The 72,089-nt window shown below is 37.3% G+C and overlaps 4 protein-coding genes across 8 annotated transcripts in view; 2 read left to right on the top strand and 2 right to left on the bottom strand.

The window, feature by feature from the left end:
• Nucleotides 1–11,027, bottom strand: part of LOC127946720 (lysoplasmalogenase-like protein TMEM86A) — a 15,870-nt gene extending 4,843 nt beyond the window's left edge. Inside the window, exons 1-3 of the mRNA XM_052543448.1 lie at nucleotides 10,882–11,027; nucleotides 2,191–2,455; nucleotides 1–1,486 (exon numbers count right to left, since the gene is read on the bottom strand). The exon at nucleotides 1–1,486 is cut by the window's left edge and continues 4,843 nt beyond it. Coding sequence (XP_052399408.1) covers nucleotides 1,059–1,486; nucleotides 2,191–2,455; nucleotides 10,882–10,902 — 714 coding nt within the window. The 5' untranslated portion in view covers nucleotides 10,903–11,027 and the 3' untranslated portion in view covers nucleotides 1–1,058. The remainder of the gene's footprint in view (nucleotides 1,487–2,190; nucleotides 2,456–10,881) is intronic.
• Nucleotides 11,028–11,869: 842 nt separating this feature from the next.
• On the top strand, nucleotides 11,870–17,757 carry LOC127946719 (protein SPT2 homolog). 5 transcript variants are annotated; one of them, XM_052543444.1, is made up of 6 exons: nucleotides 11,870–12,401; nucleotides 12,679–12,793; nucleotides 14,263–15,621; nucleotides 16,527–16,683; nucleotides 16,878–16,955; nucleotides 17,110–17,757. In XM_052543444.1, the coding sequence occupies exons 1-6, from the start codon at nucleotides 12,342–12,344 to the stop codon at nucleotides 17,195–17,197; spliced, it is 1,857 nt and encodes a 618-aa protein (XP_052399404.1). In that variant the 5' UTR covers nucleotides 11,870–12,341; the 3' UTR covers nucleotides 17,198–17,757. The 5 variants fall into 5 exon arrangements, with proteins under 5 accessions (XP_052399404.1, XP_052399405.1, XP_052399402.1 ...); XM_052543445.1 differs by having other exon boundaries at nucleotides 11,873–12,401; nucleotides 14,263–15,609; XM_052543442.1 differs by having other exon boundaries at nucleotides 11,873–12,401; nucleotides 17,309–17,757.
• A 3,608-nt stretch (nucleotides 17,758–21,365) lies between these two features.
• uevld (UEV and lactate/malate dehyrogenase domains) lies at nucleotides 21,366–29,336 on the top strand. Its single transcript, XM_052543441.1, has 12 exons — nucleotides 21,366–21,536; nucleotides 21,720–21,804; nucleotides 22,026–22,091; nucleotides 22,178–22,341; nucleotides 23,447–23,588; nucleotides 23,665–23,753; nucleotides 23,851–23,956; nucleotides 26,131–26,301; nucleotides 26,405–26,578; nucleotides 27,663–27,750; nucleotides 27,861–27,984; nucleotides 28,532–29,336. Exons 1-12 carry the CDS (start codon nucleotides 21,495–21,497, stop codon nucleotides 28,694–28,696), a joined length of 1,416 nt encoding a protein of 471 aa, XP_052399401.1. The 5' UTR covers nucleotides 21,366–21,494; the 3' UTR covers nucleotides 28,697–29,336.
• A 94-nt stretch (nucleotides 29,337–29,430) lies between these two features.
• si:dkeyp-19e1.3 (USP6 N-terminal-like protein) lies at nucleotides 29,431–51,023 on the bottom strand. Its single transcript, XM_052543440.1, has 14 exons — nucleotides 50,869–51,023; nucleotides 41,746–41,819; nucleotides 39,784–39,869; nucleotides 39,462–39,501; nucleotides 39,210–39,290; nucleotides 38,827–38,934; nucleotides 38,048–38,157; nucleotides 36,735–36,783; nucleotides 33,697–33,817; nucleotides 33,507–33,601; nucleotides 33,361–33,426; nucleotides 32,599–32,698; nucleotides 32,000–32,152; nucleotides 29,431–31,870 (listed from the first exon to the last, which is right to left on the bottom strand). The coding sequence occupies exons 2-14, from the start codon at nucleotides 41,809–41,811 to the stop codon at nucleotides 30,732–30,734; spliced, it is 2,214 nt and encodes a 737-aa protein (XP_052399400.1). The 5' UTR covers nucleotides 41,812–41,819; nucleotides 50,869–51,023; the 3' UTR covers nucleotides 29,431–30,731.
• Nucleotides 51,024–72,089: the final 21,066 nt, after the last annotated feature.

The following is a 72,089-nucleotide window of genomic DNA, read 5'->3' as shown; positions in this document are numbered from 1 at the left end:
GTTTCCTTGTGGTAGAGGTACTGAGCAATGCTGATGACTTGGCAGAATCCTAAAACAAAGATAACACTCGGTCACCTAATCCCCTCAAAGAAAGAGACCTACACCCATTTTTATGAGTCTCGAGCTGAGTTTCCAATTGTTATTGGTCACGTCTCAGAACGAAGTATAGGATACGGGCTTCATCTACTCTCTGGAGGCTAGCACTGGTTGCAGTCAATTGGGCATGACAAGACAACTTCTCCAGCACATGTGTATGTAGGCATGGAGGTTTGTATACTAACTTGAGTTATGAAACAAAATGACGGTGCAATGTGTCAGTCACACAGGATAAGGTATACCTCACAATGCTATGACAAGGCTATACAGCAGCACTACACTAACATATCTGCTATAGTATTAAATGGTTTTCATGCTGCTCTCTGATTAGATTTTGGAAATCTACAGTGAGACGGGGAAACCAGACTCCTCAGAAGAGCCTGAACCACTTTGTATTGTGTGCTAGTCCATTATAGAGACAAACACTATGTCACTCAAGACTCACTCTTGGTTCACAATATAAGCCATTAGGGACTCTCTAAAGTGGACAAGATATCAAAGCCATTGAGAGGACCCTGGGCTAGTCTCTGTCGAAATGGAGACAACACTTAATGGGAAAGTAAGTAGGGTGAGTTGGGAAAATCTGAATATTTGGATCGAGTAACCAGAAGGCCAAACTCACCTGTCTTTCCTTTCTCAATACCAAAATGATGGTACTACTACTAGAGGAAACACAAATGCAGTATAGTTATTATGGGAAGAGACCTGACTAAGTCAAGAGTCAACCTGACTAAGAGTTCAAGACTATCTAACCTTGTACATGAATCCAGCAAGAATTCTCCCATTGTTTTGGTCTCACGTGATCTTAAACTGTCAATTCCTCAACTATAACCAAAATTTCCCGGCTACGGTCAGACAGGGGAACTGTGGATGGACCAGGGGTTGCAGAAAGTGGAACTTGAACCTGTGTAGCTGCTAACAATGTTGAGTCATTAGGGGAAGGTTGGTTAACATGCGGCTCCTCAGGCTCTTTTCCGAGCTGCATCGGCGTCTTGACATTCCACAGCCGACAATGCAATCAACATCTGGGCAGCATAGTAGGTGGCCATTATGATCGCTCGAGAGTGGGGCACTGGGAAGCAGAACTTGTTGACAGCAATGGTGAGGTCAGACACCATGAAGAGGACGGCTCCGAGGCAGGCAGATAGTTTCGTCCAGGTCCAGAGGTCATTGGCGAGCTGGACTCCAGCAATGGCCCTCCAGCCCATGAAGCCAATGAGAGCAATGTAAACAGCCACCAGGTAGGTGAAGGGACCAGAGAGGTAGGGGTACAGTAGGGTGTAGCTGAAGCCTGAGATGACAGCGATGATCAGGCCTGCTCTCAGGTTGAGGGGCTTCATCCCAAAGGCCGAAGAGTAGAGAATGTGGGTGATGGCGAACATAAACAGTCCTGATAAGACAAATACAACTGCATTGAGAAAATGTCAATAAAAGCAGGGGTGTCCAATCCCACTTCTTGAGGGACACTTATCCTGTGAAGTTTAGCTACAAAACGCCTGGCTAGAACTTTCGAGTAAATCTGAATAAACTGAAAGGCTGGTTCAGATGTGATTAATTAGGGATATAGCTAAACTCTGCAAGAAGGTCTCTAGGAGCAGGATTGGACACCCCTGAATGAAAATGTTTAACATACTGTATATATATATGTGTTACATGATTTAGCAGGAAACATGTTACTCTTAGTAACATAACACTGCTGTTTGTTCTAAAGGAAACTTTGCTTGAGTAAATCTGTGGTTCCCAAGGGGTATCTTCGGGCAGAATGGTTTGTTCCAACCCTTAACCCTGACCTAAAAAAAAACCTCATTCAATTTCTACACTACTTTCTCCACACAAGAGCTACTGAGGAGGTAAGAACATAAAACGTCTTGCTCGATTGTGGTGACTTTAAAATAATTTGCATAAACTCACTGAACCAGCATTTGGAAAGGCAATACAAGTTAAATGCAATATTATATTGATACAAAGCTTCTGATAAACAGAATTATTTGTGTTCTTGGGATGACATATCTTTCCCTTACCATCAATCCACATAGCAAATAACTCTTAATCCTTTTTTAATCAAATCAGAGTGACACAAATGAATTAACTCACCATGACTAAAGTAGCCTTGTTCTTGCCAGATGAGAAATGCGTCACCCAAAGCTGAAAAAATAAGTCCTGCCAGGATTTTCCTGGCACTGGAGTGGGCCCCTAAAAAGTTGATGCCATGGGCGAGCAGAAAAACCCAGAGACAGAAGATGGGCAGACATTTGATGAGGGCACTGAACCAGGAAGGGCTTGAGGTGGGTAGCCACAGAACAAAATAGACACAAGTGGCTTTGAAGAACGGAACAAGCTTTGGACCCTCGCTCTTGACCTGTAGGACAAAAGAGAGATTGAAGTTGAATTCATGGGAAGTGAAACACACCATCATGTGAGGCCGAAAGACAGACACTGAACTGTTCTTGTATTTAACAATTGGAGGAGATAAAAAAGAAAACTCTTAACAAGATGCACTTACAGGAAGTGTATTGTGATCCATGTGTTTTCATTGAAATGTGAGATAGCATGAATAACAACTACGACAATGGCTAGGTCTCAGAAGTATAACAAACCCAAGAAGATTTTTTAAAGTTTAATGTCACATGAAACAGACAGTGTGGATAGTCACCACCAAACCAAGAAAACCTAAAGGAGGAAGTATAGACTTACACCCCAAACACAGAACAACAAAACATAAGTGTTCTTTGGTGACCCATAGGGTCATATGAGTCTGTCTGATTGCACAACCTCCTCACAAAACTGGATGATTCTGGAAGACTTCAATGGGTCTTTTTTTTTTAAGACATTTATACCACTTTGAGCAGTAGCTGTCATACTGTTACAACATGTCTAATCTTGCAAAGAAGTATTCTTACATATAATTCTGTCTGGGGTTATGGATGGTATTAACTAATACTTGTAGGACTGGATTTTATCATACTCAGAAGAAAGTTATTTCCAGGGTATTGCTACGGTGTTCTAGGAGGTTGGTTGCTAGTCAAGTATTGCTGGATGGTTTCTAGGGTTGGTTGCAAGGGTGCTGCCAAGTGGTTACTGGGGTGTTTTGGTGGTAGCAAAGTGTATACTTAAACCAAAGAGCCCAGCCCCAACTGATATTATGGTTTCTAGATATGAAACGGGTTCACAGGAAATTAGAATGTTATTTAGAAGAAGAAATAATGGTAACACTTTATAATAATGTTCAATTGTAAGGCATTTATATGTGAATAGTTAATGATAAACTAAGAACTATCAGTTTTAAATATTTTTCTCATCATTCGTAGATCTTTCTCCACACACACACACACACACACACACACACACACCTGTAACCGTTATGTTTGTAAAACATTTACAACTGATGAGTAGTTTACACTTTAGATTAGGGGATGCTGAAAGCTTTGTAAATGGTTTAATCATGCATTTACACAATAGGGTTTGAATGCTTTGTAGTGTGTACTGCAATGTAAAGGCTGACTGGTGAGGGTGAAGACAAATGCTTTTTCTGACTCAAGGAGTATTTTTAATGCTGTGAGATAGTAGTACAGTGTTGACATTTCAATTATTTATAAGTGATTAATAATATATTAAAAAGTTATTATACTGAAAACAATTTGTTGAATATACAAAAAAAAATTAAGATAAGTGGTTGACATCAATTGATTTTAGCTACAATTAAATAAACATATTTAGTTGACTAACTTTCAAAATTGTTTTTACGTAGATGTAGCTAAAATTTGCAACCACATGCCTTAAAACAATTTAGTATAATTTTTTTCAATGTATTAATTTTTTTTACTAAGGATCTGTTTGATTATTTCATGATGCTATTTTTAAAGTTAACTTACGAGATTTGTAAATTGTAAGCATATTACTTAATAATCATTTGTGAATGTATAGTCTTGTTCTGTGAATGATTAGTTCAACATTAACTAATCACTTGTAAATTAATTAACAAAACATACACAAATTGTTAGCTTATCACTTATTAATTGGTTATGAATGTTTTGTAAATGATATTACAAAACATTAATTAATTAGACATCATTAACTAATCAATTATAAATGACTACCAACTGAAAGTTATCATAAAGTGTTCCCAAAATAATTTCACAAGAGCAAACCCCTAACAGTACATATAAACAATAATAATATTTGCCTTTAACACGTGAAGTCTCTGTACTTATAGACTGTAAACACCGCACTCAGCAACAAGGTACACAACATACAAGTAATATCACTTATGTAATAGGAACAACTACGACAGTTACCCATATTAACAAAACTATTTAATTTTTCTTGTTGTAATCCTCTTCTCAGTCCATGTCCGTTGCTTAGTCTTGGAATTTGTAGTTTGAGTCCTTGCCCGTGGGGGAAGTGGAAAAAGGCTATTGTTAGCGAGTTTATATTTTAATCAGATTCTGGTGTACTCCTCAGACTGAGAAAGGTCACACTGAAATTTAGAGACACTGTGAAACAAGTACTTCTGATTTCTAGCCAGTTGACGTGAGGAGACTTTATGCATGCAGCATGATCTCTTTATAAGGTAAACATGTGGTGTAGATCTTTAAAATTAATGTGGTAAAGTATTTGATTATAGATCTGAGCTGGCAAATGAAAGGTTGTAGGTGTGTGAACTCCACGAGGGATGATCCACTAACCATAACCATTGTGCTGGTGGGACTGTTTGATGTACAAATCACTTTGGAGAAAAGCATCTTCTAAATGATTGTTTTTAGGGGTGCTCCGATCACGATCGGCCGATCGTTATGCGCATCTCGTCAGTAAAGCCGGTTCTCTAATCAGCGGTTAATTCCATCAGGTGCGTGATTTCAAATAGGGCAGCTGTTACTACACAGAGCCGTTGTTAATAGAGAAGATGCGCAAATCCACTTCATTTTCAGCGTTTTTTGGTGCATCTTCTCAGTTAACAACGGCTCTGTGTAGTAACAGCTGCTCTATGTGAAATCATGCACCTGATGGAATTAACGGCTGATTAGAAAACCGGCTTTACTGACGAGATGCGCATAACGATCGGCCGATCGTGATCGGAGCACCCCTAATTGTTTTCTAAAATTGAATAAAAAAAAAATCCTACAAACACAACACATAAATGTAGAATTACATCACATGTTCACCAATGTATTCTTTGCAGTGAATGGGTGCCATCAGAATGAGAGTTCAAACAGCTGATAAAAGCATCACAATAATCCACAAGTAATCCACATGACTATCTATTAATGCCTTGTGAAATAAACATTTGCGTGCAAATTCATCAAGATCTTTTAACCTTAATCTGTCACTTCTGACAGAAACCTGGGTAAAACCTGATGATTACTTTATTTTAAATGAGTCTACTCCCCAAGATTAATGTTGATAAACATGAGGTGCATCCAAAAGGTAAAGGGCAGGCTTTAAGTATAACTCGTTTGAAGTAATGGTGCTTCATATAACATTATCCAGAGAAACAAATGTTAATGATAAATCCCCTATGATGTTTGTACTGGCTACTGTATACAGGCCACATGGGCACCATGTTTTTTATTAAAGACTTTGCTGATTTTATATCCGAGTTACTGCTGGCTGCAGATTTTAATTCTTTTTAATTCTTGGTGATTTTAATATCGATGTTGATAATGAAAAAGATGCATTGGGATCAGCATTTATAGACATTCTGAACTGTATTGGGGTTAGACAACATGTTTCAGGACCTACTCATTGTCGAAATCATACTCTAGATTTAATACGGTCACATGGAATTGATGTTGATGGTGTTGAAATTATGCAGCCAAGCGATGATATTTCAGATCATTATTTAGTTTTGTGCAAACTTCATATAGCTAGAACTGTAAATTCTACTTCTTGTTACAAGTATGGTAGAACCAACCATCACTTCTACCACAAAAGGGATCTTCCTGATTCATATCCAAAACCTCATAACAGCTTGATGATGTAACAGAAACTCCTCATTCCTCATTGTCATTACGATATGTCCCCAAAGAACTAGTTAATTACAGAGTGATCTCGAATTCTGTCCAAGATACTAGAAAAGGTAGTATCCTCACAATTATATTCCTTCTTAGAGAGAAATGGTATCTGTGAGGATTTCCAGTCATGATTTAGACCGTATCATAGTACTGAGACTGCTCTGCTAAGAGTTACAAATGACATACTCTTATCATCTGATCATGGTTGTATCTCTCTATTAATGCTATTGGATCTTAGGGCTGCGTTCAACACTATTGACCACAACATTTTTTTGCATAGACTAGAAATCTTTTTGGCATAAAAGGAAGTGCATTAGCATGGTTTAAATCCTACTTAAATGACCGCCATCAAGTTGTAGCAGTGAATGAAGATGTATCATATCGATCACAAGTGCAGTATGGAGTACCTCAAGGCTCAGTCCTAGGGCCATTACTCTTCACACTTTTCATGTTACCATTGGGAGATATCATCAGGAAACACAGTGTTTCACCGTTATGCTGATGATACTCAGCTCTATATTTCTTTGCGGCACGGCGAAACATACTCATTTGAAAAATTAACGGAATGAATTTTAGACATAAAAAAACTGGATGACGAGTAATTTCTTACTGCTAAATTCTGTAAAAACAGAGGTGTTAATTATAGGACCTAAAAACTCTGCATGTAATAACCTAGAACACTGTCTAAGACTTGATGGTTGCTCTGTCAATTCTTCGTCATCAGTAAGGAACCTAGGTGTGCTATTTGATCACAATCTTTCCATAGAAATCCACATTCGTAAAACTGCATTTTTCCATCTCAAAAATATATCTAAATTATGACCTATGCTCTCAATGTCAAATTAAGAAATGTTAATCCATGCGTTTATGACCTCAAGGTTAGATTATTGTAATGCTTTATTGGGTGGTTGTTCTGCACGCTTAGTAAACAAACTACAGCTAGTCCAAAATGCAGCAGCAAGAGTTCTTACTAGAACCAGGAAGTATGACCATATTAGCCCGGTCCTGTCAACACTGCACTGGTTCCCTATCAAACATTGTATAGATTAGCACCTCAGTATTCGAATGAGCTCTTGTTACATTATAGTCCTCCACATCCACTGCATTCTCAAAACTCTGCCAACTTGATAATACCTAGAATATCAAAATCAACTGTGGGCGGCAGATCCTTGTCCTATTTAGCACCTAAACTCTGGAATAACCTACCGAACATTGTTCAGGAGGCAGACACACTCTTGCAGTTTAAATCTAGATTAAAGACCTACCTCTTTAACCTGGCTTACACATAACACACTAATACGCTTCTAATATCCAAATCCGTTAATTAATTAGGTAAACCGTAACCAAGAACACTTCCCATAACACCCGATGTACTTGCTACATCATAAGAAGAGTGTCATCTACGCTAATATTAGTCTGTTTCTCATTCTTATTCTGAGGTCACCGTGGCCACCAGATCCAGTCTGTATCCAGATCAGAGGGTCACTGCAGTCACCCGGATCCAGTACGTATCCAGACCAGATGGTGGATCAGCACCTAGAAAGGACCTCTACTGCCCTGAAAGGCAGTGGAGACCAGGACAACTAGTGCCCCAGATACAGATCCCCTGTAAAGACCTTGTCTCAGATGACCACCAGGACAAGACCACAGGAAACAGATGATTCTTCTGCACAATCTGACTTTGCTGCAGCCTGGAATTGAACTACTGGTTTCGTCTGGTCAGAGGAGAACTGGCCCCCCCAACTGAGCCTGGTTTCTCCCAAGGTTTTTTTCTCCATTCTGTCACTGATGAAGTTTCGGTTCCTTGCCGCTGTCGCTTCTGGCTTGCTTAGTTGGGGTCACTTCATCTACAGCGACATCTCTGAATTCAATGATGAACTGTTTTAAACTGTTATTTTGCATTATTGACACACTGTTTTCCTAATGAATGTTGTACAGTTGCTTTGACACAATCTGTTTTGTTTAAAGCGCTATATATAAATAAAGGTGACTTGACTTGACTTCTGGCCACTATTTTGGACAGTTTTTCCTTGTAAACAGTGCTTGATTTGTGCCGTTTTCTTTCCTGATTCAGATGAGATGACTTATGTGCAATTTTATGAAATACTATATTTTAGATGGAAGCAATGGTTTAAAGTAAAAAAAAATATCATGATGGATTTACCTATTACCAGTGTTAGGTTTAATGTTTTACTAAGTAATGCATTTCTCTTCCACCCTGAATACCACGACTGAGGTGAGACTTGAGCATGGCACCAAACCCCTAACTGCTCCCCAAGTGTGTGTTCACTACTGTGTGTGTGCACTTGGATGGGTAAAAGCAGAGCACTCATTCTGAGTATGAGTCACCATACTTAACCACATGACACTTCACTTTCACTTTCACTTAAAAGAAAAGTTTAACGTTTATTATTGTATTGTTCAACTGGTCAAGGTTGAAATAGGAATCAGAAAGTAATTAGTACTAAAAAGTAATGCAATACGTTTTAGAGAGAGTAGTACAGTAATATAATTACACTATTGTACACATTATTTGCATAACTTGTGGATTATTGTGATGTTTTTATCAGCTTTTTGGACTCTCTTTCTGACGGCCCCCATTCAATGCAGAGGATCCATTGCTGAGCAAGTGATGTAATGATGCATTTCTCCAAATCTATCCCATGAAGACAAATATTTATATTTATTAATACATTGCATAAAATTACAAACTTTAAACAGGTGACAACTCAAGAAAAAAGCTCAACTGTAAACATACAGACACCATTTATTTCAAATATATCTACCTATAGCAAATATATGTAGGTGACTGAAACCCTGCGACAGTAGGCGGTCCAGATGAAAGCCAAAGTGATGATCATTTCAGCCACTGCATGAAAAGCTGGTCATTCCAAATCTAGAATAGATTTGTAGAATATTGCAGCTTTACAATGACACTTAGTCATTCAAGTCCCCCAAAAGTCCTGTTCATCTATATAAGACAAATACATGAGGAGACAAGATGATGCACAGACTCTCAATGGGGAATCGGTTCAACACTGCAGCTGTAATTGCTTGCCAGTTCAGTGCTGAACAGGGTAAGGAACTGTCTCGACACATTTAAGAGAAGTGAGACTGAAAGTGCACTCTGCAGTGACCAAGACTCATCAACAGAAAGAATCAAAAGTCAAAACTAACCTTTGCTGAGGAGAACACTGTATGGTGAGAGAAAAACTGGCCCAAAGTTCACTTTAGTGATGAGAACAAGTTTCATTTAGTTGGGTCCGATGGAAAACATTATGTTATAAACATTATAAACTGGGGAAAGACTGAACCAAAAGTGTAAATAATTAAATGAAAGCTTGAGGAGGAAGAATCATGGTTTTGGGGGATGTTTTCTGCAGCAGGAGTTGGGCCTCTTATACAGATACATGGCAGAGTGAATGCATATATTTATCAGAACCTTCCCTGCATGCATCTCCCAATCAGCCGGCAATTTACATGCAAAACAATACAAAACGAGCAAAGAAGTTCCTTGAAGCATAGAGAATTGCAATGAAATAATCAAAATGGCCAGCCCAGAAACCTAAACCCAACAGAAAATCTCTGGAAAATCCTTGGCAACACAGTTATTGCTATAATAAACCCTCTACAATCACCAAACTATTGAATAGACGTGGAAGAAGAGTGGAATAAGATCACACCAGCGCACTCTGAGAAACTAGTGATGTCCAGCAGCCGCAGAGGTGCTGAAGTCATTCAAAGCGAGGGCCTCTATGGTTCCTAATAATCTCTGACAGCTGTAACCCCTCCACAATTTTAGATGTAATCTTTCTTCATGCTACAGTGTTACTGTTCTCTAATTCTGATTGCTGTGCTTTCCACAAAATAAAGTGTTTTGTTGAAATGCCTTGGTTATTTCGTCAAGCATGTTAGTATAACAGTGGCATACCTACAGCTAATACTCCTTCCAAATTCGAGATATGGAGATTAACAATATTTAGAAAAAGTCAAGTATGTCTGTGTGTGTGTATATATGTCTACATATAAACAAATGAAGAGAGGTGTTGAAAACAGAGGACATTTTAAACAAAATGATTTACTGAAACAGTATAATCTAGATTATTTCAGCAAAACTAAAGTGATGTCAAGAGAAGCTGCATGAACTGGGTCATAATGCATGTGTCTGTATGACAGAGGAACAAAGGTTTGTCAGGAGAGTTTCCGTTTGAATAAAGCTCTTTGAAAGCAGATAAAAGCAGAGAAAAATGGGGAAATAGAGAGAATGGAGAGAGAGAGAGAAACGCTGCACAGCGAATTGCACCGTGCTTTATTTAATTATAGATCAATGGAATCTTTGCATAAATAAACCAGCCACAGTTCACGATCATATATCACATGGTTTGTAGAAGTAAAGTAAACATGTGCATGTTGGCCACAATCACGTGCTCATTGTTATTCTCAAGATAACAGACTCAAGGATGCATTGACGAAAATACATTTTAAACAAACAATGATGTAAGCACATCATGTATGTGGATCGTTATACCCTGGTCAATATAAGCATCATTTTAAAAATAACAATCAATGCGGCATAAAGAAAATAAGGAGGAAGAAGTGTTTGACGGAGCGAAACAATGCGTGAAAACGAAATGAAAACGGTCACCCCAAACACTTATTCATTATGCAGAGCCGATCTGAGTTTAACTAATCATGCTTTATGAAGTGATAGTGTCGATTATAGGTGGATGTTTTGGTGAAAAGCTTTCATGGTGAACACGGGTGTCAAACTCACCACAGTGACCGGAGAAACCATCTTTGTCTGCGGTTGAACAGCCAGCGGAGGGATGAACGGATCAGGCGTCGCTAACAGAGCACACGAAATTTGTTTTTGTCTTGTGTTTGGGACAGGCCATCATCCGCGGCAGTAGAGAGAGAGAGTGGGAGGAGTTAGCGGGTAAAAACAAGCCCTGTCCAATCAGAATGCGGGAAGGTGTTGATATTACGGCGAGCCTCAGCAAATGTGTCCGTGTGGGAGGGACTTCCCTGCGATATTTACATACAGCACATTCAGTGCCCTTTAGTCCTTTCATCGCGGTTTAAATCCGTTTTATCGTCAACATATATTTCTGATATATAATTCGAGCTGGATATAAAATGATAATAAAATGAGTTTAGATGCGTTAACGGTAAACATACAGCTGAACTGTTTCTAGAATCTGTATCGACACCTTGTGGCAGCATTTAGTAAATATAGCATCACTACTCACTATTTTCATAAAAGGTTGGTAATATTAACTAAATTACAGATGTCTTGGTGTTGCAAGCTTTATCTATAATAAATATTTATAATGCAAAAGAAAATTAGTGTGTAATACTGCAGCTACTTGCTGGCCATTCATAGATTTGATCTATTTGATGATTTAGGTTTTTTTTTTTTTTTTTTTGTTATCATTTTAATTCAGTTTGTGTATGTGTGTGTTGTATGTGTGTGTGTGTGTGTGTGTGTGTGTGTGTGTGTGTGTGTGTGTATGTATGTATATATATATATATATATATATATATATATATATATATATATATATATATATATATATATATATATATATATACACACACACATACATACATACATAAATATAAACGCATTTATATTTAATTATACTTAGCTTAGCTTTTACAAGTAGTGCATTTGCATTTAGAAATCCCATTTGTTGTCTATAAAAAAGAAAAAGTACAATAGAAAAAAGTACAAGTGAAAAGCGTTATGTAAATGTTATGATAGAAGATCAAACGCGTGTCTTAAGCAACCGGAAGTAACGTGTCAACGTGAACTGGATGACGTGGGTTTGTAGCTGCTTCTCGAACGCAGGTCTGATGAGGATTTTCCACATTTGCAGTGTTTTCATAGCTTCACTGTTTCACGCCGTTCAGTGACAGTTTGGGGAAACTGATCCGGTGTCACTGAACGAATACAAAACGAAACTTTTTGTATTAATCTGTCGGTTTAAATGAACAACAGCGGAATAGATATGGCGAACAGCAGCTGAAGGGACCTGGTTTGATCGAGGGTTTCCTCTGTGGTTTACTTCTCCTTCCTTCAATACTCGTTTGGTTTAAACATCAAGACTGATTTCAGTTGATTTACAGACTGTGTTTACAGACACAAAAGCTCCCTGAGTTTAGTGTTTTTCAATTGGTGAGCGTTAGCTATTAATATTAGTTAAATAAGTGAGCGGTGAACAGTTGGGGATCATGGATTTCGACAACGTGCTGTCCATCGCCTCCCAAAACCAAGGTCTCAGCAACGTACCGGTATGTACGAGAAATGGCCATGAAAAAAACTATAAACATCATCCTCATAAAACAAACAAATACAACATAATTTATTGTTTGTAATATGGTAGATTTAAATGTGCAATCGAGGTCGACCTTGGTAGATTAAACTGCTTGTAGTTTGATTAATTCAACATGTAACATGCAAGGTTAGTTAATGTTGCCCATGTATTGAGAAAAAAAAAAAACCTTCCAGTTTAATTAATTATAACTTGTTTGCATTGCTATGGTTCTCAATCACGTCTGTCCTTTTTAGAAGCGGTATAGCTTGAAAACCGGTCCACCAAAGAAAGATGTCAGAGTCAAAGGAGTTAATTCTGCTGCGGTGCAGGCCTTCTTGAAAAAACAAGCCGTGGAGCAAAAGAAAAAAGGTGCACTTTTCTTCTTAAACCTGGTCATTGTTTAATTACTGTCATGCCATTGCCAACCTGTAAAACAAAAATATAGCTGTTTTCCATATAAATAAGATGAAATGGGATGGATTCTGTCAAGATAATGAAAATTACCTTACAAGCACCATAATAGCAGTCCATGTGACTTGTATCTAAGCATGCCTCATCAGGGTTGACATAAACCAAATAAAATGTCATTTGTACTGTTTGTACACATTTTTTAAACCAGAAAGTAATTTTAACTCTTGTCCAGTTTCTAGTTATTTTGACCTGGACTGTATTTTCTAGTTATGTTAACGCATTGGACTGAAGCCTACTGACTTTGCTTACACAGTGCACAGCAACGTCCCCCAAAAATTGGTTAATCTTTGTACTTTTTAGGAACATCTCTCAACCGCTCCACCCCCAACCCCCCCCCCCCCCCCAATCTAATCGACAAATGATGCACAATCGAGGGGCGGAGCCATCCACTATATAGATCAGCGCTTAGCGTCTCAATGCATTAAATGGCACATACACATGAAAAGGCAGCTGACATGAAACTATATGGTTATAAGCTTCTTTAAATGGCTGCTTATTAAGTGATCATGTGCCTATTTAGGTCATGCACTTGTTGTGTTAAAGCTCACACCTCACACTGCACCACCTGCAGTTCTTTTCTTCTTCTTTTTTTTTCCCTTAAATGAATTTTTCACTACTATAAAATTGTTGCACAGATTTGTGCATCTCTGTGCTGGTATATCACGTAACTCTAGCAAACAAGTTATATGGAACCCTTTTATAATACCTAATTGTATTTATTTAGTTAGTCCTTTTCAAATATTGACAGCTCCAACAGTTCATACACACTTGCCAGGAAGTTTCTAGCAATCCTGGAGACCTGGATTGGCTGGTTCAGGTGTGTATAATTCTCTAAAGGTTGACATAAGTAATAGCAGTCTGAAAAACCTAATTTTTAGAAATGTAATACAAATATGTTTTTGAGTATCATATTTGGTAAATGAGGCTAATACATTTTGATAGAGGAGAATGTAGAGCTTAAAAAACACAGAGGCCCAAACTGAGTATAAACATGATACATGTAATTTTGTGCAGTTACTGATATTTATATGGCCAAAAAGTAAAATGAAATGTAATATAAATCAGTGAGATTTTTATAATAGTGTAGCAGACTACTTAAAACTATTTAATGCATATAAATATCAATTGTTGATCAAAATCCTCTAATAATATTGTGGGGGCAAAACATTTAAAGCAATGCAAGACAATGTTTGAAAGATGAACAAAAAAACATTTATCAAAAGCTTGATGGATGACATTTGATACTCACATGTGACGTTTTTTTCCCTCATAAAATCTGCCATAGGGTTTTGGAAAGGCATTAGGGTGAGAAAATAACAATGGCATTTCTCATATGATGCATATTTTGGTGTTTTTCTCATTCTTAGAACTACAGAGTAAGAAAGCAAAAGAGGAATTGTTGGCCAAAAGAGTGGAGCTGAAATCAGACAGGAAGGCAAGAGCAATGGCTTCGCGTACCAAGGACAATTTCAGAGGTTACAATGGCATCCCTGTCATAGATCAGCCCAAAAGCAGGAGGTCGAAGGGGGATAGATCGGAAGAGCAGGAAAGTTTGAACCCATATGATGAAGATGATGATGGTGATAATTACTACTGTGAGGGAACAGATTCTGAATCTGAAGAACAAGGCATGCCTGTCAAGCCTCCGTCTCGGGCTGAGTCCTCCAAATTTGACAGCAAACCAAAAAAACCCAGTGCTCCAGGAAGGCCCCCATCAGCATCACTGAACTTTGCAGACCTATTGAAACTTGCGGAAAAGAAGCAGTTTGAACCTGTTGAAATTAAAGTAGTGAAGAAGACTGAAGAGAGGCTTAGAACAGCAGAGGAGATTCGGGAACTCGAAATGGAGCGCAGAGTTAAGAATCAGGATAGAGGGAAGGACGCCAGACCAGACAAGAATTCAAGACACAAATCCAGCTCAAATTCACAAAAGAAAAATGTAGACCGAGATGGCAAAAATGAGAAATTGCCCAAGCCATCAGTGGAAAAGTACCAGTCAAGTAGTACCAGCAAAAAGCCAAAACTTCAAGCATTCAGTGATAGAAATCCAAGTTCTGCCAAGCTGCATGGAGACAGAAATTCAGGCTCCTCAAGTGCCTTAAATGGTAAAGCTGCCATGAAGAATGGTGCGTCGTTTCAATTGAAACAAACACCAACCAGACCCTCATTAGGCCATAGGCCCACAACCTCAAGTGACCTTATCCCAAAGAAGGGGAGTATCTCAGTACCTCAAGCAAAATCATGTATTTCAGGAACTCGTGCAGGAGTTGCTCCTGGTGCAGCTAGACCAGGTCAAGAACCACCCAAAAACTTTGGGCAAGGTAGACCTAGTAACTCTGACAGGGGTGGGCAACCTCAGAAACAAGCAAAACCAGGACATTTAACATGGCCTGGGAGCAACAGACTTGTACAACCTTCTTCTGGTGATCCCTCAAAGCAACCAAGACCAGGTGGTAGTTTGCAAGCTCAGCAGGTTCCTGGAAGCTCCAGGGGCTCCATAAATGGACCAAGCAGGATGGGAGGTAGTGTTTCTGGGAGACCGTTAAATGGCATGGGCTCTGGCCCTGGAAGACCTCAGTGCACTGTTGTTTCAGAGACTATTTCATCAAAAAACTTTGCATCGAGACCTGGGATGGTTCCAAGACCTCTGGGGCCTCAAGGCCCCAAGACAGTGGTAGGACCCTCAGGCCACAGGATCCTGGTTAGACCTCCTGGTAAGGGTTGTGGTAAGAATATCTTAATGGGCAAGTGTTTCATGATTTCTGTTTGTTAATATTAAGAGAACTACTGTTTCAACAGATCCCAGTCCAAAGATAACACAAAGTACTTCCTACTAGGGTTGCACCGTTTACCAGTACTATGGTAGTATCGCGACAAAAAAAAAAAAAAATGTCCTGATTACATGTGTGTAATATGTACAGTATATATATATCTCTGTTCGCATCGCAATACTTATTGGTATCATGATAGTATCGTAGTGTTTATGGTATCGTGAAAACCTTACTTCTTATTTGTCCTTCAAAACAAATTCCACTTAATGTAAAGAACTTGCAACTGAAGTTGATGTGAAAATTCATTAGACCATAGTAAATGTTATACTCGTAAACATTTCCTATCTGGTGTTGACATGAAAATTATGTCAAAGTCACTTGCTAACCTTGTCTGGTTAATGTTCTATACAGTTTTATTCAACTCCTGTAATGTAAAGAATGAAACCTATAGAATTATACAGTACATGCAATCAGTTCCTGATGGACAAAATCGGTTCCTGTCCAGCATTTTATTTCTCATACAGAAAGCATTTTTTGGAGAAAAGATACTGTTTCTATGACTTTTTTTTTTTTTTTTTTTTTTTTTGCTGGTAATCGACAGCCTGTTAAAGATATTATTAAACCAGTTTTCATGAAAGATACTTGTTTTATTAATTTTTGTGTATCAATTATTGTGTTGTTTGTTGCTCCTTGTAATTGTATTGAATTTTCTTTTGGAATGAATTTCTGAATTATTTGAACATGTATTCATTCTTGTGTTCTATATCATTTTAATGTGTAATCAGTAGCAACATTAATGCTTTGTGTATTCTTAAATTTTTCTTGAAGTCGAATCCCCTATACTCTTGCTATTTTTAAAGGACCAGCGTTGCCCCCCATAACATCCAATTATAAACGGAAATATGAGGATGAGGAAGATTTTGACTCTGAGATGGATGACTTCATCGACGATGAAGGAGAAGACCAAGATGAAATTTCAAAACATATCAGGGAAATCTTTGGCTATGATAAGTCCAAGTGAGTTTTTATCCAGCTTAAGGTTACATAAAATATCCTTGGGCTTGAAAAATACTCTACGCTGGTATTTGATCTCACCAGTTATAGGAAGCATGTTTATACAGATGTTTGCATATTTGCATAGAATGTCTTTCGCCTTAAATTACAAGGAGTTTGCCTACTTTGTGGTACATTTGTGTCTTTTGTTTTAACAGATATAAAGATGAAAGCGACTATGCGTTGAAGTTTATGGAGAGCAGCTGGAAGGACCAGCAGAAAGAGGAAGCAAGGAGGTAAGATTTCAGCTGCAAACTACAAGTGGGTAAATATTAGTTTTGACAAACTTCTTTGGTTCGTCACCATTTTCACCAAATCATCACACTATTGCCTTCTTCTCTGTGTGTGGTTTTTTTTTTTGCCTTGCCTTGCCCCTGATTGTCTGATTAGCCTGCGATTGGCAGTGTATGAGGACCAGGAGGAGGAAAGAAGAGAACTTGAGGAGATGAGGCGGAAGAATGCGAAGAAGATAAAATGATCGTGATGATTGTGTTTCCGATAGACTCAAATGAAATGCTTCTCTCCCTTTATGCAGAGGACCGGCAGAAATTATGTTCCTTAATGACACCTGTTTTTGTTTCTGCCTCAGTTTACGCCTGGGCATCAAGGAGGATGAAGAGGAGATGCGTATGGAGGAGGAGGAGATGAAAAAAAAACTAGCGATGAAAGCAAAGCGGACAAATTTTTAGTTTACTATGCTTGACTTTGATCTTGTCTTATTTGGTTTGGAGGAACCAAGTGGAATGGAAATGCATTCCTTGTGCCGCTGATGTTGTTACACTATTTATTTGATTGTTCAAGCCACGGGAGCAGGTTTGCACTATCAAGAGCCCATCTGATAATCACAATAGCATTTTTTTGTATGTGTAGAAACCATGAAAGTATTTTGATGTGGAAGCCTTACATCTCAAGCACCAACTTCCAGATTGGTCCCGATCTAGGGAGAGTTATTTTATTATTTGTACTATTTATTTGGTGAAAAAAGACTGAAGACTGCTATCTTTCCAGTGTATTTTTTTGTTAAAGGGATTTAACAGATTCTGTTGTCCTGTCATTTGTTAATTCTTTGTTTTTGCTGTAATGGTGGATCTGGTTACAGAAACCTGGAAGTGCTGGTATGGAACTCAAATTTAACTTTGCTCTGTGGAACACATTGGCCACGTTGCAAAACCCGCTTTTTAATGAAAATAACATTCACATTTAAATATTTGAGTCCTCTAGATAACAAGTCAACATTTGTAACATGGCATTACCATGCCACCACAGTAGTTTTTGTAAAAGTTACTGATCCAGAGAACCAGTGTAGATACTTTATGCTCAAACAAAAATGTAAGTAGGTGTCATTTTTTATGTGTCATGAAAGACAAAGCAGTGTGTGTTTTTTTTTGTTTTTTTTTACCAACAGGCAAGTAGATAATTAGTCAAACCTTTATTAATTTGTACTATTTGCTTGATCTAGTTTTGTCACTGGCCCAGAGTGAATGGGTTCAAGAGTTTTACCATCATGTCTTTATTATTTGCTTCAAACAAGGCACATAAGATATAATACATCTAACGGTGCAAGCAAATTACATTTCACACAGCGTTTGCCTGCTTTGTTACTTTCTCTTAGTGAACAGACACGTGTTGACATTGTGGTAAGTGCTTATTAAGGTCAGTACTTACAAAACCTATTCCAAAAAAGTTGGGACACTGTACAAATTGTGAATAAAAACAGAATGCAATTATGTGGACGTTTCAAATTTCAATATTTTATTCAGAAAACAACATAGATGACATATCAAATGTTTATCATTTTAAGGGTAAAATAAGTTGATTTTAAATTTCATGGCATCAACACATCTCCAAAAAGTTGGGACAAGTCCATGTTTACCACTGTGTGGCATCCCCTCTTTTTATAACAGTCTGCAAATGTCTGGGGACTGAGGAGACAAGTAGCTCCAATTTAGGAATAGGAGTGTTGTCCCATTCTTGACTAATACAGGCTTCTAGTTGATCAACTGTCTTCGGTCTTCTTTGTCGCATCTTGTTTTTCTACATCTTGGAAATACCTTTCAGCATTGATTGTGCCTTTCCAGATGTGTAAGCTGCCCATGCCACACGCACTCATGCAACCCCATACCATCAGAGATGCAGGCTTCTGAACTGAGCGCTGATAACAACTTGGGTTGTCCTTGTCTTTTTAGTCTCTTTTGTTGTCTCTTTAGTCCGGATGACATGGCATCCCAGTTTTCCAAAAAGAACTTCAAATTTTTATTCATCTGACCACAGAACAGTTTTCCACTTTGCCACAGTCCATTTTAAATGACCCTTGGCCCAGAGAAAACGTCTGCGCTTATATAGAGTTTTATCCGGCAACGGCGCATGGCAAGGTGGATTGTCTTCACCGACAATGTTTTCTGGAAGTATTCCTGAGCCCATGTGGTGATTGCCATTACAGTAGCATTCCTGTATGTGATGCAGTGCCGTCTAAGGACCCGAAGATCTCAGGCATCCAGTATGGTTTTCCGGCCTTTACTCTTACACACAGAGATTGTTCCAGATTCTCTGAATCTTTGGTTGATATTATGCACTGTAGGTGATGATAACTTCAAAGTCTTTGCAATTGTTCTCTGAGAAACTCCTTTCTGATATTGCTCCATTATTTTTCACTGCAGCATTGGGGGAATTGGTGATCCTCTGCCCATCTTGACTTCTGAGAGACACTGCCACTCTAAGAGGCTCTTTTTATACTCAATCATGTTGCCAATTGACCTAATAAGTTGCAAATTGGTCCTCCAGCTGTTCCTGATATGTACATTTAACTTTTCCCACCTTACTGCTACCTGTCCCAACTTTTTTGGAATGTGTAGCTCTCATTTTGAATGACATTTCAAAATGTTTCACTTTCAACATTAGATATGTTCTCTATATTCTATTGTGAATCAAATCTAAGTTTATGAGACTTGTAAATTATTCCATTCCTTTTTTTTACTCACAATTTGTACAGTGTGTGAAAGACAACCGCGTTGCCACTCATAGTTCTTGCGTGTTGAGGAAACAATGATATCTACAGTGTTACGCGTGCACGGGATTGCAGCGTTCACATTAGCAATTTTTCATGTGAACCGTGCCCCGTTCCGCACTAAACTGCCAGTGTTAAAGCCCCCTTAGAAAACTAGGTGGTCTGGGGTATGGTTCGCTGCTGATGTGAACGCAATTGTACCAAATCGTGGAAGTGAACCGCTATTAATGACGTATTATTTGATGTGTGTTTCACTCACTTTGCTGACGAGCGTGACTGACGCACTGCAAGCTGAGAGCTGTACATTTCAATTCTGTTCGCCTTCAGTGTTCTTTAGAGTATTTGCAGTACATTCGCAAGACAGATGTAAGTTTGTTATGTACTGAAGCTTTGTAAACAAAACGAAGGATCAAAAACATGAATATATAAGAAGTGCAAAGAGCATGTTATGCATTTGCCGCCTTCTCCCGCAGTTGCTTAGCAATGGGGTAAACAACTACTGGCTTGATGACTCAAAGGAACCGCGGTAATATGAACGCGGGGCAATTGAACTCTGGTTCGGACCTTGTTTTATAAAGGCTATGGATCGGACCAGGCAAGCGAAGTGTCGTTGAGCAGACCGATGGGTTAATGGGTGCTTTGATATCATACACCCACAGGCAGCAGCGCTTTCTACTTTTGTTTGGGGTTTTCGGTGAGTTCCGTCACAGAAATATACGTCATTCAAGCCAACCAATCAGGTTGTGAACGTATCACTATGCCTTTAGGTTCGGTGTTAAAATGTGTAGGCTAGCAGACGGGAGCAAATCTTTGTCCTTTTTTGGTCCGATCCACATGAACCCAAACGAACCGAACCACAAGTGTGAACACACCCAAAGCTGTCTGAGACATTAAACGCCACTTTCACCTTATTTTGCGAAACCGATCTCGTTTTGCATCAGAAATAAACGATAAAACGAGCATCTTCCATCCGAGGACTTGTGATTGTATTTTAGGGGGAATAATAAGAATAAATAATAATGTTTTGCATAACATACCATATGCCCTGTTAAATAATTATTTTCAAGATACTCTGAAACTGATTATTTATGATCCTTATGTCTTAGAGAGCTTGTGACTCATTTGTTCTTTGAATGTAAAATTGTCTAAAACATTTGGAAGGAACTGACCAATTTTCTTTTAAATTTAGTAAAGGTTAACTATGTTTTTACATTAAATGATATTTGTTATGAAAACAAAACTAACAAAGGTCTTGAATCCATTGTTAATTTAGCCCGTTTATATTGCTGCAAAATTGTAGTCTACATAAGCAAAATAAATAAATAAATAATAATTCATCCCCACTGTTTATGTTGTTCACAATGTGGTTGTTTTGTCTTCTTTGAAATTGTTAAAAAACAAAAAGTCTCCAAAAAGTAATATATATATATTATATATAATATATATAATATATATATATTAATTTTTGGAGACTTTTTGTTTTTTAACAATACATATATATATATATAATTTTTTTCAGTGCATTTACACATTTTATGTTAATCTCAGATGTCCATAAATTATATAATTTTTATAAAATGTAATTATATTTTTCAAATCGCCTTGCCGTCGTCGTGCTGTGTTAGTTTGACTCCGCCCCTCTCGGCTCGCCGTAGCAGACAGCAGCAGCTGGAATGTGTTTGCGGAAGTTTCTTTTTATCGCTCGGTTGAGATTGAACCGCTCTAACGCTTGCTTTCCTCGGTTTCTCTCGGTCTTACTCAAACAAAGAAAATGGATTTCAGCTCGGAATCTGTGAAGAAAGTTCTCTCGAAGGTGGTTAACATTAACTCCCAACTTCTTGTTCACATGTATGCTCACTTAGTCTCATATATAGTCAGTGAATTAAAGATGAACCATAGACACTGGTTAAACCTGTTTGGAAAGTTAAATCATGTTTACCACCCAGCCTTTAAATATGGATTATTTTCTCTAACACGCTGTTTGTTTTCTCACTAGTATAAGTTCCGTGATGTTGCTATTGAAGAGCTGAACAAAGTGTCTCGGGTCCATCCTGATATGAAAGTAATATCTGCAACATACAGTAAGTCACTCTGATGATGAGCAAAACACACCAGATTACCTAAAAATACATTTATCTGGCTTCGTTTTTGAGTTTTGAGTTTTTTAATTTTATATTAAAGTGACTGCATAACTGCATTAACTAATCATGAATGGTATAAATATCAAATAATGGTCTGTGGTTGTATGCATCATTTGTGATTATTAAATTCTGCTGAGTCATTGTTGAGTGTATTTTTACAGCATCTAGTGACAGTTTACAGAAGGAGCTGCTCAAACTGGTGGGGAACATCCCCGTCTGCTATCACGGTGAGACTCTGTCAGTCTCTTGTTTATCTGAAGCAGGATGGAAAGAGCCTTGATTTCTGTCTGTCTGGATGCTGATGTGTTCACAGGGCGCTCGTATAACCTGCCCATCCTGCTGTGGCTCTTGGATTCGTTCCCTCTCGCGCCTCCCATCTGCTTCCTGAGACCCACATCCAGCATGGTCATACGGGAGGGTAAACACGTCGACTCGAAGGGCAGAATACACCTGCCCGGCCTGCACAACTGGGACCATGTGAGAGGACCTCGAACCCTTCTCAGATTAACATGTTAAAACTACACGCAGAACAGTTCTGATCCAGTCAACTGATTATCTGAGTAGAAATACTTTTATTAAATCGACTTTAAAATAAATAAATAAAATAATGTATTTAAATATTATATATATATATATATATATATATATATATATATATATATATATATATATATATATATATATATATATATATATATATATGTATATATAATTAATTTATTATTATCAATTAATAAATATTTAAATATTAGTGTTCCTGTGGTTCAGTGGTAGAGCATTGCGTTAGCAGCACAAGGTTGGGGGTTCGATTGCCCGGGAACACATTCTAGGTAAAAAATGTTAGCCTGAATGCGCTCTAAGTCGCTTTGGATAAAAGCGTCTGCTAATTAACTTTTTATTTAATAAAAAAAAATATATATATATATATAATAATTTACACTGCAGGTCAGAAGTTCTGATTTGTTATTTTATTTTATTTTTTATTTTTTATTTTTCTGCTTGCCAAGGCTGCTGTTTTTACATAACTAATTTACATAAGAAATACAGTAAGTTAATTTGTATTTTTATTACTTTTTAAAAGAACCTTTGTGGAATTGAATATATTCTGAAATGAAATGTATTCATGTGATTTAATTTCCAGCATCATCACTCCAGTCTTCAGGGTCACATGATCCATCATTTCTGAAGATCATGTGACACTGAAGACTGGAGGAATGATGCTGAAAATACAGCTTTGCATCACAGAAATAAATTTAATTGTAAATCATATCCAAATAGAAAACGGTTACTTGAAATTATAATCATATTTTGTAATATTGCTGCATTTACTGTATTTTTGATCAAATAAATGCAGCCTTGGTGAGCAAAACCATTAAAATAATTGTAATTATTACAAAATTCTGACCTTTGATGTGTATATATATATGTATATGTATTTGTATATATACATAAAAAAAATTATATATATATTTATATATAAAATATAATTTATTTCAAATATAATTATTTCAAATATAAATCTAAAAATAAACGAGAACTAATAATAACAATAATAATAATAATAATAATGCCACTGTTGCAGCCAAAGTCATCTGTGAATGGTCTTCTGGCAGAGATGATTGCTAAGTTTGAGGAGGAGCCTCCACTGAGCACCAAACCTGCAGCGCAGGGGGACAGTCCCAACGATCTGCTGGCCTATGTGTCAAACCTCAGCCTTCAAGAAGGTTTGTGTGGGATGCACATAAAATATGCAGCTGCGCATGTTTTATAAATTCAAATCATCTGCAATATCTCTTATAGGTGGAAACCGTCCTGATCAGGAGGTTAAGGTGTCTGTGATTGGTGGGGGAGATTTGGGAATTGCTGCTGTGTTGAGTATTATGGCAAAAGTAACTACATATTTGTTTATTTGTTTGCCAGAAATAGCTTATGGCTACACAACCGCATTTTTGTGACCAAGCTGTGTTGTCATATTTTCCGTCATAGGGCTGTGTTGACAAACTGGTTTTGATTGACGTCCCTGAGAGCTCAACTAAAGGTGGCACAATGGATTTGGAGATTTTCAGTTTGCCAAAGGTCGAGGTCTCAAAAGGTGCTTTTCATTTAACACATTATCACACATGGAAAATATTCTCTGGTTTCAAATGTAAAGAACAGATGAACAGCAATGTTTACTTATCAGTTATGAAATATTAATTAACTAAAATCAAAAGGGAATCTCATGATATACTGTATATCAATATCTGGTTCATATTTCAACCCTAAATCAAAGGAAGGAATTAAGCCATTATATTTTACTTTAGAGTAATGTATTTTTATTTATTTTATTTGAATAATTTTTCCAGTGCGACAATCATTTTCATGACCTTTTATAAACTTTATCTAATACACATCCCATCATTTAAATACTATAATAGTATTTTTATAGCTTTTATTTTTATATAAAATTTTTTTAATATATTCATATTAAGTTTTTTTTACCTTATTCTATTATTTCTATTCTATTTAATTTCAGCTTTATTTTGAAAACCATAAATAATAATAATAAAAAATAAATAAAAAAAATAAGTTTTTTTTATGTTTAGTTTGGGATAACAGCTCTGATTCTCATTAATCTAATACAGTGGTTCCCAACCTTTTTCAACTCGCGGCCCACACAACCAAACACATATGTTTGCGCGGCCCACTTCAAAAAAATTAAATGACCCCGCTATTCTTGGGTTAATAACTTAGTACTCAGAAGCTAGATTTTAAACTGTATTTATTGAATAAACTAGGGCTGTGCGATATGGACAAAAAAAAAAAAAAAACTATCGCAATTTTTTTGATCAATTTTGCAATTGTGCTTTTACAGTCATAAATGAATTCAGGATTAATTTGAAACATATTTCCAAAAGAAAACCAATCAGAGCTTTATCAAAAAGTTGTAACATCTCTAGAACAGACATAAGTCAAAATTATCACTATAGTGAAGATGTGGCAAGACTTGTGACAAAAAAAAAAAAAAATCCTGTATACAGGGACTTTTTTTTCTTTTTTGCCATGCATTGTTCATAGAGCTCATTAATTGTAGCGGTGCCTCAGGTGTTTGCAGTGTGTATACAGTATGTGTATGCGGTCAGCAGTGAGAGCGCATAAATATAACGCGAAAGCACGCAGATTTCCTTTGCTCTGTCACAAAACCAGTCGTGCTTGCTCAGATACACGCTGCTTTGCGAGGAGAGAGTGTGCACACTTAAAACGTGTCTCCTCTCACTTAAACTGCATCCTGTTCACTAACATCATGTGTTAGACATGAATTATTTTTGCACGTTTTTATTTCTAGCCTTTTACCGCAGTGAGAACGCTCTGATCCGTCAACATTGGCTCAGAAAAAAGGCGCATCACAGACAGTGTGTGAACCTGGAGTTAGGCATATTCCCAGTCTCTGTTCTCGCGCTAGGCGCAATGCATTCTGATGGGATCGGATAGCCTACTACGGGAGGTCAGGGCCACGGAAAACTGTGCTATAAAGCGATTTAGAAATCGCGCACAGCCCTAGAATGGACTGGAAATGAACGGAAAATAATTGGCGGCTCACCTGCAATACCACAGGTTGAAAACCACTGGTCTAATACATAAAACATATATTATTTAAATGGTAGTATTTAAAGCAGAAAGTTGTTGTATTACTGTATTTAGATTTTGCTTGTACGTGTGAAACTTACTCTTAAAGATATTGTATAGTTTATAAAAAAATATGAATTTTTAATATCAAAACTACGTTAATATCCCAATTAAATTCTAGAATAATGTATGAATAATTTTAGCCCTCTATGACATTAAGAGTAGTGTTAATTTAATTGATATAATGTTATTTGCTAAAAATGATATTTAGATTGCTTATTTATTTATTTTTTACTTTTTTTTAAAGTCATTTTTACATTAACATTTTTAATCATTTTTTAAAATGTTGTAGACAAAATGATGACAAAAAAACACTAGTTTTAGTTTTTAGTTTATTTGAGTACTTCAACTTAAATGAAAATGTGAAATGTTTCCTTAAGAATTTGCAGAAATAATGTTTTATTTTTTGTAAATATTTGATTATAAAAAAAATTATATATATATATATATATATATATATATATATATATATATATATATACACACACATACATTATTTATTTTTTATTTTATTTATTTTTTACGCACAAAGTGTTTGCATGTCTTCAGCTCTCAGTTTTACTGTCTGTGTTGTTGGTGTGTTTCTTCTTCATGTCATAGACCTGTCGTCCTCGGCCGGCTCCAAGGTGGTGGTGATCACAGCCAATGCCTGGAGTGATGAGCAGTCATATCTGAGTGTAGTTCAGACTAATGTGGACATGTACAGATCCATCATCCCTCGTCTCGCCCAGCTCAGTCCAAAAGCTGTGCTGCTCATCGCCTCTCAACCAGGTTCAGAAACTGCTTAAAGACAATTACTCCTCTAAAATCTAACGGACAGCAAAGTCTTGCTTCGTAGACCATGTATGTGACCTCTTGACCTTTATGTCCACAGTGGACATCATGACACATGTTGCCTGGAGACAGAGTCATCTTCTGCCCACCCAGGTGATCGGTGTGGGCTGTAATCTGGACTCGGAGAGACTGTCTCACATCATCAACATTTCACTGGTGGCAAATACCACAGGGAAGCAGGCCTGGGTCATCGGAGAACTCTCTGAGAACAAGGGTGAGTCCATCACAAGGGTTTCTTAATGTGCCCATCCACCAATTAAAGCCTTAAAGGGATAGTTACCCCATGATTTACTCACCCTCAAGCCATCCTAGGTGTATATGATTTTCTTCTTGAAAATCACTCTCTAGTGAATGTGTATAACAGTAAGCAGAAGCTAGAGATAACGGTTGATTAAAGTTTTAATTATTAATGTTTTTCTTACAAAAATGCACTACTTTGCGTCAGAAGGCTTTTATTAACCTCTTGAGCCGTGTGGAGCACTTTTTATGATTGATGGATGCGCTTTTTTGGGCTTCAAAATCCCAACACCCATTCACTCCCATTATAAAGCTAAGAAGAGTCAGGGTATTTTTAAATATAACCCTGATTGTATTCGTCTGAAAGAAAAAAAATCATATACACCTGGGATGTACATCATGGGCTAATTGTCATTTTTGAAAGAACTGTCCCTTTAAAAGATCCTAAAATAGGAGCAGAAAGTCTTAAATACATACATTTGTGGCATTAAATATTACATTTGACTTCCAATACAAATATCATGATATCAAAGTATATCATAATTAAGTGAGACTGTTTAAAACAAGAAGAAACAGAACTTTTCTGAGCCCAGATAATTCATAAAATCACTTCATTATGATACATTTCCCAGAAAACAAAACTTCTTATCATGTAATCTTAGGATTTACCTTGATTTAAGAATTTTTAAGCACTTGACTGGAAAACCCCAAACAAAAATTATTAGAAATAGCACAACTTTTGTACGGTGTGATCAGAAGGTACAGTAAAATTACAGTTGGAAGATGTATTTTCAAACTTTGATGTGTTGGTAACACAATTCATTGTGTTCTCCTTAGACATCTACATTTAGAGAACACAGTGATCTGTTGTTTTTGCTTTAATTTATTCTTAATATTGTCTTAATTGGTCTTTTAAAAAGTCTTGAATTAACATTCTGCTGTAACCGTTATTAAATTGCTAACAATTTGCATCATGGTCATATCAACACCTCGGATGTGCAGTATTGTTCTGAGGGTGATTCTAAATAATTAATGTGATTCTCTCTCTGGTGGTGTGTCAGTGGCATTGTGGGGTAATATGGGGCCAGGAACTGACCATCTACAAGCGTTAACCCCAGTGTCCAACTCCACCAAACCCTTAATGGACAGGTATGGGTTAAAAAGATCAGCATCCAGATATTTTTCATACAATTTCCAGAATTGTTAATTCATGGTTTGTTCCTGCATGATGAAGTGTGAACTGTTTGAAATGTTCTCAGGGCATTAGAGATGCTCAAAGGCAGAGGTCAGAGGTCATGGTCCATCGGGCTGTCCATTGCGGACATTATTCACAGCATTGCAACAGACAAAAAGAAGATTCACTCCGTCACAACGCTGGCTGAGGTTAGATCCCTGCCTTGTAGAATAATATGTATTCAGTAAGTTTGTGGTCAGGACTGCAGGATGAATTAAATTAGATTTATATTAAAACAATCTTAAAATAGCGAAGAATGCTTAAAAATCAACTGGATTTCTTTTTAAAAACAACAAAGAACAACATTTTTATTATTAATATAATCTATTGTTTTATTAAAGGACATAGAGTTCTTAAATTCTGGAATCACAAGTTTAATTAATATGTTTATATCCATGGTTTGTGTTATTAAAGTTGGAAAACAAGCAGGTGTCATATTAACACAGCTCATATGTCTTTAAATATTTAAAGCATTAACATACAACTAACTTTTTGAAGTTTTTAGACATTTTTTTATTTAAAGTGTGTGTCTAGATTGTCAAAAGTAAATCTAATTTTTCTAAATGCAAACTTCCATGTCAACTATAATATATACTGTAGGAGCTGTGATAAAGAGGCTGTGAAAACAAACAGGTTATCTTTTAATCTGTCTCTTTTCATTTTGAGATCATGCTAATGCTGGTCTAATTCTTTCAGGGTTGGGGTGGAATCGGTTCCAAAGTGTTCCTCAGCTTGCCGTGCATCCTCGGGGAAAACGGCTCGACCCGATTACCAGGAGTGGCTCTGGGTCCAGAAGATGAGATGAAGCTGAGGGAGAGCGTGGCGTGTCAGGTCAACCTCTTCATGCAGCTGAGATTGTAACTCGGTGTGCTGGATGAAACCGCGTCACCTCTACAAGAGGTATATTTTCTCTGCAGGCTCTGTTACAGCTGCAGCTTTGAAACACACTTTCAGATTTAATGAGGGGTGAGCTCAAGGAAATTTCTCAGGGAAGGTAAAGATACAGTCCTTCCTCCGATACTTGCTTATCTTATATTCTCACAGCAGCCACTGTGAAGTCAAAGTCGTCCATATGACAACAATAGCACTTTACACTTTATACTGGCTTCCTGTGAAGCGTTATGCATAAAATCACTGCACTTGTTTACAATACAAACTATGTATATGTAATTCTGTTTGTCATAAATGGTTACCTGTGAGAATAATGCATCAATGGTGTCTTTATGAAGGTTAAATTATGGTAGAAAGATCAAATGAATGGCTTTAAGTGCTTGTTAAATGCAATTACCAATCAGGCAGATCTGTCTTTTAAATGAATGAAAGGGCATGGGTTCCTGATGTGCTTTTATGCAAGTGAACGTGTATTTATACAGAAATACCTGACCCTTGTGCTATATTTAATCATGTTGTGCTTGTACCATGTAACTCTGAATGTGAAATCAGAATCAATGACAGCAATAATTTAAATATTAAAATAAACACTCCACTTTGTTATGTCTCATTGTTGCAACGAGGAATACAAGTTTTTTTTGGTGGTTAATCAAATCTATATAAAAAATAAAAAAAAAGTCAAATGAGCACAGAGTTCGAAAAGGTCAAATTTTAAAATGGGTTTTAAAATTTCAACACGCAAACAACATTTAAACCATTTAACCTGAGAAGCACAATATAAACATAATTAAATATCATAAGCTCTAGATACAAACAACAAAGTGCAAATCAAACCTGTTGTATTTACAATTTCACAATAAAGCCATAAAATGACCTTGAATATACAGTTTCTTCATTTATACATCCACTGTGTTGGCTGCATTTCCCAGTATATATATATAATTATATATATATATATATTATTTATTAACCAATTTATGCTATAATCTTCCACAAGATGGCGCTATAGGGCAGTACACAGCACTAAGGTTTGACGAAGGAATTTCCTTTTTAAACAAATCTAAGACCACTGAAAAAAAAATGACCTTTCAGTGTAACCAGGGAACTTCCACTTATGCCAGTGTGGTAAGATCCTCGTTTACATTTCCAAAACCCATATCCTCATATTTAATGTTGATGTGCGTGCTTTAAATCCACTTTCCTGCCGAGATTAGCTCTAACCCTAATCAAACACACCTGAGCGCACGCTACACCGTGTCTTCAGGAGTATTACAAAATCACAGGTATGTGAGTTTGATCAGGGTTTGAGTTTAAACCCTGCAGCGCATTGGCCCTACAGGACATGATTTGAGGAACCCTGCTTTAGATGTATTTCCTTAATAAAACCAAAGTTTAAAACGAAACAAAACAACACAACAGTTGCACCAAGATATAAAACCAACCAACAAAACACAAGACAAAGAAATTACAATCACTGATCTAATTTTTGCCTTTCATCAAAATGAAAACAACTCCCACTATAGTATTGATCTGACAGTATAGATCTGACAAGAAACATAATATCTCCCAGAAAACAACATACAAAACAGTCACAAACAAAATAACGTTGACCATCACATTTTCTGTGGTGACCAGTGGAAATATCAGTACCTCTCAGTTACTACACTGATTGGAGATAAAACTTTAACCCACATGATGACTCCCAGGAAGACTGGTTGCTCAACTAGATAAAAGGTGATGGTGATAACCACTGTAACTAGATGAAAAGGGGATTCCATTGCGACAAATTTGTATGAAGCACTGATAAAACTCACACATTTTAACATCCTGTTAAGATCTGCCATATCTAACACACATTGCAACATAAAAAAATAATTGCAACATCTAAATGTACACCCCCCACCAAAAAAAAACCCATTCACTTAATTTAATCAAAGCACTTATGTCCAAACCATGGAAACACGCCTTCAGTTTACACTAACAACAGTACTTGTGGTTCCAGGCGCTAATGACTTGGAACATGCATGCGGTAGAAGTCTGAATCAGAGTGTACAGGAGAGGGCATCGTGGGTCGTGATTTTTGGGGCGGTAGTCTTGAGAGCTGTGACTGACCCTGATCTTGTTCAGTCTGGTTTAAATCCACCTGATTGCACAGGTTGGGTTTATCTGCGAAGTCAATTGGTGGTTGGGGAAAAGTGCAGTCTGGAGTCACCCAACTCTTTGCCGCCTCAATGCATGGAGGAGGTGGAGGGAGTGGTGAAGAGTCGGGGGTGTAGAAGAACATCGATGGGGGCGGTAGAGAAAGAGACACAGCATCATCTGGAGGAAGGGGGAGGGTGGCGTTCATGGGAGCCAAGTTTGAGTTTTGCGGCAATGTGGCCGCCATCTCCAACAGCCGCTCCACAGACTGATCCTCCTCTTCTGAGAGGTTGTCGTAATTCGACGTGTTGGAAGGTCTCCGGTCACCTGATGATGGCGGGACATACAGGTTGACCGGAAACTTGCTCAGCTGCCGATGGGATCTGTACGAGGAAGGTGATGAAGAAGGATCTTCTAAGATGAGATTCAAAGGTTGGGCAACTGGTGGTGGAGGAAGGCAAAATGGGACATCCTCTTCTAGAGGAGTAAGCTTGACCCCTTCTTCGGCACAGGGAAGGGGTGGAGGAGGTAATTCTGGGAGATTCAAAGAGTGGATACTGGATGAATCGGTTATGGGTGGCTGGTACGGAGGAGGCCAGTCTTCAGACACCGCTGATAGGGGCCTACTAACACATTCATTCTTCGACGAAAGAGTCTCTGTTGAAAACCGTGCTGATTCTGGGTGTAGTAGATGATCTGGTCTTTGTACAGGTGCACTGTCTTCGTTCTTCACCGTGGTGCCTGGTTCTTCAGGTGAAGTTTGTGACAGCGAAGAGTTTGAAGTTGAGTGGGTGTGATTTGAAAGAGGGGAAGATGAGGTAATGGTTGGGATGTGTTTTTCGCTGCTCTGCTTATGGGTGGTGGTGTCTTCCGCCTGAAGCTTGGTTGAGGTTTGATTGTTGTGTGCTGATGGCGGTAAGGGGACACACTTAGTCTTGTTTACTGGAAGCAGTACTATTGGACGCTCCTCACCCAGGGGTATCTTTGGGAACTCATCTCCCTTGGCTACAAGTCAAACCCAGAAAAGAGAGTTGTTGTAACAGTATAGAATTGCATAAAATCACAGGACACTCTTTAAAAGAAAGTTTCTTCCAAGGTTCCTTTAGGTTCATTTTCAACACTTTTGTATTTTACCTGGAGGGGGGAGGTCGAGCTTCATCCTGCGGAGGTCTGACATAGATGACTGTAGCTGCTCAATAACGGCATCATCGCTCATAGTGAAGGAGGAAGCAATACGCTCCTGAAGAAACTCCCTCAGGTCCTCCAAAGACATCTTCAGAAGATGCTCTGACAGGAAAAGAACGAGACTTTAGTAGTTATAAGCTTCTAATTAAACACTTCTACATTACCCAAACAAAGACATTAAAGCACTATTGGTTGAAAGAAAATCTAAGCAGCTTGTTTAGTACTACAACCACAACTCTGTGCACTACTGTCCAGACTAAACATTATTCATTTGTTCTTCATTCAGAACTGTTTTAAACAATTTCTTAGTAGATGCTTTCATCCAAAATGACTGACCATACACTTGATCCAGTGAGTGTATCTGGAGTAACCCTAAGTCAAGTTTCTTGCTCAAGGGTGCAATAATGAATCAGCCCATATGGGCTCTGTTCATACAAACGTTTGGTAAACCTATTTTTAACCACTATATTATTCTATGTTGTACACAAGGACATGGTGATAGCTCATGTGGTTCAACAGAAATCCACCAGAGTTGGTTTCTTACTTACTTTTGTTCAATTTGAGGAGCGTATAGGCCATGGCGGTTAGAACCTTTTCTCCCTCTAATATGTAGATGTCCCAAAGACGCAGGGTGAGTGTGAAGGGTGTCTATAAAGGAGAAACACAACATACCCGAGTCATCAACCGGCTAAGCAGTGCTCCATCACAAATACATTAATTGACACAGGATTCTCTAAAGGGTTCAAGCCCAACTATATAAAACTTTGAACAGATGAAGTTTACAGTCTTTTTCACACAAAAACTTGCTGTATGCGAATTATGTTATTCTCCTTATTGAGTACTTAAGCACAAAGTTGCAGAATACTGTTAAGAAAGTAGTTAAGAAAACCATTTATCTACACCTAAAAAGGTCCTTAACAGTACCTTTTAGAGTAGTAATATCTGCCCTTACAGCACCAATACTAACCTTTTAGGTGTAAATAAGGTACAAAGCGTACATTTTAAGGATACTGCACCAGTGATAAGCAGTTGTACCCCTTAAGGTACAATTTTAGCACTTTTTTTTCCTGAGTGTACTTCGATCCATCATATTGATTTGTTGTTCACATTGTATAAATATTTTGTGTAGCTTTTCTCAGAGACTGTAATAACAGTTCAGACAGACCTGCCTCTTATTTTCATACAAGACAAAGTGAATGTTTGTTACGTGTTAGGTTACATTGTAATTCATTGAAAGTTTCGACTCTATAACTGAGACCCAAAAACAGTGAAAATGTTGAAAAAAGTTGAAAATTAAAATGGTGCCTCACCCTGTCAATAAAACACTGAAGGAACCATTTGGTTGTGTAGATACCAGTGGACATCTGTTCTTTATCCTGGGTTCAGGAAAACATTTGAGAAAGTGTTTATATGTCGTTAAAGTCAAGCAATCTGAGGTTAAAATAAGAAATCTCACCAAGTGTTTCCTCAATTTGGGAAGGAGTTTTGACAGTATTTTGTCATGATGAACCTGAAAACGGTGGAGTTTGGGAAACTCTGGGATGAAGAAGCCTTTAAGAAACCACAGAGGAAGACACAGATATGTATGACCAATTACAGAATGTACTACAAAAACAAAGAAATCTATAGAGACTTATGACACTCACCATGCATGGCATGTTTCTGATTGGTCAGTAGCTGTGATAAGGCCCAGAATGCATCTTCCTCATTCATGTACATGAGCAGAATGGCAGCGATCTGACTCATGCCCTGACAGTAGCTCACTTCCTACATAAAACCAGATAGACTCAGTACACTCGATCACAAACTTTACTCAACATTCAGAGTATGACCTACAGTATTGTTCAAAATAATAGCAGTACAATGTGACTAACCAGAATAATCAAGGTTTTTAGTATATTTTTTATTGCTACGTGGCAAACAAGTTACCAGTAGGTTCAGTAGATTGTCAGAAAACAAACAAGACCCAGCATTCATGATATGCACGCTCTTAAGGCTGTGCAATTGGGCAATTAGTTGAAAGGGGTGTGTTCAAAAAAATAGCAGTGTCTACCTTTGACTGTACAAACTCAAAACTATTTTGTACAAACATTTTTTTTTTCTGGGATTTAGCAATCCTGTGAATCACTAAACTAATATTTAGTTGTATGACCACAGTTTTTTAAAACTGCTTGACATCTGTGTGGCATGGAGTCAACCAACTTGTGGCACCTCTCAGCTGTTATTCCACTCCATGATTCTTTAACAACATTCCACAATTCATTCACATTTCTTGGTTTTGCTTCAGAAACAGCATTTTTGATATCACCCCACAAGTTCTCAATTGGATTAAGGTCTGGAGATTGGGCTGGCCACTCCATAACATTAATTTTGTTGGTTTGGAACCAAGACTTTGCCCGTTTACTAGTGTGTTTTGGGTCATTGTCTTGTTGAAACAACCATTTCAAGGGCATGTCCTCTTCAGCATAGGGCAACATGACCTCTTCAAGTATTTTAACATATGCAAACTGATCCATGATCCCTGGTATGCGATAAATAGGCCCAACACCATAGTAGGAGAAACATGCCCATATCATGATGCTTGCACCTCCATGCTTCACTGTCTTCACTGTGTACTGTGGCTTGAATTCAGAGTTTGGGGGTCGTCTCACAAACTGCCTGTGGCCCTTGGACCCAAAAAGAACAATTTTACTCTCATCAGTCCACAAAATGTTCCTCCATTTCTCTTTAGGCCAGTTGATGTGTTCTTTGGCAAATTGTAACCTCTTCGGCACATGCCTTTTTTTTAACAGAGGGACTTTGCGGGGGATTCTTGAAAATAGATTAGCTTCACACAGACGTCTTCTAACTGTCACAGTACTTACAGGTAACTCCAGACTGTCTTTGATCATCCTGGAGGTGATCATTGGCTGAGCCTTTGCCATTCTGGTTATTCTTCTATCCATTTTGATGGTTGTCTTCCGTTTTCTTCCACGTCTCTCTGGTTTTGCTCTCCATTGTAAGGCATTGGAGATCATTTTAGCTGAACAGCCTATCATTTTTTGTACCTCTTTATAGGTTTTCCCCTCTCTAATCAACTTTTTAATCAAAGTACGCTGTTCTTCTGAACAATGTCTTGAACGACCCATTTTCCTCAGCTTTCAAATGCATGTTCAACAAGTGTTGGCTTCATCCTTAAATAGGGGCCACCTGATTCACACCTGTTTCTTCACAGAATTGATGACCTCAGTGATTGAATGCCACACTGCTATTTTTTTGAACACACCCCTTTCAACTAATTCAACTAATTGCCCAATTGCACAGCCTTAAGAGCGTGCATATCATGAATGCTGGGTCTCATTTGTTTTCTGAGAATCTACTGAACCTACTGGTAAACTTGTTTGCCACGTAGCAATAAAAAAATATACGAAAAACCTTGATTATTCTGGTTAGTCACATTGTACTGCTATTATTTTGAACAATACTGTAAATATTAAATGCTCATTTAACCAATTACAAATCAATAGCTTTATAGTACTTTAACTTGACACAGAATAGGAAAGTGGTAAAATTCAAAGTCTCCTGCTTCTTGTTCTCACCACTTCTCCTGCTCACTCCAACCTCGAGAAGAATGTCGTATACACCTAGGTTTGCTTGAGGATGAGTAAACCATGGGGTAATTTTCATTTTTGGGTGAACTATCCCTTTAAATTATGAAACCTCATAAGTGATGATTTGCTATATAGGCAGCAACTCCATGAAAATATAGTTCTCCACAGAAAATTTGACTTGCAGTTGTTTTTGGGATTTTGGGATTGCCTTCTCCATAAAGGATATTCCTGTTTTCTGGTCTTAGCTGGTCTTCCAGCCAAGTCAAACTGGTTTGTTAAATGATTTTAGAGTTGGTTTTTTTTTTTTGGGGCTTTTCTTTTGAGTTTCCGAAAGTCAGAGTTCATCACAGTCAGAGGTCGTCCATTTGACAAAAAATCAGTAGTGTATAACTGGCACAGACTCTCAGACTATGATCCCATGCAGTTGAAGGCTATCAAACTTGTTTTAGGACTGGTTTAAGAACACATATTGTTATATTTGTCTCCTAGCAATGAGGCACATGTCTCTGCATGAGTTTACTGCATTTGGAAAGACTTAATTTGTGGTACTGTTTAAAAGATCCTTAGTCGTTTAGTGTATAACGACCAGATATTGTCTATAATAATTTACAAAGGTGGCAAGTGTATGATGCCTAGTGTTTTAAAATCAGATTTTAAAAGACATGTAATGGATTCCTGCTTTAAGTCTATTCCATTATTAACTTTTTAGCACATACATTTTCAAACAAAAGGCATTATGGGCAATTTAACCCAAAAAGCACACATGCACAGTCTATCAATTCGCCTAATCTTGAATTTTATACAGTTCGGATGGTATTAAAATTGGCATGTAGCCATGTCTTTATTCACTGATGCAAATACAAGCTTTATTTTTGGGTTAAGGTCTATAGCCATTATATTTAGCATAACATAAGAACAATAGAAGTCGATGGGAAGTCGCCATTAGTGCAGTAATTGTGTGTGTGTGTGTGTGTGTGTGTTGACAGGGTGGGAGACAGAACTTCTTCCCCTCTGCTCTGGTTCATCTAGCACATGCTATTCTGAGTCGCATAACACATTTACACACAAACATTCAAACTCTGTCAGTCTCTTACCGTGTTGTAGACTGAATATGCTGCCAGAACATTGAACAGGGCTTGCTGTCTGTAAAGGACAAGAAACACAGGTCAATCAAACTGTTCCCAGTATGATGCCGTGAGATTCATTTCACCTTTTCATGAGATGCTAAGTTACAACCCTAAGAAAATGTCATTATATTAATGCCAATGATGTTTATGCCAACATATAATAATAATAATAAAACATTTTTTTATATTATGTACATTTTATTTTATCACTAATGAGTCATTAAATCAAATATTGTTTTGGATGAAAAAGTTGTACTTGCTATTAACAATGATTTTAGAAAATTATTTGAACCCAACATGAACTCAAACATTATGTTTTAAAATAATGTTATTTATTTACTATTATTATTTTTCATCATGGACATCCATCTTTTCAATTAATCCGACTACATTTTGTCCTGATTAATAATTCATAATGTCTGCAGATTTGAGAAGATTTAGCAATGCATAGCAAGACCCTTGGTAAGGGTAAAAAGGCCAGAGGAAACCAGAGTTGTGACTAGCGTGTCGTAGAAATACACATGAGCAACGCAAACAAACAGCAGATGTGTTAAACAGCACTTCCGCCCCATATCCTCTTATTGGCCAAGCAAAAATGTAGATAAAAAAATGTAGAAGTCATTGCTCAGAGCTTCCATCCGCCATGCACCATGAACAAAGTGGTTGGTGGTTGATCTACGTCTGTCGTGTGTGTGTGCTGCCCATGCAATCCACATAGCTGAAACCACTTTGTGCACTCCGTTCTACAAGACCCTTTCAGTTTAAATTTACAAAAAGTAGGATGACACTTATACACAAATACACAGAAATATTATTGAGGGTTCACCTGGGCAACATTTATCTAAAAACTCATGATACACTCATTGGCTGTCAAATTGGGGGTTTAAATTGTTATTATAATTTTTTTGTATATGTCTGTCCATTTTCAAGAGGATATTCAATCCCAAGTGGGTCTTTATGATTGTCCGGTACAAAAGGAAATATTTTTTTCATGACACTGCGGCAGAACTTTAGTTGTTATGGACAGCACCAAAGTATTTATTTTGGGCATAATGGTAATGAGTCACCGGTTGTATCATTTCCTGTGAGGCCTCTTACAGTAACAGGAAGTTGAACAAAAATGCAGTAACAAAGAGGAAGTAGCTCTTGTTTTGGTTAAGTTTACAAGGTCTGAGCATTTCATTTCAGAACCATCTCTAGCATGCCAAACAGACACTGAGTCAAATGAAGATAAAGACTTTCTTGAGAGTGTGTGTGAGTTCATATAATATCTTTCGTACTTGACCCCAAAGCGCTCCATGAACATGATATGGTTTCTAAAGGTCCTGTTGACATCAAGATCAATCTGCTTAATTTCTGTTGAATACTTCTTGGCTTGTTCCTTCATTTTCTGCAACAACATGAAAACAAAAAAAAAAGTTGGCAATAACAGTTATGTTTTACGGAGTTATGTTTTACAGAATATCCAAAACTGCAACTCAAAGTTAAATGTCAAACAGAATTGCAAAAAAAAAAAAAAAATCTAAAAAGCTTAGGCATCTGCTATTGGTCAGTAAACACATAGTCCCACCCCAAACTGATGCTCAAGCAAACGGAGTAAATGGCCTAAGAGCAATATACTCAGAAAGTTAACCTACAAATGGCTTACCAATGATAATCTATGCATATTAAACTTATAGGATACATTTTTTTTTAAACATTGGCACTATAATCTACTACAGAAAGAGCAGCATTAGCTTTCCACATGAAAAACAATACATACAATAATGGTTGTATAGTTTTTTTCGTATATAATACCTTGGAACTTACATAATAATCGTCAGACTACACAAAGCATGCAAACCAGAAACCTTTGTTATAAAATAAAACATAGTGCCAAGAGGGCAGATTGGAGACAAAACACATCTGGCTAATTTAAACCCAAACAATCACACAGGACAAACCAAAACCCAAACAAGCGAGTCATTGAATGAATGCACATCAAACAGCCGCTTTTCATTCAAAGGACCAACTGGAGCCCAAACACATCTCACAAACATGATTCCTGCAAAGCTCCTACCTCATACTTTCGGTAATTCGCCTCTTTCACCTTATCCACTTCCAGCAGCATCGCCCAGGCCTGACCGCGCAGCTTTAAGGGAATCCCCTTGTATACCCGCTTCATCATCTGCAAAATGCACATAGGAAGAGGGAAAAAAAAACAGATGGCGAGATTTATTTTTGGGGCTTAAAGCTTCCAGATGTGCAGGCCTAAATTTCACTATAACACACAGCAGCCTTGAGCGGCGTATTATGTCAATACAATGCCAACAATAAGATACAATGAGACTACAATGTTCAATTACTCAATATATTAATAAAATAAGCCTAACTATTTAACAATTGCTTCAAATGTGTCTCATCCAATTAAAGCTTTAAGGAACTATCACATTTATTAGTTACCTTTTCACTGTTGCAGTACTTGTCCCACTTTTTCACCATCTTAACCCATTTTTCCTCTCTTTCAACCTCCTGGAGTTTGTACTGGGGAAATGACACACTGAATTTTAGTCTTAAATCCAAAATGTACATGAAAATAATGACATTCATCATGAACACCATAATTCATTGGATTAACTTATCTAAACTGAATTTTTGCCACAAAAGATTTGACAGTCATTGCAGGTGCAAAGAAATATGATATCCTAATGTCACCTTCTCCTCCACCGTGGTTGGTGTCGGCAGTTCCTCTTCACTGGAAAAAACAAATTACAAAGGGGAAACGGCTGTTTAATCTGTAGAAGTATTAAATGAATCAGAAGCTTCATTCAAATAACAACTAAGATTTTAATGTGGATTTATGAAAAACAATCCTGACAACACTGTTCTAGCAGTCACAATCAACTTTTGCCCAAAACAAACGTCTTATTCTACATAACAACATAGTTCAGCTGAGCGTTTAACATCTTCAACTGAAGACAGAGGTTATCGTCTCACTAGACTGAGTGTTAAAACTGCCAGGACAGGCGAGACTTACTGCAGGAAACCGAAGCGATCTGTGACCTTGTAGATGCTGTAGTCGGCATCCTCCCAGGGGTTAATGTGGACACCCTCATGCCTGCCCTGCAACCGGCCCAACAAACAAATTAAGAAACTGGAGCAAAGGCAACAGACCCTCAAACCAACTGATGACTGGAACTCAAATAAAAACATGACTTGAAGGAATAGCTCACCATAAATGCAAATGTTATTCAATGAAAACAGTTTAAAACAAATGTCGGTGGATTTTTGTACTTCTTCACTGACCAGTAAGCTAAAGACGCCTTGATTGATTTGCTTCTTCTAACCATGCAAGTTCTCTCTAATTGATTTACCTGGAGTGGTGTGAATTACTTATGGATTATTGTGATGTTTTTATCAGCTGTTTGGACTCATTCTGACGGCACCCATTCCATTGGTGAACAAGTGACGTAATGCTACATTTCTCCAAATATGATGAAGAAACAATCTCATCTACATCTTGGATGAACTGAGGGTGAATATCAGCAAATGTTCATTTTTGGGCAAACTATTTCCTTATGATACAAGAAACCCCCAGAATCCACAATTTCTGCTAACAGAATATATCCTGAACATCTTATCTGTCTAAGCTCCACTGCCTTAAAAGGTATCTGAAGTATGCAGAGAATTTCCAAGTTAGCAGACATGTAGTCAATTTTTGAGTGTAGCAGCACTGTTCCAGCTGTTGTCCATCAAAGGATTCTGGCTATGTCTGAAAGCTAAAACTTGCTTGTTTTGCAAGCTGTATGTGGAAGTATGAAGGCATGTTGTCAGGATCCATTGTTTATATAAAATCCTGTCTACTAAGATCTAGTCTAAGCCTCAGACACCATGCCCATGGACCCTTGTTAAAACGTCTGATGCATATGGGACACCAAAGTGGAAACACTTCAGAAGTGTCGAAGTCGTCATCGCATTGGTTGAATTCTACAGGATTTCTGAGACATGTGTGTCGCGTTCTTTAATGTTCAGCCTGGAAACTGGTGCCAAACCTTCCATGAATGAAGAAAGCTGTAGTGTTTACAACTGTGACGATGAACGCTTATCAGGATTGACTAAACGCTGTATTGTGATGCTAAAGAAAACGAACTGTGATTGGTCATGTCAGTCAAACGGCCTCATGGGCCAAAGAAAGCGGCCATAAATTTCAGTTTCAAATTCCAGTCTGGCTATGCGAGACTAACTAAGATCTGACAAGTTTTTGTGAATGCACTGGAAATTTTAATTTGTTAACTTTACTTTAATTCTTGAAAACATATTGTCTCAGAAAAATCTAGTTAAGGTTAGTTGGTATATTCAAGTTTTCATAAATTGGCAACTAATTAAGAGCAGAAGAAACTAATACAGAGGAACACACACTATAGTGGCTAGATAGTTTTGGTTTTATCAGAAGCTCATTTGAACTTGGTCTTATCTAAATCTTATTTGAATTAGTTTTAGATGAAGGCCATCCAATCCAGTTCCTGGAGGGCCACTCTCTTGCTCCAACCCTAATTAAATTCACTTGTACCAGCTTATCAAGTTCTTCAGACTCATTAGAAACTTCCAGGTAAATGTGTTGGAGCTACACTCTGCAGGATACGGACCCTCCAGGAGCAGGATTGGACGAGCCAAGAACAGCAAACTGCAGTAACTTCTGAAGTTTAGTGGTAAAATAACTGGGATTTTTGATTTATGAGCTATCACAATCGTTCCCTTGAGCAAGACACTTAAACTTAGGCTCCTCCAAGCACTGGCATACCCCAAATCTACTGCATCATGGCCTCTGATCATTGACCACTTACTACTTTACTTGGGCTACTTTGTTAATATGCATTTCTGTCCATTTACTGAGGGTCATGTCCCCTTGTCTGGACATTGCTCAACCAGTCAAAGGTCAAAACTTAGGTCAACAATTACAAATAGTCTGAAGGTATACAACTAAAAGGATGTAACTTGCCTTCTCATATTTTTCGATGATCTCAGCCCGTTCTTCAGCTATTAGAGTATCAATGTCCTTCTTCATCTCAAAATCTGAAAAAGGCACAAAACAAACAGAAACCCTTGAGCAAACTGGATTCTCTAGATGCATGCAAACATGTTGTTTAGACGTTGTTGAATATGACGCATTACTAATACAATGCTGAACCACCTTCAGGTCCATTTGGCTAAAATGCAATTAACAGTTGCATCAAAATTCCACCAAAATACCAACATTCATCCAAGTTGTGCCTGAAGCTGAAAAACATCCATGTAGGGCTGGGTAAAAATGTTTTATTTCCGCAATCAATGAATCTGCCATCTCATTATGATGATATGAATACACAAAGTTCATCCCCAGCTGCTCTGAGAGTCATTTCATTAGGATTTTATTGTTTAATTTGACAAAACTACCATCATATATACACAGCAGCTGCAAGATCCTCATGGCAACCCGTCAAAATAAAAGTTTTTTTTTAAATGTGAAGAAACTGTTAAAAATATATTACTACTTAGCAGACTTAAGACTCAGTGTAACAACAGTGCTACTACTAATAATCAATTTTAATAATGTTTATTTTTAAATATATAATCATTTGTTTTCTTTTGAATTTTTACAGCAAACCTCTGTTTAGCAGCACTTTCTTTGTCAGAAAATAAAAGGTATTTTAATTTGATTAGGATGAATTAAATTGTTTTATGCCTTCATCTGGTTACAAGAAAAAGTAAGAAAATGTAAAATTTTTAAATAGCATTTGTATAAAAAAAATATTTACTGAATGTAATAAAATAAATACATAGAAAAATATTCAAACTGAATTGAGAGTTTGTGAATCTAAATTGAATCGGGATATCTGAATCGACACCCAGCCCTACATCCATGTGATGAGGTGTTCCACGTTTATCTTGAGCCAAAAACAGACAAGTGCTGTGATGTCAGCTAATTCTTCAGACAACATTCTTGTCAGGAAAAGTGCTGATAGCCATAAGCCTAAGTGGGCAATCCATCAATAATTACACATCACTGTGCAGGCCAACAATTCAGCCTTTACCTTTCCATGTAGATGACACAATGCATGGTTCTCTGTTCATATTCATACACAAACCCAAGCTTTGATGGCTATTTGATATTAGAGCAAGTACATTTACAGTTCTGTGCTTGTAACTAGCCCCACTTGTGGCCTAAAGCAAGATAATCTTGTTATTTGAATGAACCATTCATAATTGATAAAGTCTTTTTGAATTAAAATGTAACTCAAAAGTGTGACTCTAAGTTAGACCAATTGGAATCTAGATAGAAAACGTAAATATTTCACACATTTTGAAGAAATTAAGACTTGTTTGAGGAGTCAAAATAACCGTGAAGGAAATGTTACTTAGTCTTATGAACCTCTGTGACGACACTATGACATTAACAGAGCAGGACTGCCACAGCTGATACTCACCACCATGTGCTGAAACCTGTTGAGGTCTGCTAGTTCACATTCTCTGTGGACAGGTGGGACTCTTACAAGAGTCTACAGTTCACCAGGCAACTGCTCTGCTGAGACACATGGGCACCTTTCTCGGTTTAACCACCTGTCCCATTCACAACATCAGCTCGCAAAAATGGAAACCAAAGATTCCCTTTCAAACTTCCCTTCACTCTCTCTCAAAAAAAGTGCTAAAATTGTACCTTCAGGGGTACAACAGCTTGTCACTGGAGCAGTACTTCATTTACCCCTAATGTAAACATTATGGGTTAGTGATGGGTCGGGTTGATCTTGAACAATTCGTTTATTTTTAATCAATCTTTAATATGACTCGGAAACGACAAGTTGTCCCAGCAAGGGATTCGTTCATTTCATCTTGACCGTGCAACATCAAATAGGGACAGAATTCAGGAAACAGAAATGGTTAGTTCATCTCCCGAGTCTTCGGGTCCGAGTCATTCATAAATTAGTGAATTTCTGTGATAATTCTTTTCTATACCTAATGTGGTGATAAAGAGTTGGTTAATGCTTTAAAATGTATCCATTTGACGACTTCGACCAGAGGACTCGACTATTTCTGTTTGTGGTACAGACTGCATAGCCTCTCTAGTCTATGGTGCTATTACGTGATGAATAAATGACTCAAACCTGAAGACTCAGGAGATCATTTCTCTTTCCTGTAAAGACTGTATAGCTTTACTTTACGGGGATGTGACGTGACAAGAACAAACAACCCAAAGACTCAGGAGGTGAACTATCAGACTGCACAGCCAGCTGTAGGGCTTGGCTGCATTATAGTTTATATAATGTGATCAGTGTGTGAGTATATAGATGTGTTGGCGAATTTGGATATTAACACATAACATTTTAATTATATTCTGCTGAAATGAACGAAATGACTTGAAAAAGGATTCGTTCATTTTGTTGAACGAGATTCAAAGATCTGAGTTAGTAAAATGATCTGAACTTCCCATCACTATTATGGTTACATATTACTACTGTAAGGTACTAATGTGCACCTTTAAGGCTGGTTCACACGGGACGATTTTAAAATTGTTGGCCGATTTTCCAAACCTGAGAGACCCCACACACGGCGATAAAAAATCACGGGTCTAACAGTTTTGGTCGTTCAGTGTGTGGTGTGCAGCCACACGGCAATATCAACACATCACACACGAACCGATTTGACTCCCGAGCATTCCCAGGTAAGACGGGAAATCTCGCAAAATCCCTCGAGATCAAACGTGACTTCAGAGTAAACAATCATGGCGGACGAAGAGGATGCAGTGGCCATAGTTTGTGTACTGGGTCAAAGAGATGGTCAAAGAGGTGGACACAATGCGAGCATGGACTATACTTGCTACATCATGATATGGAGATAAGTTGTTGTTTTCTCTCATATAAATGTTGTTACGTACTACACAGATTAATTACCATTGAAATAAACGTTCATATATTCGTTTCCATGTACTCTGGTGGACTGCAGTTGTGGCTGTAGTTATGCCCATCGACTTATTTGTATTTGTTATATTTGTTATATTATATACACCGGCTGTTTTGTACTTCCTCACCGCCTCGTCACCTCGCTTTCTGATTGGCTACACGCTACAGTCCACAGGCTGCGTGATTGTTTGTCCTCTGGGGACACCACACACGAGAAGAAATCAGGCCAAATAAATCCAACATGTTGGATATCCCCGATTTGAGATTGGATCGTTCCCGACGTTCTTCCGAGCAGAGGAGAGCAGTCTTAACACACCACACATGGCAGGAATATTTGATCAGATTATTTTACGATAATCGGAGCATCCTAAGATTGTCGGAAGGGGTTAATCGGGGCTAAAATCGGCCTAATTATCCTGCCATGTGAACCAGCCTTTAGGAATACAGAATGTGCAAAACACAAGATTTTGTACCCCTTAAGGTACAATCTTTAGGGAGTATTCTTTTTTTTTTTTTTGACAGGCCTTTATATGTTAGCTAGATGTTTTCGTCTGTGTAACACAAAAAGAGAAACACAATAATGTACAAATCAACAGCCCACATCCCCTTTCACTTTCATTATATGAAAAACATTGTTAATTACATTATTCACCATTTCTTCTTTTGTGTTTCACAGAAGAAATAATTCATACGCTGTACAGATTTGCAGCAACATGATAAGTTAATAATGAAAAAGCACTATCCTAATTCTTTCTGCAGATCATCATCAAGCTCTTGAGAGGCCACGATAAACAGATCACAGGCTAATTTACCGCAGTCTCGCGGTCGGGGAAACTAATGGCATGACAGAAATCATGAGATCAAAAATGTGGGCCACTACAAGTAGGATTACTAGCAATATCTGCATAAACATACAAAAGCAATAAATGGTGAAAGCTATGAAACACTTTTCTTTAAATAAACCAGGGTCAAGCCTAATCAAACAGGTTCATCACTGTCTAAGTAAAGGTTACAGCCAAAGTTGTGTTTCAAATTTCTCAGGAAGTTAAAGTCATCTGCAGATCCTAAAGGGGTCATATGATGCAATTTAAAATTCTCCTTTCTCTTTAGGGTGTTACAAGCTATTGGTGCATGAAGAAGATCTCTAAAGTTGCAAAGACTAAAGTCTCAAATCCAAAGAGATATTCTTTATCAAAGTTAAGACTAGTCCACCCCCCCTTAAAACGTCTCATTCTAACATGCCCCCAAGGCGTGTTCCCACTGTGTGGGAAGATTTGCATAACACCGCCCAAATATTCACGCAAAGAATGGTGGTGCAACTTTTATTCTCACAGTTGCCGCCGCTACCATGTAGAGGAGTCGCTGTGTGTTTCGTTGTGGAAGCGAAACTACTTGATTGGCCTTTCAAAAGAGGACACGACTAGAAATCAGTGGTTAAGTTGTATTTCAACACTGTTCCAGAACAGTCCAAACCAAATATTTAGAAGGGTGCTGTGCATTTTATGGAGGATGTTTTCCTGAACCAGCAGCCGTCAATGTCAATGCAGCCTGTGGCACAACGGCTGTTTCTATAAAGTTGGGCAGTTCAGACGTTGCCGGGACAGTCTGGCGCTTCTGACTCACAGCTTTTAAGTACATTATTTATATTTAAATAATATGCCATGATGATTCAAACACGAGTTTTGAGCACTGAAGGGTAGGCTTGTTTGTTGTTTCTCAGATCACAAATGCAGACATGGTTTTATGTTTACGCGGCGCAATATGCAACACGTAAAAAGACAGTATAAGTCATTATAACCAGTAATTACGTCGAAACTGGATGCAGCAAATGCCTCGTTTGTAATGGGTTTGATTGGTTTTGTCTTGTGTAGTGATGTCCAAATCGCGAACGATGGATCTTCTTATTGAACCGGTCAAACCAGTTCACCAAATCGGACGGAATCATTCGAAATGGTTTTCATCTCCAGTACACTAATCCACAAATTACTTAAGTTATTCGGTTTATAAGCATGCCTTGCATTCCCTCTGACGTGAAATAAACCAATGTCCAATAAGTTATTCAGTTATTTCTAACAGTACATTGACTGAACTGCTAAAAGAGAGCCGATGTTGGGATGTGCTGCTGGCCTGGGAGATGGCACAGTATGTTAACGGGTGTAACATTGATGTCACATGCTTGAGGCATTCGGTCAATCACAATGCACTGGAGAGCTGGCCAATCAGAGCACACCTCGCTTTTCAGAATGATGAGCTTTGTAAAAATCGATGTGTTACATAAGGTGGGGCATAAAGGAGAAACAATAATGTACAGTATCTGGAAAATAATGTGTTTTTATAACCTTAAACCGCATAAAAACATTGCATTACACCCAGTACACAAAATAGGGAACACAAAATGTTCTTTTTATCAGCATCATATGACCCCTTTAACAAATAACCACATGCTTTCAATTACGAGTCTGCTGCCATGCAGCCATTCTTCTTTGAGGTTTCAGACAAAATCGGTGGCACAATTTAAGAGCAATTTTCTGAGAAGCTCAAAGTCCAGATAAATGAAACTAAACTGCTTTGTTAATATTAAGAATTGAAACTTTTTGGATATGGTTTTATCAATTTTGACACCATAAGATGAAACTAATCAAGTAAAATGACTTGAAGCATTAGCCTAATTTTCACTCACACAACTACAGCATGCGTCATTCTGCTCCTTTAACACTAAATGCCAACTCTAAATCCACAGTTACATCCTGATGGAAACGCCATGTGATGTTCAGCCAAAGGTTTACATGCGTGTCACCACCACCAGGCTGTTGTTTGCACACCAGGAGTGTTTCCTTTGTGAATACAATTAGTCACAGGTCAGCAGTAGGAGGGCAATGAAACGTGCTGATAGAGATAGATCCTTAACACTGATCTGTGTTCAGGTCACCTGTTTTTAATGGCAGTAGCTAATACTCAGACATGCAACAGGAGCAATACACACAGAGGAGATGCACTAAAGTTTACATGGAAGTGTGAATATTCACCATCAGCTTTGGATTCGTTTTTACTTCATGAAATACTTTAACTTCCCTAATTAGGTTATATTTAATAAACTGTGTACAAAAGAAAAGTTAAGATACACGAGTTTCACATCAGGCTCTGACTTTCCATGGACTGACCTGACAACTTAGTTTGAAGTTATGTAACCAAGCTGCAGAATTTCACCGAAACCCAAGAGTCAAACAACCAATTAATTAAGATCCAAGTACAATAAATAAATAGTGGTCTTGTAAGATCTCATGTATGCCATTGATCTTCTCAGTCTGAGATAGGGAGAGAACAAGTCTGGATTATTACAGTACAATAACATCCCATCTCTAGGTACACTGCCAAAACAAACTCCTCAAACTCTCAGCCTACATGACAGTTTAGCATGTGATACACTTTCCCTGGGAAACAAACAGTTGATTTAATAATTAACCACATAACAACAACTTTTATAAGATGAAAACTACTACCTCTTCACTTGATGTTGTTCCCTCAAAGATTATAACAGCGACCTTTCCTGTAACTGGCCCCGGTATCCAAGTGTTGATTAATTCATCTTTGGACACTGGGGTGGTTCTGAACTTGTTTTAAGTATGCGGTTGTTCAGGCTTTGCTTAAGAAACAAGGTTTGGATGAAAGTTGCCTCAATAATTATTGGCCTGTCTCTAAGTTATCATTTTATTTCATTAGAAAAGGTTGTGCAGTTACAATTGATCCAGTTTTTAAATGCAGCTAACTTATTTGAATCTTTTTAATCTGGTTTCACTGCTTATCATAGTACAGAGTCTGACTTCCTAAAACATTTTGCTTGATGAAAGTAAAAATGCTGTATTGATACTACTTGATATTACTTCTGCCTTTGACTGTGTATATCATAATGTTCTTATCTGACATTTAGAGCATTTAATCAGTATTAAGGGTACTGCCTTATGATGGTTCAGCTCATATCTTAAAGGCAGTTTTTTTCTGTAGAGTTATGTATGTTCTCTTCATCTTCTGCCCTTATTATTAGTGGACTACCCCAGGGTTCTGTTCTGGACCCACTTCTTTTTAAACTATACATGCATGCACTGACTGTGGGATAGTATTTAAAAAAAGTTTCATTTCATTTATATGCTGATGATACACACTTTTACTGACCGTTGAAAGCTGGTGATTTCATTCAGCCATTGTTTGAATGTATCTCAGATATTAAAAAATGGTTGTCAAATAACATTCTCCAACTTAATGAGGAAAAATCTGAAATAATAGTTTTTTGGTCCCCCTAAATTAAGGAGCTGGGCAATCATTTCCCCTAAATTTCCTCCCAGATTAGGAACCTTGGTGTTATCCTGGACTCAGAATTATCCTTAACAGAACATTACTATTGTTGTTGATTTGCTAGCTTTGGGCAAAAAACAATGGACAGTTCTTTGTTTTTGAACACCGGGCATACTGTATAATCCATCAGTCAAATAATGATAAAAAGTATATTTTTGATGCATTTTAATGCAATATTTTCAATGCATTGGGTTAGTTCACCTAAAAAAACAAAAACACAATTTAAAATAGCTCAGCCTGTTTCCCATGAACCCGGTTTTCCCCCTGGACTCTTCAGCTGCGAAAGCTCAAGTGGCCTTCTCAACTCTGGATACTAAAGAAAGGTGTTGAGGTGAGAGGAATTTAAGAGTGTCTGGAACGTTCGGCATCTTAATGTCACAAACTTTAACAGTGTTTTTATCAGATCCACTGTAATGAAACATAGCAGACACTACAACACTAAAGAACTCCAGAGAAATGCTAAGAATTTTGCAGAGTTGTCCACGAAAGTTGTTGAGATACATTAATTTTTTTTTTTAAATGTCTAGCTGCAGACATCCTAGCAACCTGAAAAGGTTCAAATGAGCAAGATATGAATTTCTGGTAATTACAGATAATTTCCAGCAGCCTGATCAAGCAAATCATAATGATGAAGTGTGAGCGTGTGACTCACATCACAACAAACTACGGTGTTTCTAGAAGTGACAAAAAAACCCCATGAACCTATTATTAAACGACAGGCTGGCTACATGTTAGTTTCTTTCAAGATGATCTAATAGAGTATTGCATAAACACATACAACAAATCAGAAGTCTGAAAAATGTACAGATGTCACAGTTCAACTTTCAGCGGCTGTAACATTTTGCTTAACCTTCCAACAATATGAAAAGCAAAATGTAATGATGGAAGGCCCATCTCAAAGTGTCTCCAACACTCTTATGGTATTTCTGAGGATACACAAATGTGCAGCAGGTCACACATGTCAGTGTGACTGTGGTTCACTAGTTCTCACTGGAGGGTTTCAGAAACAGAAACACATGGTTTCCGTAGGCCCACTTCCTCTGGTTAATGTATTTTAATAAAATTCAAAAAGATCATCTAATCCAGAGACTTCTGGCAACACCTTGAATGCAGTGAGGCATTGAGAACACATCTAAGTGTTTAATATCAGCTAGCTATACACAAGAGCAGCCGACTCGAGTGGAAACCGGCGTGGGCCACGCCTCGAGCCCTGAAAGAAGGTAAGGAAGTAGGTTTGCGACCACAATGCATCCTGTCCTTCTGAAGTTCAAGGTTTCAACACGAAACAGCGTCTCATGGGAACAACCAGCAAATGTTGAACTGCATTGTAACTAAAGCTGTGTTTACGTTCTCATATCCATTCTGAAGTCAAGTCACATTTCACATTTTAAATATTAATACATGGCAAAATGTATATTTGGGAAGCTTAACGTGACCCGGGAAGGATTTTATTTGGATATTGATACAATTCAGTTTATATATATATATATATATATATAATGTATGATAATTTGAGCTCTCGGTGTATAACCTGATAAAAGTCTCCAACGGCAACATCAGTTTCTCGTGTCGTGCAACTAAAGTCACATGAAGTTTTATTTACTCGCAACTTTTATATTAAAAAACAAAACAAAAAACAAGATCAGGTTTTCTAGCGTCTAGACAAAATAAACTCTCTGAAAGCAAAACTTTAGCAGACTTCAGTAAGTTCAACAAGCTTTCATCTGAGCTGTTTTCATGCACATATACGCGACAGTAACAGCGCTAGACGATTGAAGACATTAGTATCAAACTGAACGGGAATAAAAACAGCATTATAACCCAATGAAATGTTTTACCTTTGAAAACAGATGCTCGGCGCTGCACAGGCTGTTAGTAAATAATCGGTGTGTTCATAGTGAAGCCGCTCAGACAGTGTGTACAGACTAGACTCCTCAGACCAAGAGAACAGAGTGAGAATGAGTGTGTGTGTGTGTGTGTGTGTGTGAGAGAGAGAGAGTATGAGTGTGTGTGACACGCAGCTGCGGTTCACAGCTCAGGGTTCAGGAATAGTTCCACTGTAAATTTAAGAGCTGTCAAATTAATAATATATTAATATATCATAAAAAATATATATATATATATATATATATATATATATATATATATATATATATATATATATATATATATATATATATATTATACATTTTCAATAACACAATGATTAATATAAACATTATAATATATTAAGAACTACATATACATTTTTATTTTTAGAATATTGTAAATATTTTTAGAATAAAATTATAAAAAATGATTCGAAATATGACTGTTGACTGTTATACAAATTAATTAATAGTTTTAGATATTTAAATGGATTCTTAGTTGCAGTTCACGCTATTATTTAAAGCAGTTGCGTCCTCTAGCGGCCATTATAGCATAGATGTTTCTGTCAAATAAGCTTTAACTCTTCTGAAATAAAAATCACGTTTATATAGGTTTAGTATTAATGCTTAGCATATATATTCCTTTTTTGTTTTTGATTTGCTGCTTTGATGTTTGTTAGTTTTATATTCGTAATTTCTTAAAATGCTAAGCACTAGTTTAATATATAAAGCAAACATTAAATATTAAAATGTAATTAAAAATATATGTTGTGGGAATTGCTTGTGAAACAACAACAACAATGCATTCAATATAAGACATATTTATATTATATTTATATTGTTCCATGTTTTAGCACAGGACGGTTTCAATTATAAACACCCATGCGGAGAACCATGGGTTAAAAGCATACTTGCAGATTTCTCTCCTTGTTTATGATTTTGTAGTGAAAGTCATAATAAAGCAAACTCAAGTCAGCATAATATTTTTGTTATTTTATATTTTGGTGTTTTTATACCTGAAGAGATGTCATTTTTAATTATGAAGAACTACTCATGGCAGTAACCTTAGAATACTTTTAAAAAGTACATACTGTTTTATTTAGATACCAATATAGCATAGTGATTTAAAAAGAAACACTTGCTCATCAATGAATGCTCTGCAGTGAATGGGAGCCGTCAGAATGAGAGTCCAAACAGCTGATGAAAACATCACAATAATCCACAAATCATTTAATTAATTAATTATATTAAAATAGAAGCCCACACTAAAATTGTGGGGCCTTGTACTTAATGTACAGGAAAAAAACTAAGGGTTTTCCATCTCCCCCCGAGATACATGAAAATACTTCAGATACTCCTTGCTAGTCTGTTCCAGGTATCAGTGTTCAGGGTTTGGCTGGTTAGCATTAGCAGCTCCTGTTGGTAGACCCTGAAACTACACCATCTGGAACCAAATGTCAAATGTTTCTATTTACCTCTATTCAATATTAGCTGTGCATTAAGATAAATTGTATGTTGTTTTGCTAGCAACATTTAAATGACTATTGTGATTCACTATGCTAATAATGTAGGTAAGCTTTAGCTCTGTTGGGTTGGGTTGAGAGATCGAGAGTATGATGCTGGCTGCTCCTCTGTCAGGTGCGGGACAGGAAGTGTGGTGTCTCTGGCTGGTCTCAGGCACATAGACACATTTACTGGATACTCTGCATGCTAAATCAAACACGACTATGTAATGGTAACGTTCCTTCTGCCTAGAAATATTTAGTCTCTTTGATAGTTCATAAAGCTTAATTGAGTGCTCAATGCTTCATCTAAATATGCCATAATACAATTTCAAAATGTATTTCAGGGGCAAGAAAATGCATTTATAATCTTAGAGTATAGCCTATATTTAGTCTTAATTCATCATTAATTTTTATTCAAATATATGTTCACATAAAGCCCTTTTTCTCAAATGTGACATATGTGGATGTATTTTCTCGGATTTAAATATATGGAGGACAAAAAAAATAAATAAATAAGTTAAAATATACATTCCAAAATATACAAAAATATATTGGTAGAAAATATTTTTTTTTTCATATTTTTAGTTATTTATATATATAAATATTTACCATATTGGTTTGTGCTTTACGTAATCTCATATGAGTCTTGGAGAAGGAATTGAGATATTAAATATTTCCTATGTTTATTTCCATCAGGAAGACAGTAGCAAATTAGCGGAAAAAGTTATCTACAAATAAATACATCACTGTTTCAAAAACACTGTTCTGTGTTTTATGGCCATTATGTGAGACCATGCTTTAGTGCATTTATCCTTTAAATCTATCTACGGATCATTTGTATGTTTATGTGTGTGATAAACTGTGCTTCCCAAAAACAGGGTACACAGCCCCCGCTGCCCTCATTATCGTCTCATCAGTGTCACAGTGAAATAGCCACCATTTACATCAAGAGCAATTGCATTAAAATGCAGATGATTCAAATGATAATGCCACATTTCTACCTCTATCTGACACAATGATCTATAAAACTGCCAGTGCTACATGTCCCCGATGCAAACCAGCGCTGACAGAGTGTCCATTCCCGCTACAAAGAAGCTTGTTTGCTGTGAAGGGTGTAATTTCCAAACAAGATGACGTGATGTGAATGGCGTTTTGGCAGACGGACAATAAGAGACACCTGTGACAGGCAATGGGCCCTTTAACAAGCCAGACAGTGGCATAGCCCACGTCATTCAGCCTTCTGTGCCCCCTTAACCATATATGGCCAAAAAACCATGTCACATCCTAAACATCTGCCTGATCAGATATTATCAAAGCACATCATTTGTATGGAAAGATGTTTTTGGGACATTTTAGTGATAATTGGGGGGTGAAGTGAGTCTAAACATTGCTCTAAACATGTAGCAATGGTTGATAACAGTTCCTAACGTCTTAATTTGTTCCCTAGCAAGAGGTTAAGTAGCTATTAGTGCTCTTCACCATCCTGGCTTTCAGCTGTTAAAATGATTTCTAAAAGGAGCTGAATGCAAGAAAGTAGATCAATCGTGGTGTAGTATGCAAACATTAAGATGACGTCATTACTGTTGTTTAGATTTTGAATGGTGAAATTTGTGACAATTTAAAGAGTTACTCAACCCCAGAATTATTATTTTTTTCATTAATCACTTACCCCCATGTCGTTCCAAACCCGTAAAACTTTTGTTCGGCTTCTGAACACAATTTAAGATATATTGGATCAAAACCGAGAGGCTTGTGTCTGTCCCATTGACTGCCAAGTAAATAACACTGTCAAGGTCCAAAAAAGTATGAAAGACGTTGTCAGAATAGTCCATTTGCCATCAGTGGTTCAACCGTAACGTTATGAAGCGACGAGAATACTTTTTTGTACGGAAAGAAAACTAAAATAATGACTTTATTCAACAATACGTCTCCTCTGTTTCTCTCCACATCACTGTAGCACCATTTTAGAGAACAATCGCTGAATGGAAAATGCGTACTGCATTTTCATTTTGGGGGGTGGAGTATCCCTTTAAGTAGTCATAAGAATGAATTCATGTTAGTAAGATTCAGAAAATTAAAAAAATTGTACTGATTCATACAGTGAACTTATTGTTTCAGCTTAATCTTGAATGCTGATATCGATTAATTTACAATTGATGGTTAGACTTTGAATGGCGAAAATTTTAACTTCTACCAATGAATTCCTCATCATTTAATTTTGGAGCCAAACATTTGAACAATAATGGTAATTGTAACAATAACTTAAAGCAGGCTTTTAATGCAGAAATGTCAAATTAAGTCATTATAAATCAAATGATGTAACCCCCCCCCCCCCCCCCCCATTTGTGCAATTCTGATGATTAATTCAATTTTGCCATTAGACTGTCAATGGTGAAAGTAAAAAAAAACTAAAGTAACAAAAGTAAAACTAACTATAAGTATTTCTGCCACTGATTTCCAATTTAGGTAATTGTAAAGACAAATTCATCTATGTTGTTGTTTAAAGTCAAATTATTTATGTAATTCTAACAATAGATTCAACACAGTTAGTAAAGGTTTTGATATTTATTTATATTGACCAATTCAGAAATTAAAAAAAAAAAAAAAAAAAAAAAAAAAAAATATATATATATATATATATATATATATATATATATATATATATATTTTTTTTTTTTTTTTTCAATTTCTGAATTTGACTTAGTCATTTAGATTTTGAATGCCAAAGATTTTAATAATTCAAGTATTTCTACGGATTAATTCTTCAATGCTGATTAGAGTTTGAATGTTGAAAATTCTAACTATTTAAATAATTGTAATGACAAATTCTGAATGATGAAAGATATAAATATTTAAGTAATTCTTAATTAAAAACATATTCATTGCAAGACTCAACAAGATTCTAACAATGCAAGTCATTCTTGCTAAAGAATGATTCATTTTTATTGCTAAAATTTTTTACATAGAAATGTTGTTACATTGATATAATATTGTACATTCAACTAAACAACAGCGATTACTTTAAATTTTGATAAATTTTCTTGCATTCATTTGGTATTGAATTGTAAACATCTTTTTAACCATTTATAGCCACCTTTAAGCCACGATCACACTTTGAGTAAAAATTAAGACACTGTAAAAGCTGTGATATAGTGTCATGCATCTTTAAAAAAAAAACATAAATTCAACATATAACAAATAATAATGAATACAAAGTATACAATCTACTGTATTTTCCTCCAACTCTGCAATCTTGCGGATTTTAATTTAGCAATTTGTTTTTAATTGAATTTAATAATTTATCTATTTTAAACTTTAGTCATGCCTTGATGTATTGTTGTTCTTTTAGTCACACATGATACAAATTTGTAGATCAGAGTTCACCAAACATCATCTTTAAGTCGCAGTGAAGGTTGCATTAGATTGTGTTTCACATGCACAGGAATGGAAATCAATGGAATGAAATTGTATGCCAGCAAAAAAAAAAAAAAAAAAAAACACTATTGCTTCCCAGCAAGCACCAGGATTTCCTTCAGGAAATGCTAATTGTTTGTTGATTTAAGCGAATGAATCAGTAAGTTTGGAAATTCCATAAACAGCACTTCTTCATTTCATTGGGAGTTCAAGAAATGTCAGTTTCCTCTTTTTCAGGGTCAGATCAGGCAGCGAGTACGCAGTTAGACTGTCTCAGTTCCCATAAATACATTTGGCTCTGTTGACTCCTGATGTGATAAAGGCTGCAAAAGCCCTCGAGCACTGATGTCTGCGTGACCCTCGACTCCATTGGTCAGAGATGAGACTGAGATTGCGCCAGGCCACCCTAACCAGTCCTCCCTGCATATACAAATGGAAAGGGGGGTACAATGAATGTCAGCTCAATTTATGTTTACTCAACTAAAATTGTTGACGGATGTGGAAATTGAAACTGTCTGGCAAATGTTGTCCACCCTGTATATTCACCATTTTTACATCTAATGGTGGAATTGAGTTTGACTGAAGTGGGAGAACATGAGAGATCACATTATTGATATAAACAGACTGTAGAGTATGGGCCGCCTGTCTGTGCATCTCCTGGTCTCCATTAGGTCCTCTTCAGCCTAACTCTACAGTAATGGTTCCCTGGGAGACTTGATGAGCCCCCAAGCCACTTGTGTGAGGTTAGGAGGCCGGCGCGGACGCGTGCCGCAGCTGCAGCCATTATCCAGAGGAAGTGGACATCATGAATGAGTGCAACAACACCCATTGCTTCCACGTCACAGCCACAGGCTGCCATGTTTACCGAAATGGCATTGATCCAGCCTTATGACGGCATCGGCCTTCCAGTCACGCTGCATTTCAGAGGCAATTTACTCGCATCTGCTCCGATAAGCAATTTCAGACACAATGTCTTATTTGTGTTGTGTCGTCTCACACATTTCATGACAGAAAGCCTTTTATCGCCACATGCAAACATCATTCTGCCATCTGCTGTAGAATTCATCTGTCTTACCTTGTCATTTCTCACAATTTTTTAGTCACTCAAAACTGTTCAAATGCAAAAAAGGGTAAAGCATATTACCTAGAAGACCTAGTGTCCTTTTTGTCTCAAATCTGTGTATTGGGGATAAACTGGAATAGTAGTTTTAAAGGAATAATTTCTTTGGAATGACGTGAGGTTAAGTAAATAATGGCAGAATCCTTTAATTTTTGGGGTGTACTATCCCTTTAAATTTTTGATCATTATGATGCGTTCTCATGCTATCAGAATTATCATAAATACAAGTTTCCTAGTCAAAAACTCATGGACTGCCTCTCAAGAAGTGCTGGATAGTAAATGATGACATGCAATCTGGATTACATAATCAGATTCCAAAGATTAATATTTGTAATTTGATTACATATGTCATTAGGTCAAAAATAATCTAAAGCCACGTTTCCACCGCAGGAACTTTACCCAGGAACTAGGGACATTGGGCCGGTACTCGGTGTGTTTCCACCACAGGAACCAGGAACTAAATAAAGTTCCGGGTAAAAAAATGCCCCTCAGAAAGTCCCTGCTGGCGAGGTGGTACTTTTTCAGAGTTCCGGAACTTTCGGGGGCGGGACTTGGGTGCTAAACATGCTGATTGGTTGAGTTCATGCAGCATTGTGATTTCAGCCACCATTTATTCGGATCATTTTCAAAATATTACTGTTAATGTGTCATGAAATGTAGTTTTAAAAGTATTTCAGGCGAGAATGTAGTTGTTTAAAACTCAAATCTGTGGTTTATTTATCAAGACAGCGCCTATTTTTAAAATGTGTTTCGCCGATCTCGTAGACGTTGAGCTCCACGCGATCAGCGGGAGCTCAGTGCTTATGTATCCGCCGAGAGCAGCCTCACATTGGCTAGACCTTCTGATGTGTGCCACTGGCTCTGATGCCTCTGTATTGGTTAAACATAAAATATAATTCGTTTTGGGTAAATCTAGCAGGTAATCTTTGGTCTATATTCAATTTATTTATATGTTAAAATAAAAAAAAAAGGCAATTTATATAATATTTTGTTTTATTGTAATGGATTTATATATACACATTTCCCTGAACTAAGTACTACTTTACTAATCTAAGTACTAATTAGAACAAATTTCTGCTGCTATTATTATGTTTAAATGAAAATGAAAGGAGGCAGTGGTATTTTATATTTTATTTCGTTTTATTGTAAATATACAGTGAAGGAAATTGCAGTAGCCATGGTCAGCTGACTGATGTTATCAAGTAAGCTGCTGTTTGCAGAATTACTGGATTTGCGTCGTTGCGGATATCACACTCCCGAGTCGAAATGCACAAAGTCTGAACAACCGAAGATGCAAGTCCAAAATCAACGTACTTTGTATTGAGAAATGCGTTTAGACCTACGTCACCAGACTATTTGCCTAATCTTCCCGGTACTTTAGACCGCGTGGAAACGCAGCAAGCAACAGGTTTGGGGGGGGGGGGAAGAAGTTCTTGGGGAAAAAAGTTCCTAGTACAAATGTTCCGGGTAATTTCGGTGGAAACGTGGCACATAAATAATCAATAATTAATCAGATTATGTTACCTAAAATTTGTAATGCAATGGATTATGATACTAACTACAATTTTTATAGTGTAATTTGGAATCAGTAACAGACAACAATTTGTAAGTAACCTTCTTCAATTTGTAATTTAAGTTCTTCTCTCACTACTGGAAAACTTTTTTGATATGTCAAGTTAGGGTGAGCTATGAACTTAAAACATGACAGAGGGGAGAAATATAGCTATACTGCAAAGTTTTATTTATTTTCCCCACAACATCTGCATTGCTTTCTCTTGCTGTTACAGCTATGAATATTTAACCATTTGTTGCATATTGTATGTATTGAACACAGAGAAACTAGCATTTATTCGACCAAAATTTCATAATCGTCAGCCAGCTGAATATCTAGATAGCGCAGTGAATGTTTCCACTGTTACCAATTAATGGTATGCTACGCGACGAATGAGCCGTCCTCCATGATTCCTGTTCTTTCCGACAACAAAGCACCTGAACGCGACAAACTTTCAATAGCAAATTTCCAATAGCACATGAAGGCAGCATTAGTTCTAACACATAGCTTACTACTTACAACGGGACTGTTGTTCAAGTTTAGGACTAGAGGTTTGTTCAGTAAATCAAAGAAGTATTAAACTTGGCATGTAACTCATCCTCGATATATTGACTCCAACAATTATAGAAACCACCCGGAATACCCTAGCAACCGCATAGCAACATCTTAAAACTCACTTAGAACACCCTAGTAACTGCATTTTTTTCCGGTTCACGTCAGCAGTCCGTCTCTCTCTTGACTGCTTCTGTATCTCCTGGCGTTTTAAACTCTCTCCGCGCCAATTACTGAAACAAGAAACAGGTGTTGATAGTTTTTGCCCAAACCACTCACTTACCGCTCGTCTCCTGATTCTCTCTCCCACTGCAGACTTCGCTAAACCACGCCCCCCCCTGCCACAGTTACCAACATTTCTCAGAATATCAATGTGTTCAGTGGAATAAAATACAGGTTTGGATGGCAGTTTTAAAACAGGGGTGCCCAATCCTGCTCCTGGCGATCGACTGCCCTGCAGACTACAGCTCCAACTCTAATCAAACACATCTGCCTTTAATTTTCAAGTGATTCTGAAGACCTTAATTAGTTGCTTCAGGTGTGTTTGATTAGGGTTGGAACTGAACTTTGCAGGACAGTCGATTGCCAGGAGCAGGATTGGGCACCCCTGTTTTAAATAATGGCACATATTTAATTTTTGGGTGAACTATCCCTTTAAATACTGTCACACCAAAAACAACCTTTTGCAACTTTTCAAGGGCAAGCATTACCACATTTTCTTCATAAAGAAAAAATCTTCTTTAAAGGCAGGGTAAGTGATTTAAAAAAAAAAAATGCTTTGGAAAACTGAATCAGGCCGAATAGCAAAATAGACTTGTAGCCAATCAGCAGAAAGGGGCGTGTCTATTAATGATGCGGAGAAGAGAGCGTTCAGCCTACAGCTAGAGATGGCGGATAAAAAAAAGAGGAAAACATCTGCAAAACAAAAGAAGGCTTAAAGAGCCACACAGAGGGGAAATCAAAAATGACCTGTATTACAGTGTATGATGTAGCTGTCCATCAGTGTAAACAATGTGCAAAGTAATTAAACCAAAAAGTACACGATTTATAAAGTTATTGGCTTCTAAAGTAAGGAGTCGACTCTGAATCGCTGAAACGAGTCGTTATAGATTTCAAATCTTTTGGCCATCTCTATGTACGTCACTAGGAACACTTTGCATAATAATCTCCACCTACCGTCTTGAGAGAAACAAAACTCTGACCTGCCCCACCCCCCCACACACAGACGCTCTGGTTGGTGTGATAGCATCATGTCGAGGAGACAGTGTGTTTTTAATTGTAAAGGAAAGTTTGTTTTATTTTCACTGCCAAAGAATGAAGATCAGAAGAACCAATGGCTAAAATTCATTTTTACCACAATACTAGAGCAGTACAACAAATCCCTTTTGTTGTGTTCACAACATTTGACTGATGACTGCTTTTCTAATCTCGGTGAGTACAAGGCAGGATTTTCAAAGCATTTGGCCATAAAAGAGGGTTCATTACCAACTTTATTTAGACCAACGAGCATCTCCGAATCACAACGCGAAGTATGATTATGAAGTTATGTGTTTGTTTTCTCCCGAGCGTCTTATCAGTATGTGTGCTGTCTTCAGCCTGTCTGCGCTGATCGTCATGTACAAACACGTCATTAAAATGAAGTGTAACTCCGTGAATACTCAACGAAGAAACATGAGAGAGATATCTATAGAAGCTTCACATGTCTACTTTAAGACTAAACAAGTGCTGCCGAACAGATATTCTGTGATAAAGTAATCCATATGAAAACAACGCGATGTCTCACGTCTCCCTTCATTATATCTAATGTGACCACACCCCCGCGCTGAACGCGCTACTCAGATTCAAACTGAAGCGCGCGACTTGAATACACCCACACAAAAGAAAAAGCAGCGAGTCTGTTCAAGTTTTTTATTTTACTGTTTGCATCGCGATGAGAGGAATAAGACATAATTCACCCCAAAAAGATGCTAACGCATTGTTTACCATGAAGTTGTGTGCGGAACAACCAATCAAACCTATGTTAGTTGACCAATCAGAACACAGTATGCTACCGAAAGGTGGGGTTTGAGGAAACTGAATCTTTTGAACAGCTTTCGTGAACCGTTTGGGGCTCTCTGAGTATTCTGGTAATTTTAAAATGATATTTTGACAAAATGACAATGTTTTTTAACCTTGGATGGATTTAAACCTAATGTACATGACTTATAAACAGTGATAGGAAGCTTAGAATTTTCATCTTACTGGCTCTTTAAAGGCAAGAAGTAGATAAATGTCGGTGCAGAGAACTGGAGAGAACTCAAGGAGCAGAAGGTATATGATAGGACACTCTCAGTATGTCAGTAACACTGTGTCTACATCAGACGGGTGCCATGCTTCAACAGCTAAAGTTTGTCTACACTGGACGCAATTAAGCGACCGTTGAAAATCATTTGAATTTTGTGTCAATACCTCAAAATAGAATGTAGCAGGAGTTTTCTGTCAGGGATTTGTCGCGTCGTCCTGCGCCGCATCCAATGTAGACCATATATATGTATGTACAGTTGCATTTAAAACATTTAAAATATCATGGAAAATATCATTGTGTAATTTAATTAATAAAGCAAACTTTCTTATATTCTAGATTCATTGCACACAAACTGAAATATATATATATATATATTTTAATTTTTTAATTCTGATGGTTACGACTTGCAGCTTAGAATATTATTATTATTATTTTTTGTAAAATTAATATTCCATTTTTAGCTTGATTAGTTTGATTAATATTGAGTATAAGTACTCTTGGGCTAGTTTAGAACATGCAACCACAATTGTAGGAAAGTCTACTGAATTGTTGTCCATAAGACCTTCATCAACACCCTCCACAAGGAGGGTAAGCCACAGAGAGCTGTATCAAAATATATTCATAGAAAGTTGACTGGAAGGAAAACATGTGTTAGTAAAAGGCACACAAGCAACAGAGATGACCACAGCCTTGGAAAGATTATGGGGGAAAGCTGATTCAAAAATTTGGGAGTGCTTCACAAAGGAGTGGACTGAAGCCGGAGTCACCACACTCAGACGTCTTCAGGAAAAGGTCTATAGCTGTCACATTCCTAGAACCAAGCCACTCCTGAACCAGAAAAAACACCAGAAGTATTTCACCCTGGGGTAAGGAGAAAAAGAACTGGACTGTTGCTCAGTGGTCCACAGTCCTCGTTTTAAATGAAAGTAAATTTAGCATTATTTTTTTGGAAATCAAGGTCTGGAGTCTGGAGGAAGACTGGAGAGGCACAGAATCCAAAGTCCAGTGTGAAGTTTCTGAAGTCAGTGATGATTTGGGGGGGGGGGGGGGGGCTGTGATGTCTGCTGGTGTTGCTATATTGTGTTTTATCAAGTTCAAACTCAATTCAGCCATCTACCAGGAGATTTTGGAGCACTTTATGCTTCCATCCTGACAAGCTTTATGTAGATGCTGATTTCATGTTGCACCAGGACTTTAGTACCTGCCCACTGAGCCAAAACCACTTCCAAGTGGTTTGCTGACCATGATATTACTGTACTTGATTGGCCAGCCAACTCACCTGACCTGAACCTCACAGATAATCTATGGGGTACTATGGAGAGGAAGATAAGTAACATCTGACAAACAATGATGAGGAGCTGAAGACCACTATCAAAGAAACCTGGGCTTCGGTAACGCCTCAGCAGTGCCACAGTCTGATCGCCTCCATGCCACGCCACATTGAAGCAGTAATTCATACAAATGAGCCCCAACCAAGTACTGAGTGCATAATTAAACCTGCTTTGGAGGTCTTGACCATTTCTGTTTTGTAAATCTTTCTTTTTATTATTATTGATCTTTGAGAAAATATTTACATTTTTTTGAGATCTTGATTTTTTTATTTTCCTAAGCTGTAAGTCATAACCATCAGAATTAACACAAATTAATCTTGAAATATTTCAGTTTGTGTGCAATTAATCTAGAATATAACAAATGTAGCTTTTTTTTATTAAATGACAAAAAATAAATACATTTTCCATGATATTCTAATTTATTGAGATGCATCTGTATATATCTATGGTGTACTGTAGACAGCATCACTGATTATAAAGATTATATGCCGCGCCACTCACGTCCGGTGTAGACATGATGTAACATTAGTTTTGCTTTTTTTTTTGTTTCACAGAACTAATTGTTGCCTGGGGCAGGGGCATGTTTGATTTGGTGATTTCAAATGTCAACATTGGCTCCCAGAAATCACTTACCCTGCCTTTAACATTCTGAACTATATTGGGGTTAGACAACACGTCTCAGGAACTACTCATTGTCGAAATCATACTTTAGATTTAATACTGTCAAATGGAATTGATGTTGATGGTGTGGAAATTATATATCAGATCATTATTTAGTTTTGTGCAAACTTCATATAGCCAAAAAAAATTGTAAATTCTACTTCTTGTTACAAGTATGGTAGAACCATCACTTCTACCACAAAAGACTGCTTTGTAAATAATCTCCCTGATGTATCCGAATTACTTAGCATATCCAAAACCTCAGAACAACTTGATGATGTAACAAAAACGATGGACTCTCTCTTTTCTAGCATTTTAAATACAGTTGCTCCTTTTCCGCTTAACGAAGGTTAAGGAAAACAGTCTGACACCATGGTATAATGAGCACACTGGCATCCTAAAGAGAGCAGCCCGGAAAATGGAGCGCAGCTGGAGGAAAACAAAACTAGAGGTATTTCATATTGCTTGGCGGGAAATTAACCTATCCTACAGAAAGGCAATAAAAACTGCTAGATCTGATTACTTCTCTTTTAGAATAAAACAAACATAACCCCAGGTATTTATTCAATACAGTGGCTAAATTAATGAAAAATAAAGCCTCAACAAGTGTTGACATTTCCCAAAACCACAGCAGTAATGACTTTATGAACTACTTTACTTCTAAAATCGATACTATTAGGGTTTCGATTTTAACCTTTCAGCCATCAACTACAGTATCGCATCAGACAGTGCACTATAAAAAGTGAAAGTGACTCGACATACAGCCAAGTATGGTGAACCATACTAAGAATTTGTGCTCTGCATTTATCTCATCCAAAGTGCTCACACACAGCATTTAACACACACAAACCATGAACACACACCTGGAGCAGTGGGCAGCCATTTATGCTGCAGCGCCCGGGGAACAGTTGGGGGTTCAGTGCCTTGTTTAAAGGCACCTCAGTCATGGTATTGCTGGCCAGAGACTCGAACCCACAACCCTAAGGTTAGGAGTAAAAAACTCTCTAACCACTAGGCCATGACTTCCCCCAAATAAAGATCCCCTGAGGAACAGTTCCAGTCATTCTCTACTATAGTGTCACGGTTGGTAAACCGTGATCTCGGGGTGTTTGCACTTTTTGGTGAAGTATGTGTGTTTTGCGTCTGCACTGATCAGTTTGTGGGCGTCTCCGCTAATTGTCATCAGCAACAGCTGTCACTCTTTACTCATTCCCTATATATTGGCTTGTCTCACGTCTTGTGTTTGTGAGATCGTTGTTTAATGTCGTATACCCTGTTCGTCGGCTTTAGTGTTGTCTGCGTTGGATGTCTGTGTTTTCCTAGAACCCCATCCACTCTCTGCACTTCCACTCAGCCACGAACTCTTACCTTTGGCTCTATTTCCCCGCAGTTCCTGTGCCATCCTCTCCTGCTGCCTACTCACCTTCATCATCCAGATTCCTCACCTTCTCACCACCATCTCGGAGTGTCGTCTTCTCAGCTGTATTGTTCCCTTGTGTTTATTTGTTTATTCATTTTCATTAAAAAACTATTACTCGCATTTGCTTCCAACCTTTCCTTCCTCCCACCGTCACATATAGGAGAGGAAGAATTGTATAAACTTGTTAAATCATCTAAACCAACAACATATATGTTAGACCTTATTTCATCTAAGCTTCTAAAAGAGGTGCTTCCAGAAGTCATAGATCCTATTCTGACTATTATTAATTCCTCATTGTCATTAAGATATGTCCCCAAAACCTTCAAACTGGCTGTTATTAAGCCTCTCATCAAAAAACCACAACTTGACCCTAAAGAACTAGTTAATTATAGACCAATCTCAAATCTCCCTTTTCTGTCCAAGATACTAGAAAAGGTGGTATCCTCACAATTATATTCTTTCTTAAAGAAAAATGGTATCTGTAAGGATATCCAGTCAGGAATTAGACCGTATCATAGAACTGAGACTGCTTTTCTTAGAGTTCTGCTCTTATCATCTGATGGTTGTATCTCTTTATTAGTGCTTTTGGATCTAAGTGCTGCAGTTCGGCAGATCCTCTTACGACTTGCAGCTTAGGAAACTCTGGAACTACCTAACATTGTTCAGGAGGCAGACACACTCTTGCAGTTTAAATCTAGATTAAAGAACTATCTCTTTAACCTGGTTTACACGTAACACACTAATACGCTTCTAATATCCAAATCAGTTAATTAATTAGGTAAACCGGAACCAAGAACACTTCCCATAACACCCGATGTACTTGCTACATCATTAGAAGAATGGCATCTACGCTAATATTAGTCCGTTTCTCTCTTATTCCAAGGTCACCGTAGCCACCAGATCCAGTCTGTATCCATGTCAGAGGGTCACTGCAGTCACCCGGATCCAGTACGTATCCAGATCAGAGGGTCACTGCAGTCACCCGGATCCAGTACGTATCCAGATCAGAGGGTCACTGCAGGCACCTAGAAAGGACCTCTACATCCCTGAAAGACAGTGGAGACCAGGACAACTAGAGCCCCAGATACAGATCCCATGTAAAGACCTTGTCTCAGAGGACCACCAGGACAAGACCACAGGAAACAGATGGTTCTTCTGCACAATCTGACTTTGCTGCAGCCTGGAATTGAACTACTGGTTTCGTCTGGTCAGAGGAGAACTGGCCCCCCCACTGAGCCTGGTTTCTCCCAAGGTTTTTTCTCCATTCTGTCACCGATGGAGTTTTGGTTCCTTGCCGCTGTCGCCTCTGGCTTGGTTAGTTGGGGTCACTTAGTTTACAGCGATATCGTTGACTTGATTGCAAATGATTGCACAGATACTATTTAAACTGAACTGAGATGACATCACTGAATTCAATGATGAACTGCCTTTAACTGTCATTTTGCATTATTTACACACTGTTTTACTAATGAATGTTGTTCAGTTGCTTTGACGCAATGTATTTTGTTTAAAGCGCTGTATAAATAAAGGTGACTTTGACTTGACTTGACTTTAACTGGAATCCGCAGAGCAGGCAATTGCCTAGGGCCTCGTGCTTTGAGGATGGGCCTCCATAATTGTAACATCCACTGCACGCTAGTCCTCCAGTCAAGACAGGCAGCAAAATTCTAGTCTCATTGTTAATTGGCTATTGTTGAATTTTCACTCACCTGCAATTAAACCAATTAATGATTGCAATGTACTTTAAATATAAACTTGTTCTGTCAATCAGCATAATTTAGGGACAGATAATTTACCTCTTTATTACGAGTTTAAAAGAGCACAAGCGCTGGTGATGCAATTCTTTTGAATTTGCACGCACAATGAATGACATTGTGTTGGGAGCTGACTAGCAAAATAGCTACAAAAGTAAAAGTAAAGAAGCTTGTAATTATATTGAAAAAAGCAAACATACTAGAACATTTTTTATGTTTCAAACAAGCACCTCACGTGTGTATCTTATAAATTCTGCTGATGATTACAATACTGCTCTAACATATTTCATTTTCAACAAACTAGAAATTAACTTATTTCCTGCTCAGTAGTGCTTTATCACTTCCACTTGATTTGTGTATATAGTGCATAAAAAGTGACTTATATTGTTATAAAGGATTTCTATTTTTTCTTTTTTTTTATTCCTGAAAAAAAAAAAATGTATCACAGGTTATTAAATAAATATTAAGTAGCACAACTCATGCATCATGTGACACTGAAGACTTGAGTAATGACTGATGAAAATTCAGCTTTGCTTCACGGAAATCGATTATATTTTAAAGTGTAGTAAAATAGAAAGCCATTGTTTTAAATGATAATATTTCACAATATTGCTGCTTTTTCTGTATTTTTGCTAACATAAATTCAGGCTTGATGAGCAAAAGAGACCACTTTCAAAAAAAATAAAAAAATAAAATAGCAATGTGTCAATTCTTGACTGGTATTGTATAAGTAAAAATATACAAAACTTAAAATGTGATGTTGAATAAATAAAACAATTTAGGAATCATATTTGTGCTTTTTATTCCGGGTGGGAGGCATCCAGCATAAGTTTACCTAGGGCCTCCAAATGTCTAATTTGCACACGATTACTATTGGATTCCCTTGATTTATAAATTGTGTGAACGATTTACTAATTCGTTCCCTCGATTTGCTAAATCGTGCGCATATTGTAGCAAATCGAGGGAACGCAATAGTAAATCAATGGAACGCAATAGTAATCGTGTGCACGTGTTAGTACATTGAGGGAACGAATTACTGTGCACATGATTTAGCCTAATATTATTACCTGCATGTCATGTGCGGGTCTCCGTTATCTAGAGCCGGCCCTGACCAAACATTTTCTCATTAACATTTCAAGAAAGGTATTAAAGAACATTTTTGTTGTTTTTTTTCCCCCCTGTTGTCATAAGAACTGGTTTTGAGAACAAAGAGCAAGAGGAAGGAGATAAGACCAAGGAAAACAGTGTGTGTGTTTGGCAGCAAGAAAATGTCAGAGTTTAATTAGGAGGTGCGTCTGTGGGTTTAGAGTGTTTGTAATTATCACATCCAGTTCTATCCTCGCCTGCGGCAGGGACTACACATGCTGCCATTACCAAGGGTAAATTCAATAACCCGCTTCCTTGTGGGGAAGGATTGGGACTAATGGCAGAGAGGAGGCAGTGCTGCTGGTCCAAAATATCCCCTCAGGTGAGAGCTGTTATAATGTGTACAATTTGTCTTATGGGTTTAAGTTACAATGTGAATGTACTTTTACAGGGGTATTAATACATATCATTCACAAGCACAAAACTAAATTGTTTTGTTTTTATTTATTCTAAAACAAACAATTTAGATGTATTTCAACATTTTAAATGTACAAATAGCTACATATTTTTAGCTAAAAACATAATAATAATATTTTATATCAATATATTCGTATCAATGTATTTTTAGAATTTTATCAATAATCAATTTATATTTTACAGTTGCATCTAATTTTGTTTTAATATCATGTAATTTAATTCAAAAAGCAAACTTTCTTATATTATAGATACATTGCACAGAAATTGAAATATATTTGAAGAGTTTTTTGTTGTAATTCTTATGGTTATGACTTACAGCTTAGGAAAATTTAAAATTCAGTATCAAAAAAAAAAAAATGTGAACGTTTCCTCAAAGATCAATCAGTAAAAGATTTACGAAACAGAAATGTTCAAGATCTCCAAAGCAGGTTTATTTATGCACTCAGTACTTGGTTGGGGCTCGTTTTGTATGAATTACTGCTTCAGTGTGGCGTGGCATGGAGGCGATCAGACTGTGGCACTGCTGAGGCGTTATTGAAGCCCAGGTTGCTTTGATAGCGGCCTTAAGATCCTCTGTATTGTTTGTCAGATGTTACTTATCTTCCTCTCCATAGTACCCCATAGATTCTCTGCGAGGTTGAGGTCAGGTGAAATGGCGGGCCGATCAAGGACAGTAATATAATGTCATCAAACCACTTGGAAGTGGTTTTGGCTCAGTGGGCGGGTGCTAAAGACCTGCTGCAAAATTAAATCAGCATCTACATAAAGCATGTCCACATATGGAAGCATAAAGTGCTCCAAAATCTCCTGGTAGATGGCTGCATTGACTTTGGACTTGATAAAACAAGACCTCACGGCACCCAAATCATTTCTGACTTCAGAAACTTCACACTGGACTTTGGATTCTGTGCTTCTCCAGTCTTCCTCCAGGCTCCAGACCTTGATTTACAATTGAAATGCAAAACATACTTTCATCTGAAAAATACTTTGGACCTACAGTCTGACGTTTTTTCTGATTTAGGTTTGGCTTGGTTCTAGTAATTTGACAGCTGTAGCCCTTTTCCTGAAGACGTCTGAATGAGGTCACTCTTGATGCGCTGACTCCGGCTTCAGTCTACTCTTTGTGAAGCACTCCCAAATTATTGAATCAGCTTTTCCTGACAATCTTTCCAAGGCTGTGGTCATCCCTGTTGCTTGTGCACCTTTTCCTACCACACTTTTTCCTTCCAGTCAACTTTCTATGAATATATTTTGTTACAGCACTCTGTGAACAGCCAGCCCTTTCAGGAATTACCTTCCGTGGCTTACCCTCCTTGTGGAGGGTGTTGATGATCGTCTTCTGGACAACAAGTCAGTAGTCTTCCCCATAACTGTGGTTGCATGTTCTAATCTAGCCCAAGAGGTACCAAGTATTTAAATCCAAAATGAATCAAACTAATGCTCATAATGGAATATAAAAAATTTTTACATACTGATTTTTTTATTTTCTTTTCATCAGAATTAAAAACAACAACACAAAAACTTTTGATATATTTCGGTTTGTGTGCAATGAATCTATAAGAAAGTTTGCTTGTTTTTTTTTTTTTATTAAATTTAAAAAAAAAAGACCTTTTCCATGATATTCAAATTTTATGAGATGCATCTGTAGAACCCTTAACCTACCCCTAAAACCTGAACCTACCCATTTTTTAGCAAATATAAAAGGGCATAAAGCGCAATTGACCGAGTGCAGGAAAATAACCATTTTAGTAACAATATAGCATTGAAATATTTTAATAGTCGCCAGTCCCACTCCTATAAACTTAAACATTTCTGTACAGTATAAGAAAAAAATTACAGACAAATAAAATGCAATTACAATCATTAGTACCTAAAGTAAATGACGATGCATTGCAGACACAGTCCTCTCTGGCGGAAAACAGTAGATTTGTGTGAGGTACAGGGGAGAATTTAAATTGTTAATCTCTGAAAATATTATCCAGATTATTTTCCTGATCCACTCTGGGAAATTGTGAAGGTGCGTGCACATCATTCAAACACACCTCACCAGAAACACGGCATGTCACAATCTGTGACAAATGCAGGAAAGAACCAGTGAGCGTTTGATTATCCTGCTGTAAAACCTGTTTTGAAGTGGTAGCATTTGAATTTGTAAAGAGAGCGTGTCAGTCAGCACAGGCTATGCTGTTTACGCTCATTGGACTCACTGCTCGGGATGGAGATGAAGATTGCCTGAATAAAGGCTTGGATTTGGGACTGTTCCTTGCAGTCGTATGAATTAAGAAGATTTGGATTACAGCACACAAATAAAATTGTTTAATTTTGTAATTATGTTGCTTTTTTGGTGTATTTTATAGTTCTATTTTCAGTCACTGCATGTCGGATAATATGCCTTTTGTGGCCCATGGCAAAGAAAGTAAACATTACATGACAAGTAAAGGGTAAACAATTGCAGAAATAATATTTATTTTAAGGTTTTAAAGTGAAGTCTTAACATTATGTAGGCCTGACTTATTCTTGAAAATGATTTGGCAGCAGAAATCACACAATATGGGGTTCATATGATGCAATTTAAAGTTTTCCTTTCTCTTTGGAGTGTTACAAGCTGTTTGTGCATAGATAAGGTCCCTCAAATTGCAAAGACTAAAGTCTCCAACCCAAAGAGATATTCTTTATAAAAGTTAAGACTCGACCATGCCCTCCTAAAACACCTTGTTTAAACACACCCCCCCATGTATATGTCACTGTGTGGGAAGATTTGCATAATGCACGTGAAGAAAGTTGTTGTATGTTGTTACTTCGATCAAATACAAATACAGACATGGTTTTATGTTTACATGACGCGATATGCAATGCAACGTGTAAAAATACAGTATAAGTCATTATAATCCAGAATTATGTCCCCAATGGATGCAACAAATGCCTAATTTGTAATGGATTGTACTGGTTTTGTCTTGTCACGCCAGGACATGTTATCACAGTATGGTGAGGGGCATGACATTTCTGTCACACGCCTGTAAAAACATAAGTAAATACAACTTATAAACCACATTTCTTTGTCAAATACAAACGAATTATAATGAGATCACGTTGGACTACAGCACAACAAGGTTTCTATGCTGAATGGGTCCAGACAAGCCAAATAATTTTTGATTGACATATAATGGTGCATATGAGTTTTATGTCTTCTGAAGAATAAAATATTACAGATTTTCTAAACGTACCACTCCAGACAGATGAACAGTGGGATATGACACTGGTGGCAAAATGCAAGGGAACCTTTGGTAGGGAACTTTTGACGCTCTAGCGGTTAACAAACAGAACTGCTTGCGTCTTGTGGAAGAACATCGTAGCCGGAGCTACTTCTCTCTGTTTATGTCTATGAAGAATCACAAAGGTACTGGGTTACTCCGCCGCGGTACCCCCGAAGCAATCTAAAATAGTCCGAATATAAACACTTATTATAGGTGCACCATAGTGATTCAGGACAAGCCAAAAACACGGTTTGGAAAATGGATTCATGGTGTACTCGCTTATTATGTACATTTTTCTACATTTTGAACACAAACAAAGTTACGGACCGCAGCTCTGATTGGTTGTTTCTTACCGGGAGCGGTCTGTAACTGCAAATGGCAATAGGACACTGGGAGGAGCCAGAGGAGCTTGATTTTTTTCACAGATTATCTGTCTCATATTCTACTGTCAGGACATAATGACAGGTTTAATAAATATGTAAAAAATATTTTTTTTTTTTACAAAAGTTCCCTAGAGCACCTTTAATTAATTAAAATCTTGTAGAATTAAGAGAAAACTGTCATTGAGGAATTTTGTGTCAGCATATTTTCATAAAGTACAATATCATATGATAATACCATCCTTGAATATGTATATATTGTAGTATACATATGCTTTATTCATACAATATATTCATAGAATTCCAAGGCTTAAAAAGGTATATAATAATGATGATATTAATACTTTATTCATAAAACCCATTTCATAGACTGTATTTTTATTTTATTTTATTTAATTTAAT

The sequence above is a fragment of the Carassius gibelio genome, chromosome A25, assembly GCF_023724105.1.
Source record: "Carassius gibelio isolate Cgi1373 ecotype wild population from Czech Republic chromosome A25, carGib1.2-hapl.c, whole genome shotgun sequence".
NCBI lineage: Eukaryota > Metazoa > Chordata > Actinopteri > Cypriniformes > Cyprinidae > Carassius > Carassius gibelio.
Note: the sequence above shows the minus strand (reverse complement) of the source record. Positions and strands in the feature narration are given on the sequence as shown.

Bases quoted from the DNA above. Each gene is read 5' to 3' on its own strand.
- LOC127946719 (XM_052543442.1), top strand. From the start codon at position 12,342: ATGGATTTCGACAACGTGCTGTCCATCGCCTCCCAAAACCAAGGTCTC. The intron at 12,402-12,678 runs GTATGTACGAGA...TGTCCTTTTTAG, and splicing joins AAGGTCTCAGCAACGTACCG to AAGCGGTATAGCTTGAAAAC. The intron at 16,684-16,877 runs GTGAGTTTTTAT...TTGTTTTAACAG, and splicing joins TTTGGCTATGATAAGTCCAA to ATATAAAGATGAAAGCGACT.
- si:dkeyp-19e1.3 (XM_052543440.1), bottom strand. From the start codon at position 41,811: ATGAAGAAGGACATTGATACTCTAATAGCTGAAGAACGGGCTGAGATC. The intron at 39,502-39,783 runs GTAAGTCTCGCC...TGTTTTTTCCAG, and splicing joins GATCGCTTCGGTTTCCTGCA to TGAAGAGGAACTGCCGACAC. The intron at 33,602-33,696 runs GTGAGTGTCATA...GGTTTCTTAAAG, and splicing joins TCAGAAACATGCCATGCATG to GCTTCTTCATCCCAGAGTTT.
- uevld (XM_052543441.1), top strand. From the start codon at position 21,495: ATGGATTTCAGCTCGGAATCTGTGAAGAAAGTTCTCTCGAAG. The intron at 23,589-23,664 runs GTTTGTGTGGGA...TATCTCTTATAG, and splicing joins AAACCTCAGCCTTCAAGAAG to GTGGAAACCGTCCTGATCAG. The intron at 23,754-23,850 runs GTAACTACATAT...TTTCCGTCATAG, and splicing joins TGTTGAGTATTATGGCAAAA to GGCTGTGTTGACAAACTGGT.